We start from the raw sequence: 55,654 nt of genomic DNA, 5'->3' as shown, positions 1-55,654 counted from the left end.
TTTCGGAAATGGGGTGGGAAAAGGGCAAGGGGAAAAATAAAACTTTAAAGATGAAAAAGATGAAGTGGTAAAGCAAATTCCAGACAAAATATATACCGAAACACTGGAGAGCTTATATCCCAACTTTGACTGATACCTCACTTTCAGAGGGCTTCCATTTTCAGAAGACACAATGGAGCCATATATTTCCCCTCTCAGAGCTAGTCAATGCCTTTGATATCTTTTCAGAAAAACACAGGAGTGCATAGGAAAGGGTAAATACACAACTTCTGGTGTATTTACATGGCCATGTTACTGTTCTCCTAAGTGCAGCTTCAATGAACATCAATTAAATAAGCACGATGCTCTTTTCTCCCACTTTAATCGAGTAGGTTAAGGCAAAACAGTTGTTCCCAACTTCAAGGGTTTTTTTCTCCAAGTTAAATACTTTAAACAAAAGTTCAAGAGCAGCCAGATCATCACGTGTGCTCGAGGAAATGTTTGGCAGTGGCGGAGGCACAGGTGGAACATTTCCACCTTCCTCTTCTTGAAGCAATCTTGGCCTTGGATCAAGACAGAAGAGTTTTCCAGCTCTTCTTACTTGTGCTGGTAGCAATGTTCCCTAGGAGCTGGCTCAGCATTTCAGAGACAACACCAAGTTCAACCCACAAACCTCTCTGCTCTCGGTCCCCTGCCTACCTTGAGCACAAACAGGATTGACAGTGAAGCTGGGTTTATTCCGCGTAGGTGTTCCCCACTGTAACAAGCTTCCAGCTGGGTCTGCAAGTTAGAGGTACTTCTCTAAACCATCTTGCACCAGGTTGATGTCAAAATCTGGATTTATGCAGGTCATTCCAATGGGGGATAGAAATCATTAAATTAAATGGGTAAACAAAAGGTCCTTCATTTCATTTTCACAGGTGAGAACAGACTTCTCCTTGCCCTCTGTTAGCAAGCTGGCCTTGCTATTGGCTAGGTAGTTTATAAAATGTTTATAAAAGACTTTGCATTAATTAGTAATGTATAATCAGTGTTCAATTTCATGGCTTCACGATCATCATCCAATTCATGGATTTCCTGCATGTAAGCTACATTGCATAATAGAACAGCCAGCAGGCGTCTAACCCCAAGTATGCCACAGAGCACAGGGTATATTAGAAACAGGCTGAAACCAAACCTTTGTACATCTCTGGCATATCCTGTTGCCTGCAAATAGACAGAACAGACAGCTCTGCTGGGCTGCTCTCTAGCAAGAATGCCCCAACGCAGTACACCAGCACGACTAATTTAGGTGTTAGGTCTCTACTCATGATCAGGCTAAATCTTCATAATTAATTGACTCATTAAGGAACAATAGAGAGGCATCATCTCTTCGCCCTTTGCTCCCCAGCTCCTGTTAACACCTAGGAGCATCCTCAATAGGGTAGCACCAGGAGGCAAAGTGCATCTCTTATTTCCCAGAACTCGCCTCCATCTGCTAAACCTGGGTATTCCACGCAGCCCTAAAGCCTGCCGCGTTTAGTTTACGTACAGGTGTTACAGATGTAACGTGTAGGCCTGAATTAATGAGTAATCGAATACGAAAACAGTATATATTTTGTAGAGAAATTTTTCTAACTTGAAATGCACACAAACTATAGCTGAAAAATTAAAACAACAATATTTAGAGTTGCATACATTAATTTTTCAAAACAAACGAGGAGTCTGAGGCTTCTGATTTTGGGTGGCTTATGGTACACCTCTAAATTGGTTTCTCATAGTCCCATTAAAAATTCCATCCGTATTTTGGAGTAATATTTCAAAGATTTTGGTGATTAGATGAAACATCTGGATGGATTAAATACTATAAAACAGTTCCCCTTTTCTAATATTTCTTCATCTAAAAAGTACCTCCTATACTTTTCCTCTCATATGGCCAGATAAATCTATTTATTTGGAGCAGAGGCAGAGTGCAGGAAGCCAACCGGCGCCAGAAAGAACAACAGCTGGTGCCAGGTGGACTTTCACCACAATGACACCAGAGAAAAAAATTGAGTCAAACGGCTTCTCTCTGCTATGTCTTTGTAATTTCAAACATGAGTCGAAATCTAGAAAACCAAGGTTATTCAACTCATTTTTTTTACTGATTATAACAAGATTGTAGAGAGATTATCATAGATTTTATTGGCTAATTAAATATTTAATATTAACATATCTTTTACTAAAAAAAAAAAAAATGCAGGTTGTAAAAGCATTGTCAGATTGAGAGCAGACCTGTGGATTTTTTTTTTCTTAAGACAGACTGTCTAAAATCAAAATTAGAGTCTTTATCAGAGTAATGCACTTCCCAGGTAAGAATTAACTTCCTGAGACCACCTAAGTCTAGCCCTAATTCCAGGGCAGGATCAGCTTTTACCTGTGTCAGACCCAGGAGATGTCTGTCCAGCCTCCCCTTTAGGATGTACATCAGTCTGGACTTTTTCTCTTCTCCTCTTTCCTTCTCCCTTTGCATAAAATCGACGCCGAACCATCACCATTCTTCCCAATAGAAAGCTCTGTCAGGTGGCTAATCTTTGTAGCAGCAATTTAAGCCCATAACTGCTGTTCTGCACCTTATGTATTGATTTGACTGACTGGAAGCCAACACAGCTGCTCTTGGAGGGGAGGAAGGTGCTTCCTGGTCCCTACCCCTCACTGCCTTGTTCTCTGTCTTGGTATAGTTCAGAAACCAACTGGTGGATACAGGTTTTCAACCTGTATGACTTTTATAACAAGCTGTGCAGCCTTCACAAAGCTCGACAGGTATCCAGTTTTCTAAATCCAAACGAACAATGTAGCTGAAAGAGAGTGCCAAATGTACTGCATCCTTTGGACAACAATGGTAGCATCTGTCTTCCCAATGAATTATGAAGATTAGCTTGCAATTACACCATCACATAAGCTTCCAGAATTTTTCAACACAGCAAACTATTGAACCCAATCCTGTTTCCACTGAAGTCAGTGGTAAATTCCCAATGCAAACAGGAGAAGTAACCTTGCTTTTGAGAAGGAAAACATTCCTTGGTGGAAAAAAACCCCCTTCTCTAAAACTTTCAAGCTGAGTTTTTTTACTCAGAACTGATGCAATATGTTTTGCTCCTATATATATAACACAGCCCCCCAAACACTTAACGCACACACAAGATGGCTTGTATTTAAGAAAAGAAAAAAGTTTTGTTGAAATGTGGAGTTTATATATAAAGTGTATGCATATAAAGTGTTCACAGATTGAGGAATGAGATTCTTGCCTGCTGATTTGAAGGTAAGTTTACTACAAGATTTCCAAAATACAGTGGTCATCATTAAAATGTCTGTATTTTTCTCCTGGATTTGTTGAGTTCCTTATCATGGTCACAGATGTTTTTGTCAGGTTTCAAACCTAGAATAACAAGCACTGTTACTATGAAGTCGAAAGTAGTATGGCAGAAAGCAATGAAATTAAAATCTTTAGTATTAACAAATGACATAATCTCTTGACATCAGTGATGTCAGCAATGGATCACTAACTTCAGGGGATACAAAGCAGACCTGAAGAAGGAACACAAAAATGCAAGATCATGACATCAAGTGTAGAAAAAAATAAAGTCACAGGTATGTGATAGAAAAAGTACCCTGGAAGCAGTGATGCTGAAAGAGACCGAGCCATCATGCTAAACTATCTACTGAGCAGGAACCCCCAGCGTGAAATTATGAGAGAGAGGAGAGCTGGCTGTGCCTCCAGGGGAGGAGGCAAGCATTGCTGTGCTATTCCCCCTATTCCAGGGTCCACACACTGAAAAGATAGTTAAGAAACTGAAAATATACAGAAAATGACTGAGAGACACACTGAAGGCCTCGAAAACCTGCTTCCGTTTCTTAGCTCTAAGTCAAAGATAAGAGATGAGTTAGTTGATCATGGCCTGTAAACACCAATAGATGAAATTACAGTAAAAAAGGTCATCTGTAAATAAAGACCCTACTGCAACACCGAAAGCAAAAGCCATTCAAATTCAAAACCAGAAGGACAATTGTATGGAAAAGTTAAATGGTAACCATAGTTAAATGGTAACTGACCAGCTTCCCAAAAGATGTGCTGGGTACTCAGGTCCTGCAGTCTTCAAGGCAGGACCCATGGTCCTATATGCAGGTACGTGCCAGCTCAACCCGGAGCTGTGAATTGGGTGCAGAAATTTCTGGGCAATACCCCATGGTGACCAGACATCAGTCACAGTAGCCGTTCTGGCCTTTACATCGGCAGGGGATAGCAGGACATAGATTTTAAATTTAAAAAAATTCGCATTCTTCATGGGAAAGCTAAATTCCAATGCTAATGGCAAGTTACCATTGCAAGAGATTTTAACTGATGTAATATAATCTGCAGCGTGTTCGGGCTGCCGCACACGTCCTGTTCTTATTGCATCTGAACTGGGTAAAAGGATTGCTGTCCCAGCCAAGTCCCAGATACTCACCATCGCTTTCCTAGACAGCAGTTACCACTTTTTCCCCCATCTCTCCCTTCTCTACACTGCTTCTGCTCCTTGGTTTACTGTCCTAACCACTCCCTAAGCCAGGTCTTTCCAAATGAGCGGACACAAAATCATGCTTTTAAAGCTTTTAAACTAGCCTAGCTCATTATAGTTTTGACAAGAAATCACCTTTTCCCCCAGATTTGTTATACAGCCCTGCCCCATATTTGTACGAGGAAGTCTTGTAATCTCTTTGCAACAGTAGCTGGCTGTGTAGAGAGGGGTCTGCATGGACGGTTTATGACCGTATCAGAATGCCCTATCTAGTAAAATATTCTCCCATGCTCAGTTTGGTCATTTAAGAGTGACTCTAATAGAATTATTTATACTTTTGCATTCTTATTCTTTTATAATACAGCTATGTTGAGGATACAGCGTCACCATTACATATTATTTTATGAATGACTGACATTTTTTCAAAGACGTTATACAAGTGTTGCAGAAGAAACAGTAAGTATGACGGAGCGATTTCTAGACTTTTTGAGAAAGTTTAAGTCCAGACCACAGCTGATCACAGACATTTCTTCTAAACATCAGGAGAAAAGTAGCTGTCAGATGTTCCCATATGAGCTCTACTGTACAGATTTGCAGCTGTCTAACATTCATAGGCACAAACATTTTCAAATTAGGGCTCACTTCACCAAAACTGGAGTCTTCCAAACAAAACTAAACAAACCATTTCTTGGAGCACACAATACCAATCCAAAGCATGAATACATGTTATTTCAATTTTTGGCGATGACAGGTCTGTTAATATACCCACAAGGCTGGAGCCTGAAACCCATACTTATATAAGCAACCTTTTTACATGTGACTGTACCAGCTGAGCTCAATAGCTGTGGGCTATTTGCAGGGACTCCTGGGCGGAGCTGTGTTTAACACTTTCTGCTGGTGATACGAATTTGGGTCCTTGTTTGCTTTCTAAGCCATCAGCTGACACCAGGCATGCTAAGTCGCATAGGTGTGACAGGAGAACAAAGATCATGCAGAAGTGACTGCCTATTTGCTGGCTTTTGTTTTAACGGAGGCCTTAATTCCTTTTTTATTATCACAAGTCATGATACTAACAGAATACATAGATTTGACAAAAAATTTTGACAAAACATTGCTGGACTGCAGGAAAAAGAAAGTACCTCTTCCCGTAACTGAGCTTGCTTTGAACTTCTAGGACCTGCAGTTCTTTAATATGAAAAGCTGACAAGTAAAAAAAAATATATTCTAAATATTTATTTTAATTTAGGAAAACATTTACTTTTAAATACGAGGATCAAGACTGATGAGTTGATTCCTAAATTTACTTCAGGTCAGGTTGTGTGGTCACCTCATGGTTGGTGGGGAGGAAAGCAGGGAAGAGGTTGCACAAGAACAGGGTGCCCTGCCTCCCTGGTCTTACTCTCCTACAGGAGCACCAAAGGACAGGGGCTGACCTTTCCCCACTCCCAAAGACAAAAGATTTCTGTGAGAAAAAGTCATAAAGACAGGAAAACAGCCCTGATCCCCATACCTGCAGGCTTGGAGGTGAGAGCTGGCCCGTCTACAAGCTGTAAATCAACAGGAGTGCTCCTTTTGCAAAGCCAGGGGCTCAGGGGGTGCGCGGGGTCTAGGCAAGCAAGACTTCTGCAGTAATTGCACAAGCAAACTATTAACAGTCCCAATATAAGAGCAGTGGCTTTGTGCAATCTGGATATGGCAATACGTGTGTACAAAACAATCTTCTCAAACCTCCCTCCCCATGGAGGTCAGAGGCATCCTCAAACTGCATTTTTGCAGAGGATTGGGTTTTTTGCCTTAAATGTCCCATGCTGGTGCCAAGTTTCAAGCAGCTGACTTGGGTGATGCTGTGTGATGATATGGCCTGTGAAGCACCTTGCAAACAGAAAATTCTTCCACAATCCATGATTTCTTTATGATACAGCATTTTGAAGACAAGTAATGTTGTCATACAGTACTCTAGCTCAGAGCAGGAAAAGGTGGTTTGGGGTGTTTTTCCCTTTTCCTTCCTCCAGTAAAAGAAAAATCATCCTACTGAGATCAACCAGATACAGAAATTGCTCTGCAGGGAAAACTACAGGGAACTACAATCCCTGCTGGGAGGGGCAATTACATTAGAGAGGATCTCCGTTTCTCCTTTGGGAAGGGATATACAACAAAGTAAGACAGGCCACCGAGGCGGCAGTGTTGGGGAATCGCTCTGGGCACAGAGAAACTCTCCTTCTTCAGGGACCGGTCCCAGCAGCTCTGCCTGGGGAACTTGCACTTCCACCACCCCTTCGCAGACTTCCCATCTCTGAAGCTAAGCCCTTTAAACACACCAGTTCCCAATGCAACATCTTCCTTTGCCAGCCAACACACTACTAGCACTTATCAGTAAAACCTACGAACAGCATTCGCTTTCTGATGGCCCCTTGCCCTGTTAGTGTTTTACAGATCTGCTTTAAAATACTAATAGCGCTATTGCCAGCTGACAATGATTTGTTCTGGCAGCATAACACTCTGGAGCTCACATATCTGGGCCCATAATAGTTCTGCTTTTGAAGCAGAGCTCCTCGAGGAAGTGCTCTCCCCCAAACCTTCTGTGGAAGCTGGAGAAGGCGGTCACAGTACACATCCATCTGTGGTCACAACCTCAGAAGACTCGTGATACCAATGCTGTTGTCGACCGCTTCTTTCCAACCTAGTTGCACAATGTGTCATTTTCAGTAAGTAGTGGCATTTCATGGACTTTAAATCATAATGTCTTTTTTTGTTTAGCTTCATTCATCTCTCTCTATTCCTACAAGCCTGACATTGCATCAGTCAAACTCTCTGTTTTCCGTTAAATAAATGGTCTACAAATAATGAATTTTGGTTTGTTGGCGCTGTACTGTAATTTCACAGTGCTAAGTATAGATCAGAGTCTGACTCCTCAGCATTTTTCAGGAGCTTCTGTATTATTTTAACACCATACTCTTGTTATCCCTGGTAGGATGAGAGGTTACAGTCCAAACCCAGACTTCCATGCAAATTGCTAGTTTGCGTGCTGCAGTCTCTTCTCAGAGATTTCTCTGTGAAGTACATCACTGCTAATTCAAGAGACATTCACAGTCACCTGTTTATTCTTCTAGCAAATCTTCATCTGGACTAATGATCTAAAAAACACCCTCAAGGGTTTTCCAGACAGCATCTGCAGATCTTGGGCTGATCTTGCCCTGCATATCACCAATCTGGGCTCTTACAGCTGCTGGAAAAATGTCACCAATGGGGTGACTGGTGTGCAGGCTTGTCCAGGTTGCTCTGATCCTCTTTGAGGGAAAAGACAGCCTAGGTACATATGCCACAGCATCTCAGGCTTCAGACTCCACCACTAGGCTGTTGCCTGAGTTTCAAGCAGACGGTTAGGGTTTGTTGGTTTGGCTTGGGTTTTTGGGTTTTTTTTTTTTGTTTGTTTGTTTGGGTTTTTTCCCATTAAATCGTTTCCCTACCCCTACCTCGGAAACAGCATGGTTCTGAGGTGCAGTTGTCTCCTACTTGTTCTCATCTGAGATGATACCCACGCACCAGCCCAGACTAGCCCCAGTCTTGTGCCATCCTCGTAAGTCTACTTCATCCCCTTGCCCACGGCATCTTTAACAAAGTAAACACTCAAGGTACTCTGGCACCCATTAAAAGCAAATCGGTACTATTAGCACCACAATGACTAATAGTCATTAAGCACTACTCAGCACAGTGGGAAGTATTCTGTAATGCATATCCACAGAAAATTTTACAACCCTGGATAAGTAGAAAAAAACAAAACAACAAACAGCTCCTAAAAAGAGCTCCTGTTAGAGGCTGGGTTAAACCATGTTAAATTTGCATTCTCCTTTCTCATTTTGATTTGCAAACCCCATGTTTTTTTTCTTAAGCGCTTGGGAATTTTTGATCAGACAAATGGTTTCCTGATAAAGCATTTGATAATGTACTTTTTGCCTGCCTTAAACACTTCTGGGCTGAATTTGTTAAGGACCTCATCAAAAGATCCTCTGTGTATCTACATGGCAAAGCCTAACCAGGAAAGGCTGAGGACCAAGTTGAGGAAACTCCTCCCTTCTCCCTTTAGGAATGACTACTGAAGGCCAGCTCAAATTTGGGGCTCCAAAAATAAAAAGTTTTAGTTGCCAGATGAAAATATTCAAGGTGTCCTTGGCATCAAAGACCAGCATGTCAGATAAGCCTAAGATTTTACTACATCTTCAGTGCCTGCCGTGGTATTTTGAACACACCTTTCAAAAAATCAGTCTTGCCCTTGCGTTCCTTTGGGGATTGAAATTGCTGCATCCAAGCAGAGAACACAGCTTGGGGCAGGGTTCTTGCTAGAAACATCCCAACAGAATAGCACAGGAGTATTATCAATATGATTTTGGTGCAGAGGAATCGTGGTAAAAAGCACAGATGAACAAACATGCATTGGGAACAGCCCATTTCCTTCACCAGCACCCTCCCAATAGAACAGCAGAGATGAGGAGGCACAAAAGTAATTAAGAACCAAAAGTAATTAAATACCAACACTCTTGGACCCTTTGCAACCTTAAGGATGCTGTCAAGGCAAATATATTTATGCCTTCCTGAAATTTTGAATATGATTTAATAAAATATCTGACTTGCTAAGTGCCTAAGTTTTTGAGACTGGTATATATTTTGTCTTATAACAACTCATGCATAATCAAGCTGAATTATGCCTGTATATCTTAATTTGTTGATATTACTATGATGCCATTAGTTTGGTCTTCTTACTCCTTTTACAAGCCTTACTAACACATCCTGCCTCTGCTCCAGTCCTCCTTACATTTTTTTTGCTCTGCACACACCCCTCCCAGAAAATAAGAACACAACTGGGAAGTGAAGAGAAGTTCAGGGATCTGAGCACTTCCCTAGACTCGTAACAAAAATGACACCACCAGGCTACTGACTCCTCAGGACACAAAAGACACACAACATGCAGAAAAGCTCCTGGTTTTTTCCCTCCCAAAGCTGTAAAACAACAACAGCAAAGATGGTTTTTCTGGCTGTAGAAGAGGCCAGCTTTAGAAGGCTATTCATAGAAGAGCAATTTCCAAAATTTGAGTCATCTGTACTGGGTGACAGTCAGCCACCATTTATTGCCCCGAACAATGTTGCATAGTGTTATTCAGTACAACCCCCCGCAGTCATGTCCAGTTTCTCAGACCTACAGTTGTTATATTTGTTTCTGCCCTTCTCTATAGCACAAGCTATAGAAAGATCCTTTTCTGTCTCCCATACCTCATCCTCTCCCCTCAAATATTTTTCTTACTTTCGTTTAGTCTTGTGGTCTTTATGTAATATTTCTGGGTTTTCAGCACTCTTCTAGTCTATGTGTATGGTTTACAAAATATCCCTTCAGCTTTTTTATGCAGAGCTATGTTTGCAAACGGATGAATCACAAACCTCATACATTTTTTTTTTGAGAAATAATTTCTACTGAAAATTCAGAGGAGTTGCAGTTTAGCTAGAGAGTTTATGGATTTCTTATGTCTGGGGGAAAAGAGAAACTTGAGGTCAAACTTCCATTGTCCTGGCAATGTGCAGATGTAAATCGGGGTGGGGGAGGGCAGAGGAGATGACAGGAGGGTTGACTTGCAAGAAAATGCTTGCCTCACTCGGTACTTGCCTGTTTTCAGATGCAGTTCCATCGTAAAATTAGAACTGTAGGGATTGAAAAAAAAAATAAATCTCACTCCAGTGTCTGCCAGAAGAAACAAACTGAATTTTCCTCTTCGCTGGGAAGAGCTACACTGAGATCAAGTCTACAACTGGTTGAGAAGTTCATGGAAGTTACTGAATTGATGATGTCAAATTGCTCCATCACTGAATGCCTTTGACACCGAGTGAATAAAATGTTTGTTCCCAGCCTAGAACTGCGGACTTGTGTAGCAATCATGTAGCCAACCTAAATGACCTTATTTGCTGAAAGAAAGTCGGCGCAATGGGGTAGGCAGAACCTTAAAGCAGAGCTGGTTCTGCCCGTACCGGCTGCTGCCAGGCAAAGAAAGGCTGGAGTAGGGGAAAAGCTGCCAGTAGGAAAGGCAAGACCAGGATAAATTGTGCAAAGAGTTGCTTTTGAAAAAATTGCCTCCTGTCTGGGTGAGTTGGCGTGGGGAGCATAGAGAAGATGGTGAAGGAGGCGAGTCCAAGTCCTCGAGAGGAACCTTGGTTTCTGAGGGCACCACTCCAAGGGTGGCAAAGCCCCAGAAGTGGATTGTAGCACTGATTGCCTTCTCTGTGGTGGTTTGCGAACCTCCCACACCCTGATGGTGAATCGGACACAACCCCCCTTGCAAAAAACGACATTTGCTTCCCTGTCAAGTTTCTGCAAGGACAAACCGTAAGCGGTGCCTCACAGAGATAGTTTCAAAGGGACAGGGACTCTACGTGGTTAAGCTGATAGCATCTCAGTCCACGCAGACAGTCACAATCTGCCCCAAACCAAGGGGGCCATCTTTCCAGGCAGCTGCTCATTTAGTTTAGCGTAACGAGCAACCAAGAAAATATCTTACACATCTTACAGAATCATACTGATATTTTTCCTGAATATATCTCAAATATCACATAACCTACTACCCTCAGTTTATACGGCACTGAAAGCAAATCTATGTATGTATTTCAAAATCTATTTTATATTCCAAATATATTTGACAAAATCCTTTCTCCTCAAAACAGATTAGGAGCAGGTAATTTCCACCCTTTAATGAAACATCCAGCTACCAAAACTGTGAAAGAAACTTCCACGAAAAGAATAACAGAGACATTCTTCACTCATCTGAAGGCACCAGAGACTTCAACAAGAGCCAGTCCAACACTCAACTGCAAAGCAACTATTAAGAAATACCCGAGTGGCTCTCACCAACAATCCAGCTGCATTTTCTCACTGTAATGTCAGATTCTTCAGGTGTTCAAACACCTGACTCTAATCCTGTTTGCAACCAGACAAGCTTAAGTAACTACTGCATCCCTCCACAGCACGTGACAGCTGAGCAGGCTGCAGAAGGGCCCTTTCCCCGACTCTAAAACTCAAGTCGGGCATCAGAGAGAGAGAGACACATCTACTCCTCTTGCAGCAACTGGTATTTAAAGGTATTTCATCCTTTAAATGAAAAGCCTGCTTTTGCCTTAAGACTTGAAAAGTAGTGATGCTTTGTCTGGCCGCTCAGGTGCCAGGCTGCCCTTTTCCAGGGACGCCACTGTGGGTCTGCAGTGGAAGAAGGACAGCGGCTCGTTGCTGCAGAGACAGCCCCTCTCCCCCTAGAGCTTCAAGGTTTGCAAGTCCCTGCTTGGGAATTTATAAACACGCTTATAAACTAATAGAAACAATGCAGATCAGGGACAAATGCTCTAGTTTCCTTCTCCATTTAAAGTTCGCTTTTTATGATTTTAAATAATGATTTGCTGAAGACATCAAACCCAAGGCTGACACAGGATGAGAAAGCCTCAACTTGTTTTTGTCATCTTACAAAGACAGTTTAAATCTACTTTTTAATAAGCATATCTAATCCTCCAAGCTGCTTCAGCCTAATTCTCCCTGACAACACAGTGGCTAGTCTCCAAGATTATATTTGTCTGGTTGAAGAAGAGCTCTCAGGGAGCGGTCTATCAGGCAATGAGGCTTCTCGCTATTTCAGTGACGCTCTGTGGCTGAGAAGCTCTTGAAGAGCATGAGATACAAAGGTCTAATTCCTCCCTTGTGCTGGGCTCTGGGAACCCAATTTTGGGTTTTCAGGTCCCTCTGCAGAGAGAACATCCAGGTGTATGCGAGGGTGGGTGTGAGGAAGCAAACACAGATGGCAGGGACTGTATTTATCTACCCTCTCCACAAGTTGCTGGCTGATGTTCTCCATTGGAGCAAAAAAGATCCTCCCCTTGTCCCTGCATTCCTCCTTTATACGAAGGTCCATCCAGTGGGCAGCTGAAGCCATTGCTGAGGCACTCGCTGTGGGTCTTGAGCATAGCCAAGTCCTCCCTCCTAAGCTGCAAGCTTGGTAGTTACAGCAATAGCTGCAGCAGCTTTTCCTTTTGTGAGAAAAGGAGGGAAGGTATGTTATCATTTATACTGCCCCAATTATGCAGTTTGCCTGCTCCTTCCCACCCTTATTACCTCTTCATTCTGCACTGCCAAAGACCAAACATTTTCTGCATAAACATTAAAAAAAGGAAAAACATGATCATAACTCAGTCCAGGATGAATTTTGAAGAACTTGGTTGGGGGGGGGAGCAGGGATGAACAATACTGCTAGCAACCTCCAAAATTTTTTTTTACTTTTCCCCCCACTTTTTGCAAGACATATTTTCAAATAGATTAATAGAAACAAAGCTGCAATGTGATTAATTTTCTGGTGCTAACAAGCCTTTTTATCTGTGTTATTTTTTGTCTTAAATCAGAAAAATCTATTTTCTCAGCAGCAGCAGCAAAGTGCTGTGTGGTGGACTGAGGGATGACTATTAATGAGCAGACACTTACAGTGAGTATTTCTTCTTCAGAATATTCTTGCACATATCAAGAAATGTGATGCATTCCCTTACCCCATGTACCTTTCTGGTATGTGGAATAGTTTCTGATATTTGGAATAGGAGCAAAAAGAATCATTGCAGCTACATTGAAGCCTACACATTCAAAATAGCCAATGGGAAAAGTAGAGAATCAATTGTATAAATAGCAAATTAGACATTGTTTGGTGTTCTCATGATATTCTACTTGAGGGAATACAGCATGCCTTTTGAAAAGGAACATTTTTACTTTTTCTGATTATTTATGGGTTTGTAGAGTTCCTTACTGTTATGCAAACACTTGGCTTCCTTTATCACTGAATGCATTCAGGACACACAAAGAACGAAATAAATACCTTATTATTTTCATGCTTAAGCTATAGAACCTTCTGCAACTTCACGGGCACCACTGGAGACACCTAGGACAAAGATGCCTGAAGGTCGATCGCTTTCAGATATTTATTCTTGCAACTCTATGTTGCAGTAGCATCTAAAATAGCTCTGCAGGTGGGCACATCAACAGAGAATAATTACTCCTTGCTCCACAACAGCTCTGGGTGAGAGATTTGGATTTAATTGCAAACTGAAAAGGAAAGCTGCATGGTAAGCACTTAAGCACCACTTTGCACCATAGGTATCACAGGAAACAGAAATTCATCAAATGTTGATATCCAGCAGCAAGATCTCTGCCCTTTCCTCTCTCACCAACCTTCTGCTCCTGAAAGCATCAAATAGGTTCAACTAAAAAAAAAAGCAAAACAAGTAATTTCTTCCAAACGTGATACCCAGCAACACAAATAGTCCTTGAAACATCCCAAGCAAGGGATCAACTACAAGGGTATTTGATCTTTCAAACTTTACTAACAGATTATGTCATCATCTCCCCCCCCTTTTGACCCCTTACTTCCCAAGACTAATTTTTTTTTCATGGTTTCAAACTACTTTTGATGCCCAAAATCTAGCCCATTCCTCTGACATCAAACATATTTGCTGACTATATGCACACAGTGTGCATGTGGGTGACTTAAGAAGGCTCTGAGGTATGAAGTCAGTCTGGGGATATTGTATACCCGGCTGATTATCAAGAACAATTTCCAAGGGGGGGGCGGGGGGGGGGGAAGGCGCCTTTAAAAAGCTGTCTACCCCTGTGATTTTCAGCTCTTTGAAAAAGCAAGAAACAACAGAGAAGCACCCCTGGTGTGTGGTTAAGATAACTACAAAGGAACTATTCTTACCAGGTTCCTTCAGTAAAATGAAGGGTGCTTTGATTGCATTTTTTTGGCCTTGCTAATCTGACAGATATTGATGAATAATCTGGAACAGCCAAAATCTTTGTTCTAAAAACATTGACTCATACATGTTACATCCAGATGGTTTGCTGGGTTCTTAATGGATATCAAAGCTTTCTTTAAATACTTGGAAATTGCATTTTATAGTTAGGCGTGCATGTGTGCAGGGGAGGGAAAAGATAGGAGGAGAGGATCTCCATTAAGAGCAGATGAAAAAGGAGTATTTATGCGCCCTAACATGGACACTCTAAACACAAAACCCCCCCAACACTTTGTTTCTGCCTAATCAAGTTTGAAAATTAATAGCACCAAGATTCTTAATGAGCAATTAGGGCCTTGCAGGCTTGGTCTCTCCAACAGGCACAGGAGCTCGTGTGTAAACACTCCAGTGCTGACTTCCCCACCACCCTCTGCCTCACGGCCAGGTCAGCAGCAGCAGCAGCCCAGCCTGCTGGAACCATCTGGTTGCCCATGACTTCTGACAGCTGGTCCTTCATCTCTTCCAGAGGTAAAGGGCTCCACTGTCCCCCTCCCCAGGGGGTCAAGAAAGGAAGAAATCTTTGGTCTGAGAGTAGGTGGGGGATGGACCCCCACCTCCAGCAGTTTTTGTGAGTAGGAGATCATGAATGAGAAAGCAAGCAATGCATGCTCTGTTGCTTTCAGCAGCGCTCTTCTCCCTGACAGTGCCCAAACCTCTACCACTGGAGAGCAGTTGAACAGATAAGGTGCATGACTGTCTAAAAAGAGCTGACTGAATGTGGGAAATAAAGACGTGCAGGCAAATCAGACACAGAAGAACAGAGGCAGCAAGTTGCAGTGGGGGTTTGGGACATGCGATGCTGTGCAACTCGCAGAATTTCTAAGTCACTTGAAATTGTTGCCCCAGCTTGATTCTCACCAGCTCCTGATGGATGAAGCTTTCTGTACTGGCTAAGCTGCTCTGCAGTCATTGCTGGGTAAGATAAGTAAGGAAGGTATTCATCCCTTTATAAGGTAAATAGGCAATCATAAAATACACCATTTCATTCCAAAATGAGCAATATTCTTCAACTTGATAAGCCTTTTAGTAGAGAACCCTCCTAGCAGAAAAACAAACAAACAAACTGCAATGCACATGAAATACGACAATTATCAAACATAGACAAGAATTTTTGATCTGCCAGGAGTCAGAGCTGAAGATCATCTGCAGAAGTGCTGCTTTTCCATCCCAAGCATGTCAGTGGAATCAGTCAGTCACTGACAGAAGCAGGTATTACATATTGCAATACAGAAAAGGATCTCCTGGGCAAGTAGGATCAGGCCATTCCTCTGCGCCTGTTTGCAATAGTGTAAAAAGTTTGTTAAACATTAAGGTCAGTAAACTTCCAAAGTCAGTTTTAGGCAGTTCACTGGTGAGAAAGCTACTTGGCCAAAATGCTGACTGCTCTTCTAGTTTAGACTAGTGTAGTCTGGAAACAAAAAAAGGCATTAGCATTACTAGTGCCAGCCTTAGCGTGGCTGGTAGTGGCCCAAAGGATATCTGATGGTTATTTAACAAGTAATGGTAATGGAGTCCCAGCCTCACTCACAGCACAAAGGCAGCCACAGGAACACAGTAGCTGGGATCTCAACACACAAAAGTCCATACTGCAACTTGCAGGAAATTTCATTTCCCCTTTCAATCTCAGAGATGTTTTCCACGTTACATAGAACATAATCATGCAGTTTCACAGGACTTATTTTTCCTCCATTGCTTTTGGGAATCCAAATACAGCAGCACAAGCCTCCTTCCCACACCATGGATTCCCATCCCTCAAAAGTTTCATGCTATGCCGAATAAGAGCTAGTAGCAGTCTACCCTCAGCACCCACTGTCAGCAGCCACACAGAGCACAGCAGCCTTTCCTCCTGAGACCAGGCGTACACAGGTGGGAATGCAAAATCCAGGACCGTTTTCATTAACAATGTGAAGTGCAGCACAAGAGCAGAGGTTCCTCTGGGCTGATTAGCCAGCACTCTGGAGCTGTTCAGAGAAGTTTCAAGACAACAGCTGTACTTGTAAAGCTGGATTCTGAAATAAAGGAACTACCAGAAAAACATACTCTTTAAAAAGACCTTTATTTTGGTTGCACGGTTACAATTCTGAAGTCCATTATGGTTACAGTTAGATTGTTCCCAAATAATATTTCATAGCTCACCATGTAAACAGTGCATTCTTGATCAGTCTAGTGTACAAGAACTTTATAAAATACAGATTAAGTGACTTTTTCATCTGTACGCTTTTCAGATTAGTTCACCAAGATCAATTAAAAAGGCAAATAGATTAATTGGCAAAAAAGTGTTGTTACGTTTTTAATATATTAGTACAAAATGGCACAAAAGGAAAAAGGTCATTTTAAAGGCTATAAGCATCAAACGTCTTAAACAGTTTGAATCAGTTCAACCGATTTCAACTTAATTTCAAATACCACTGTTGAACTTGGAATTGAACTTGTAATCTTCTTTTCTTCAGCTGTATGAAAGACCTCACATAAAACTTTGGATCTGTTCACGGAAACCAAATCACAGCAGTTTCAGAACAGTGACATTCAAGTGCAGTTAGGAAGTTGGGAATTTCTATTCTTCCCAGAAATTCTAAAAATTCAGACTAGAGCTTATTTTCATCTAGCCAAGCTCATTGATGCACACTTCAGATGCCAAGATACCAGATGTATGCACATAAAACACAGTATTTCTTAATACAAGAACTGAAACAAAAAAAATCTACATAATTACATCATCCACCCTACCTACCTTTGCAGGAGGCTTCCAGGCGTGACCATACTCGATGCCAGATACAGAGATACATGAAGCATCTAAAAGATTTCAGGCAAACTGAAGGCTTAATTCAAAGCCTTCAGTTATAAAAGAGAGATCACACCAACTTCAGCAACCTGCATTTTATTTTTGAACCACCCATATCAAATGGGCAGGAGAGTGGGATGGAAGGGAAAGAGATAGAAAGACATCTCTAACTTAAAAATAAATTCTGAGATGTGAATTTGTTGCCTCAAGCAACAGTTTAGGAGTTTGTTTTGGCAGCAATATTTAGCAATATCCCAAGAGATAATTACCCACCCCTTCAAAACAAATTATCAGGATTTTGATTAGCCCCCATAAACCCTAAGAGGTTTTTAAGTTAACCCAACAGTTTATGATGTTGACTTTTTTTTTTTCCTGATAAGACAGCACTCACACCCAAGAGGGCAGGCAGTTATACTGACAGTAGTACTGAGAATGTTACTTCTCAAGTTAAAACATAAAGTCTTATTAAAAAAAAAAAAGTGTGATGAAGTACAGAACCGTTATTTTACTCAGCTTCACAATGAGCAAACCATGACTAGGAATTTTCTTTCATAATTTAAATACCAGTGACAACTTTTTCTCCAGAGCTTGGTTTTGTAGAAAACCATATGATGATTCCAAGAAGCAATACTCCAACAGCAAGTATAATAATGAGGATGCACATCTTCTTTCGGGACCTTTGCTGCCAATACAGAAAAAACCCAGTTGATTGTAAACTGCACCACCACATCAGAAGACTACTCAAATGCTTTTATGGTCCTACTGTTTGTGCAATCTAACTAAACTGTGTCCTTACTAACAACAAGTCATATAAAGTTGTCCAAGAAAAAAAAAGAGCTAATTTTTCCACGACTTACTTTTATGGCTATATTATTCAACAGAATGATTTCAGTGGTATTTTCTGGCATACATAATAAACTAATGAAAGAGAATGCAGTAACGTAATGAACGGATGTAATTAGAACACTGGGGGAAAGAAAACATGAGAGAGCAGGTGACTGCATACAAAGGAAAATGGACAATCAGTCTGCACAGTAGCGGAGGTAGAAATGGTCTGCTAGAAAAAAAAAATATTTGAAGACTATTCATGTACATACAGAAGGGGACAAAGGACTGCAATTTTAGACTTCTGGAAGATTGACTTTGCATCTATTCACAGGGTTATTTTAAAGCTGTGATGTTTCTTAGGTACAGCTTGCTCTTAAAAAAAAAAAGAGACCTGACTGGAGACCCAGTTACATAGATGACACTACAATAAAGTGTAAGATATGAGCATGTCCAGAACTTCCACATCTCCCATACAGGTCCGTAACTTGAGATACCAGAGCACCCAAGACTAGCAGCAGTCTGTCATCCTGCATCTGAATGATATGGAATCTGAAGGTTTCCTTCACAGCAGGAAAGGAAATTACCAATGGGTTTCACAGGCTTTTGCTGAGAGGAAAGGGATAATAACACTCAAATCTTGGGATTCTAGGCAACAGCTCCAGAAGGAAGCTCTGTTTTCAGAGGTTCTTCTGCCTAAGTGTTTTTGGTTTTTTCCTCCCCTGAAGAACTACATCTGTGTCAGTTCTTCATTGGAGCTGCCAATTCTCTGCCCAGTACCACCCAGATTACCAAGTTTCTTAACTATTCTTTTCTTCTAGTTTTACTATCTCGCTGCCACTTCTCCCATCATCAGGCTAAGATTTCTTCATTTCACCGTTTTACTTGCTAGAACTCAATCCATTTGCTAGAGTACCTTTGTTTTTTAAAAATCTGTGGCCAGTTCTCTCCTTACACTCCCAGTCTCTTCTGTTTTCATCCTGGAGACCACCTCTTGCCAACACTGCATTGAAGTCAAACATTTTCCCTGTAACAGTACTTAAGCAAGGTAGTGGACTAAAGGTGTGGAGATCTTATTTCCTCATACACTTGATCATCATTTCTGCAAGTGCTGAAGCAGCAGCGGCAAAAGAGGAAAGAAAGGAGAGGCGCCTGGCTTTGCCCAAACAGCTCTGCTGTGTGAGTGCACCCTAAATGGCAGATGAATGGTGCATACCTCGTCTAACCACAAACAGGAGTTGTGAGAGTACCAACCATGTGCAGCCTCATCCCTGCCAGCATGCCTGGGCCTCTAACACTTCCTTGAGGAGGTCAGGGCATAAAGATATAATAGCTGCTGAAATTAAAATAAGTCTGCTGAAAGTGGAAATGATCTTTCAGCATCTCGGAACAAGGATGAGTTTTCAAGCAAAGGAAAGTTCAAATCCAAAGAAAACTACACAATCTTTTCAAACACAGGCCACCTCTGCCGAGTGTTCGGTCTCTGCTGCAAGACCCACTGAACAGAAGCTTGTCAAAAGTCTCAATAACCTTCCTTTGAGATCAGAAGATATTCATCCTTTCCTCCTCAAGATAAAGCACGAAGTTTTTCATTTTAAATTTCAACCAGAAAACTAACACCTTCCACAGAAAATTTTGGCTGCTACTATTTTTTTTCCTGAACTTTGTCAGTGTGAAAAATAGGAGCCGTCAACCATACTTGATGTGCCCATTAGTGCCACCTAGAATACAGTTCAAGGATTCATCCACCCCTTTTCATCCCCCACTTCTGAAATCAGCAGGCAATCCTTCAGACATTTTGTCATTGATTTACTGTCCTGGCTACTACTAACACACATAAGAGGATTAAAAAAACAAAAAAAACCCAAAACATCTAAGGACTAACTCTGACTTAAGAGAGAACATTTATTACTAACAAGATTACTTCTGATAAGTTCCAAAAATGTTATAAAGAAGTGGCACTTAAAGGTATTTAAAAGGCTTTTTAAAAAGTTTGAGAGTTTGAAATATGTTTTTAGCATCAGGGTAGCAATTAACAGAAGCTGGATATATACAGCTTTGAGAAGATTTTAGACAGCAAAAATTGGTGCTAACTGGCAGCATTTTCAGAAGACTTCCCTCTGTATCTTCGCTACTCCTCCAGTGATCTTTAAAGGCTTGTTCTCATAGGAACCTTTTACTTCTTGAGCTGTAAAAGGAGGGGGTTTTGTTTTTTGTTTTTTTTTAAATAAAGATGTAACTCCAGGTGCTATGAAACAGCCTGGCTAATTTTACAGGAAACCCTAAGCCTTCAGAGGTCACTGACTTTTGTTTTATAGTGAAATAGAAATACCATCGTAGTCTAACATAAACCTTTAAGTAAGTCTCCAAGCCTTGAGGAAATTGATAAGCATAATCTGAGCTGCATAAGAAAGTGGAAGTCAGGACTATGAGAAAGGACAGTTACACACAACTGGCAGTCAGCATTGACATTACCTGGTAGTTTGCAGCTCTTGACAGTTGCTGGTTTGCTTGCTGCACATGTACATCTGCATTTTCCACATTGGCTTCTATGCTGTCTTTATTTTCAAATGAAAGATTTCAAATTTTGGTTAGTCATAACCCAGCCAAAGGTTTGGAATGCTGAAATACACTTGAGAGCATATGAAATACCTGCCCCCCCCATCTGCTAGTGTCTTCATCAATACTCGAAGTTTTACACCTTGTGTTATGGAAGTTTGAGCCATCCTATATTTATGCCTGTGTTCATTTCAGCAATGAGTGGCTGAATTTATGTCAGTAACAGCTCCCCTGCTCTAGAAGCAGGGCTGAACCTTAGATACCTACCAGGTAGAAAAACTTTCAGTACTTTTACTTTTTTTTTTTTTTTTTTTTTTTAAACTTTTACTTGTCCTTCAACTTGCTACTGACTACCCTCTGCTCAGATTACAAACATCCTAAGGCCTATGGAATCAGAGGAAAGAGACACAACAAAAAACCCCAACAGGCACTACTAGTTTGGTATTCTATCATACTGACACAGATTTATTTTTTTTCTTCCTGAAAAAAATATGAACAGATTATGGGCTAAGGTGACAGAAAAAGCCCTGCAAATGTATGCTGGACATCACAGACAACAGCATGGCTTAGCAGCAGACTCAGAAAATGGGTTTTCCAATCACATTTCATTAAAAGAATAAACCTGTTTGCACGGAGGGCAAAGCAGCAACCTTTGCTGAATCTGCACGCTTATATCACTAGTCAATACAGTAAAACTCCCCACATGAACTCCAATGGTATGTACAAACAGTTCAAAAAACTACTTTTAAAGACATTTTATACACATTTAGAACTACATCATGTTTTGAACTATATTTTAAACACACTTTCTTAGTGTATTCCCAGTCACTTCAGCCAGTCTACCCATTATTAGATTGCACCTGATTTGCTTTAGCATTGATATTCTCATTAGAAGAATTTTTCCAGCAAAAGGAAGTTCTACATTGCTGATGTCCAGAGAAACAGAATAAAAATTTTTCAGAGAATATTTGAATTGGACTTACCTATCACATCACCTTGTTCATGAATCATCATTCCTAGATCTTTAAAAATTTCATTGATGTCCATAATATCTGCCTGCAAGGAAACAATCATTGCATTAACTGACATAACATATTCTAGCATCTCTGTATATTTAGATACAAATTCTGCTCCTTCTCCTCTCAAGTATGCATCCATGACTCTTTACAATACAGGATTAAAAAACCTTAATATGCTTATTTGGAAGGCTTTTTTGGTACTAAGAGACCAAGTTTATTATAATCAAACTAACTGAAGATGAGTATGTGCACAAAGTACACCACATCACATCACAGCAGGATTTCTCATTGCTGAGGGCTTGTCTACACACTTACTTACATTAGTTTAACTGAAGGGAAAGACTCATTAAAAGCTATCCATTTAAGCCAGATGTGCAGAAAGTATTTTGCATTAGTTTTAGTACACCTATTAAATTAAACACACACAAATTTCTTAAGCAGTACAGTTTACAGAAATGACCTCTATAATATGGCCAGGCTATTGCACCTATATTACATTATCCTATTACCATCTGGTTATCATGAAGTGATAGATGCCATGTTACCACTCTGCATATGATCTCTTCTTAACTAGTGACTGACACATGTTTAGTTCAATTCCCTGTATGTTAACGCATGGGTGGCAAGGGAGATGTTATTGAAAAATTTATACATAGAATGGATTTTGCCACATGCATCAGCAAGACGTTCTGACAAACTCCAGTTCCAACATCCTTCTTGTTGATGGTAGAGATGAAGGTTCCAGACTGGCTGGAAAAATTCATTTTGTCTTCACCAAGGTCTCTTGATGTCAGTATTTCATCACACGTGACAACTTTTTGTGTAGTTTACACCTTGTTTTTAAATATTTTTAACTTTCTGACAAGCCCCTAATTACAAAAGTTTGAATGAAACAGAGTATCTCTATTTCCAGAAGTGTTCAAAAAAGCCACTTACAAAATGAAGATGTTGAACAATACATTGGGAATACCTGGGAGGAAAGGTATAATTTTGCTTCCTTTATAGTCACTGTTAAAAAAGGTGATATAATATGGCCACTATGTTAGAAAAAAATAATATGTATTTTTTTCTTGGAATCACACAAGCACTCTCGTATTCCATAACTGAACCACTGTAGTTAAACACAGTATCAAAACATGGTTTTCATACAGTAGATTTCTAATGCACATTTCACATCTAATGGCAATATTTGTAGTTTCGAAGGAAAAAAACCACACCCACATTAATGTCTGCAATTAATGTTCATGCCGCTATAAAAGGCTTTTTCTTTGGAAACATTAAAAGCATATTCTGCTGTAAAACCACTTGTACTTACCTCAAGCTGCCTAATGGAAGATTCCCTCTCCTCAATAAGACGGAGGTCATCTTCTGTAATTTCTTCATCTTGCACTTGTGCTTGTGGTTGACTATCAAACAAAAAAACCCACCCAGAATTAAACAGGCACGATAAGAAATAACTCAGAATAATAAAACGAGTTACATACATAGCACATACTTTACATTATCAGTTTACAAACCGCATGTTTTTACCCTTGCCTATCTAGCTAACAGGGAAGGTCTAACAGTCACACCTTCAATATAGGAAGCTGCTGTAGCAACGTTGCACATAGCATTGAGCTAACTGATTGGAAATCAGGGCAAAGTTTCTTCTGAATTATGAACTGCAGAGTTTATATCCATCTGAGGCAAAAGCAAGCTAGCCAACAAAACAGAATCTGAGACTGAGAAGCAGTTCTTGTAGAGTATGAAAGCAATGGGAGATCCCAGTAAACATTGGGCCCTTATCACAACTTAACAGTTTTACTCTACTCACAGGTTGGACTCTGCTTACTCTGCATGGGGCTAAAAAGGGGGAGATGATGTGAACTGCTCCTTTTTTCCTCCCACCTATCCCACCAAAGCCTCTTCTTTACACTTGCCCTATGGAAGAAAGTCTAACTGAACAACCTATCCCAACTCCCTCCAGAAAAAGGCAATTGATCAGAAAAAAAATAAATAAAAAAAAATTGGCTGCTGGCTTCCCTGCAGGACATTTATTATTCTGAGCTAGGTTAAGACTTATTAACAAATTCAGCCTACCTGTCCCAAGAGACAAGTGTTCCTTCTTTGTAGCTATCTTCAGGAGCACCACCCTACATGATCAGTGTTTAAACATATAAATAAAATGTTATGGCCCTGGAAGGAGCACTGTCAGCATTTCTATAACAAGTCAGTATTAGAAGGTTTATAGTAAGTCAACTTCAAACTGAAACATGATTTAACATGTTCTCATCCTGATTTTGCTTTATGCATGCATAAAGCTGAAACACAAGCAAAACCATTCAGCTCAGTAACTGCCTGCTAAAATTTACAAGTACAGCAACATGTATTTGACACAGAGTGAAAAGGCAAAATTGATATGCTAACAAGGAAAAGCTCAACATCTCAAGCTCCTCAGCACTTCTCCACTTTAATGCTGCATAAAAATCTGGCATGTGATTCTTCCCTGTAGGAAAAATCTGTTGATATCTCAAGGTCCAGCAAAAGCATTTCAAAATCTACTAAAAATTGCTTTTGCAAGATTATGGCATGAACCCAGGGGCAGTTCATGCCTTTGTGTGAAAAAGGCAAGGAAAATGTAACAGTTCTCAGGGCAGGGAGGGGAGGAGGTTATTACAACTTAATTCAGCCTTTACTATAAAATGAACTGCTTAATTCAGCTATGCATAAAAGTGAGCAAAGAAAGCTTATAATCATATACTTAGAATCATACAGCACACGTTCTGCAGCATTTGCAGTCAGATAGGAGCTTTTGTAAGTCGCATTACAGAGGCAAGTTTGACACCAAACACCACCAACACCATTGTAAACAGAGTATAATGACACATTTTCCAATACTTACAGATACCCTTGAGCTGGCTCTTACTCTGGCTACAAAGTCTTTTTCTTTCTCAGCAGCTTGTCTTTGGAGTCTTTGGAAATTTGTTAGTGTTGTAGTGAACTCCCCCACAAGACGGTCTTTCTGTATTTTTCTTTGACGCTATAGGAGAAAAGGTTTTACCACGTCAAATGAGCTCAGGCTTTTCAAGGCTTTGCCATTTCCAGGCTGCTCAATGCTAAGGCATATATTCTTTTTTTCTAAATAGGTGTAAGGGAAGGCGGTCTACAAAACTATTTGCAATTGCATGGAGAAACCTTTCTTCCCTCTGGGATCACATAACTCTGCCACAATTTAAAGCATTTAAAGAGGAAACCAGTGCATTTAGTTCCATTTAACAGCTGGAAATGAGAAATGGGCAGGGATAAGAAAACTTCTATCTTCCTTATTATCTGTTGCTTTAAAACCTATTGTTTAAGTGTGAAATACTTTGATACTGTGGATGCTAAAATATGCACAGGTGACTGAATGGGAGGGGAAAGATGAAGAAAAAGAAATGGGCAGGGACAGGGCACTCCACATGTATTTTACATAAATATTAAAAATACATATTGAGCTGCATCCAGAAGTGGGTTCACATTCCCCCTTAACTGCTTAAGAACTGGTACAAAAATATCTGTTCTAACCTTTCAGGCTTTTTTTTTTTGGAAGATGTAGGGGAGGGAAGAGGAATACTGGGCACTCAGGGGAGCCTCCACTGTATTTCCCTAAACATATACATTACATCAACTCTTCTGTCCAAATTTCTCAGAGGCTATAATTTGCCATTCATCAATCTGTTATTTATGCATTTCATTGAGAGGTAGCTTTGATGAAGATGCTGATGATAGAAGGAGTAAAATTAAACAGGAAAACATCTCACCACCAACTTTTCAGCTCCAAGATAAAGAAACAGAGAAACCATAAAAAACACCCCAAACATACTTTGGCTGAACTAGAGGTTATAAACCAAGACCAAATTTTAACACCTCTATTGGAAGTTTACACCTTGACAGGATGAGCACATGTGGATCATGGCCTGCCATTTGAATTCAGCATTTCAGGACAATTCATTTTCCTAAAGGCTCCTTGGTAACCAGCCACAGACCAGGCAAGTTGTTTGAGTGACAATAACCTCAATCCATATTTTCTGGGATCCTGTTGCTCCTCCCTTATCTAAGTGACAGATTTCGCTAGGATAAGAAACCATAGCAGGGCAGGCAGGAGGAGTGTGCTAATGACAACAGCCACTTCACATGTTACCTCCTGCCAAGATTTTACACAGACCTGGGAAAGAAGCAGTTTTAAGACTGCACAAGTTGTTTTAGTAACAGCTCCTGTCCACTCCTCTTAAGAAAGGAAAAGCCTGTGGACAAGACATAGCGTATATGCTGATCTGAGTGATGTAGAACAGACCTACTATGCATAATCAAATTATTCAGACAGTGGGTGAACAGGTCTGGCCACCTGCCCTGCAAGTGGTTTTGGTACACAACTCCTTGTCCCTGGAAGCAGAGTTAGCATCACTGCAACGGATTACAAAGTGCCCAGCTACCTGAAATCACAGGCACAGCGCACTGCTTTGATTCCTACTGTTTCACTCAAACTGCCTCATTCCTGATACATAAAACCAACTTTGGAACAAGTCTGGACTGAAACAAAGTATTATTGGGTTGTAAGTGTCCCTGTTGTGCAAACCTGTTGACGAACGAAACAGAGCTCTGAAAACCTGGTGAGGAGCACAAAAATAGGCACGCAGAACTCAAGTCACTCAAATAGTCTACATGAGCCAACATGATAATCAAACAACCCATGCTCTTTGGTTTTATACCTGTTCACTTGTTGCAGGCAAAGATCCAAACTCTTTAATGTATTTGTCAGTTTCTTTGGCAAGCTGGTTGGTATATTGCTGCTTCTGTTGCCTAAAACAAATGCAAAGTTTCATTAGAAACCATTGGGTTACTTTGAATTTCACTGATTCTTAGAAAAGCAGCAGTACTGAATGCTTCTCTACAGTGCACAAAGCCATCTTTATTATGTTATTCACTGTAAAAGCATGACACCATGGATTGCAAGCAGGACAGATCATGAAGAAGGTGTGTTCCTCAGTGTGACAGCATCATTACTCGCTTTTTTTTTTTTTAGGTTTCTTCTATTTTCCTAATGTGCAGCAACAGGTTTCTAGTTATTATGAATATCTCAACATGATTTCCATAGTGCTTTTGAGGCTATCAATAGTTGGAAACACCTGGTCATTTATGAGTTCAGAATAACTGTAGAAAAGACCAAGTTTTTTCTGTGCGACTTGAATATAATTCCAGTACCACAGCCCATGAAAGGTCAATTCCTGATAGTTATTGGGAAGCTTATCCAAAGAGATCTATATTCTCCCATGATACAATAGCTGTAAACTTAGCTGAAAACATCATTATTTACTAATAGCTTTAACAGTACTTAAAAAAAAAAAGCCTTGTCTTCAACAGCATTGCTATTTTTGTTTTTTTGTCTCTTTGCTTCTGATATTATCACACACTCCTTTACCAATCTTCATATTTTTTCCTGGAGCAACTCAAATTCTTTATCTGCTTTTGCATCCTCCTCCCCAGTGTATATAAAAAGGTTTCATCTGGAAAGCTATTAGCAAACAATCAACATCAATACTTAAAATAATCAAATAACTGTTCAGACACATACCAACATGAAAGGAAGGGCCAAATGTGAAAAAGGGACAGACGAAAACTCAAGGAGGCTTACCATATATATTACCTCCATAAAGGGACTGGAACGTGTCCTTCACAACAGTTTCTATCCTGTTTACTTGTGAATTTATGCCTAGATCCTGTCTGGTTATTGCATAAACTGTGTATGTTGATCTTCACCTATTCAGTCTCCAGTAGGATATCTACTGTTGATTGTACATGGCTAATGTTATGCGCCCTGAACTTGGGCTATTATAAAGCAATTTGGCTGTTTGAACAAAATGAACATGATGTCTTTGGTCCAATACACACTTTATATTCAATGGCGACTATGCGGCATTAATCATCCACAGGGTTAGCACAAGACATTGCTTACGTGCATTTATGATGCTGAGATTAATGTGGTAAAGGAGTTTAATGGAAAAAAATCATACCGGTTCATGAGACCGTGCAGAAAAGTAGAGAGCAGCTGACTGTCTTGGCATATTAATGAAGGTCCACCTTCAGGTGACTGAACTATAGCACAGCATCTGCCTTGGAGCTTTATTTCACTTCTGCTTTTTCAGTACTTCTGACACATGTTTATTCTATAATGTCATCCCTAACTGTATCTTTCATCACTAAAAAGACATTCCCCTCTCTTCCCCAGTATGACACCTCGCAAAAAAACCCAATACACTCATTACCTTGTGAAACTTATACAAACAGATTTGAAGAGCTGATTGGGGTGGAAGGGGGCGGTGTTTGTTTTTAAAACAGTGACATTGCTTTCTGGTCCTGCCCCTTTCCCTTTGCTGACATATAGCATAGGTTTTATAGATGTATGGACACTGCAAGCAACGTACATGGGCAAACCAGCTGACTCTAGTTTACAAAGACTATCCAAGATTAATTTTAAAAAGGGCATCTCAACATTTAAATTTCAAGCATTTCTCTACACTCACCTTTCTTGGCGAGATCACAGAATCACTAAGGTTGGAAAAGACCTGTAAGATCATCAAGCCCAATCTTCAACTAATACCACCACGCCCATTAAATCATGTCCCACAATACCTCGTCCACACATTCCTTGAACACCTCCAGGGATGGTGACTCCACCACTTCCCTGGGCAGCCTGTTCCAGTGTTTCACCACTCTCTCAGTAAAGAAATTTTTCATAATATCCAGCCTGAAACTCCCCTGTTGCAACTTGAGGCCATTTCCTCTTGTCCTGTCACTAGTCACTTGGGAGAAGAGACCAACACCCACCTCTCTGCAACGCCCTTTCAGGTAATTGTAGAGAGCGATAAGGTCTCCCCTCAGCCTCCTCTTCTCCAGGCTAAACAGCCCCAGTTCCCTCAGCCACCCCTCATAAGACTTGTGCTCCAGACCCCTCACCAGCTTCGTCGCCCTTCTCTGGACACGCTCCAGCACCTCAGTGTCTTTCTTGTAGTGAGGGGCCCAAAACTGAACACAGTATTTGAGGTGCGGCCTCACCAGCACTGAGTACAGGGGGGTACAATCACTTCCCTGCTCCTGCTGGCCACACTATTTCTGATACAGGCCAGGATGCCGTTGGCCTTCTTGGCCACCTGGGCACACTGCTGGCTCATCTTCAGCCGGCTGTCAATAACACCCCCAGGTCCTTTTCTGCAGGGCAGCTTTCCAGCCACTCGTCCCCAAGCCTGTAGCGTTGCATGGGGTTGTTGTGGCCCAAGTGCAGGATCCGGCACTTGGCCTTGTTGAACCTCAGTGAAGCACTCTGCCTAACAAAAAAACCACCTCATCACTTACCAGGAGATTGTTTACAACACAGTGAAATTAAATGTTTTCATGGGAAGTACTCACAGCTGTTGCCTCAACTCAGGCGTGTCTTGTGGTGTTCCAAGCTGATGTAGTATTCTTTGTATTTCGGCAGCTGTTTGTGAAGAGGAAGAGAAATCTTAATGGGGCACAGACAATTCCCACTTAATTTTATGCATTTTTGCTTGACAATTCTAAAGCTATAGAAGTTGACAGAAACCGATACTCAAGACTCTTTCAAGCTATTATGAAGACTCCACTTAACAAGTCCCAGAACAACTAATGAATGGTTTTTACCAAGTCAATGACAAAGCCCAGGGTTTCTTATAAAGGATGGGAATGTATTCAAGTGCCTAGGTAGAAACAGGCAATTTAAAGATTCGTTAATAGTTTAACTATAATAAGTACAAATCAGACCTTTCAAGATTAATTTTTAAAATAAGCAGTACAATTCTTATTCTGGTTTAATCATATATTATGCATGTCATTTTGGAAAGCCATATGAATGAGTACCATGACATTATCATACACAAATATTTCAGAACCAGTGCATTAATGAAGAGACAGCAACAAAGCATTCATAGGCTTACAGTACATTATAGTCAGGTGTCCAGGTTTAAATGTGCGATACAAACCACCAGAGATTTTTAAGTGTATTTCATAAAATATATTAGTTTTAGTCACCATAGAAGGTGACACATCATCTAAGCCTTATTTTCAGCTTAAGTATATTTTACTGTCACATGAGAAAGCAAGGAGAAAAATGGACAGTCACTTCAAGGATATGCAGTGTATCACACTGCAAGACTAATATCCTCGGCGTGCTTTATCTCAACTTAACACCCTCACATCTTCTAAAATGAAAAAATACATATGGAAAATAAGTTATTTTGCTTGACCTCAGCTAGGAGTAGACTTGTCTTCCCTGTATTTCTGTGGCTGTCCCCAGGCAGACTGGCGTACCACACAGTCAGTAGAAAATATGACAGTATGATAGTATGTGGGATCCTCACTTTACTAGCACACTATCTTTTTTTTCCTAAATACAGTTAAAATTGCAATAAAAGGCATCTCTAAGTAATGAAGAAAACCATAAAAAAAAGAGTATTTTTCCATATACCATGGAAGAGATTTGTAACAGACAGAACTTCAGTTACAAGAAGAAAGTTACCTGTGAGTTATGTTAAGCAGCAGTTAGATAAAACTGGAATTCCTTAGAACATTTTTAGCAATAATATTAATTCTAATCTTTGTTTCATAACAAGTATCCAGTGAATTAGATGACTTTGGTTTTTCTACACTGCTTTACATAACATCATGATGTCAATGACTGCTATAGTCAATTCCTTCTGTGTGCACCCAGGTAATGAAGATATCAAAAAAAGGGGAAAGTTAGTATCTAAGTTTTGCATGAGGTAAAAATCAAATATGTCAAGACAGAAGTCTTTGGGGGAATTGAGTGGACATAAGCTACTAAAAGAATTACTGAGGGAAACAGCACTGTAAGATGGGTTTCATGCAGCTTGTATTTTAATTGAGCTGAGAAGCAGCAAAACATAAGTGAACATTTTTCAATTTTGTCTACAGCTGCCACCTGCCGCCCAGTGCCAGCCCTTCCCTGCCCGGTGGGGAATCTCCTACCTGCCGGGGCTGGGAGCTCCTCCGTGTTGCTCCTCGGCAGCTGGAGCTGGTCACACATATTGATACATACCGAGTTTGGGTAATTAAGCCTTCTTTTTATGTTCAGTATAATGCATTGTTTTACAACAAACAAACAAAAAGGTAACTGGCTGGTATTCTCTTCAACAGTGTGAAGTTTTAATATCTACACAACTGAACACAAATTATGCTTTATTTGTTCCAAGACACTCTCCCTTCTGATTCATGAGCCAAGGTGCTCAGTTATTCTGTATGTACTTTTACAGGGAGAATTAAAAAAACCCAAAACAAACTGCAAGCACTCTGTTAACAGCTGTTTTGCAGACGGAAAAAGTACCGGTGTGTCCTACCGCCACCTAGAGATGCATTATTTAACTGCAAATAAAGAAAGTAACAGTGTTGTGTTTTAAATAAAGGCTCGCACTTGAAAAATTCTCTGAAACAAAGCCTATACTTAAAATATTTGCATTCCAGGTTAATTAGATATTTATCCTACTTCCAAAATTGAGCACAAGTAGGTAACCGAGGGTGAATTAAAAGCCAGCACCATGTAGCTGGTCAGCTATACAATTCCAGGCAGAGGGAAGTTCATCCCAGTTCAGGTCTTGGGATTCAAGAATTCAGCACAAAATTGAAACACATTTTACTGAGAAGTCTGTAAGTATGCATCAAAATAACAAAGTGCTAACAGGCTCTCAAACCCCAAGAGGAAAAAATAAAATAAAGAAAAAAAACAAGGACTGAACTGACACCGATTTTTCTGGGCTTCCTGTAATTTAGCATTTTTCACCTTAACCTTTCACAATAAAGGTATTATTCAGAAAAAAATAGCATTTCTCTTTTCAATTTTTTGATGGTATGAAGTATACTGCATTGAAAAGTAAAACATTGCTTATTCAAGTACGCAAACAGAAAAAAGGCAGAGCAGTAGAAGTAAATTGTGGCCAACAGTCTTCAGCAGCACTCCTGAAGCTGTCTTCAAAAAAAGCCAAAAGCAAGCTGGTAGGACCAGTATGACACAGGAAGCAGAGAAGGTGACCTTCCTGAAATCTTGATTTACAGTACATACCTGCAGGTTGATGAGTTAAGGAAATCCATCCTCTGTACTCCTTCATATTAATATAAACATGCTAGAGGGTATACAAGCTAAAAAATGTATTTCTTATATAGTCTTATAATTTTTTTTGTTTGGCTTGGGTTTTAGGGGGGGTGTGTTTGTTTGGTTTTGGGTTGGTGTTTTTTTGTTTGTTTGTTTTTTTACAGATTTCTTACTGTAGCTACTACTCATTCAAACATTTGATATAATATTACACATATAATCACAAAACCACCTAAACACCAGACATTTGTCCAGACTGATGAACTCGTACAACTTTACTGATAAAAACAAACTTTAAAAAAAGCTTTAGACATTACCACCTGGATCACAGAGGTAAAGTGTCTTGTTCCCTCACATGCACACACCGAGATCTTACAGAATTTGATTCAAAGCAAGAACTGGCTTCAAAACTTCTTAGATAAAAGTCAGTATCCCTTCCTTTCCTCGAGGGAAAAGCAGGGTAGCCTTAGCCTCTCCTCCTGAAGGTTAGACTGTAGAAATATCTCTGCTGGCTCCTTCCACTGCCCCAATTTGGGAAATAAGCAGGGAGAGGGTCTCAGCACTGAAGAAGGAGAGCAAAACTGCTGGAAACCTGCAATTGCTTGCACATCAAAGCACCTGGCAGCTGCTTTGGTGCCTCTCAATCCATCAGTAATGCTCAAGTATCCCGGTGAGCCAAAGGCTTAGGCCCAATTCACCTAGTCCTGTTACCTGTAAACATACTGGTAACAGTCAGGGACCAAAGATCAGAGCACAGTTTTGACAGGTTCCTAGGTTACCTCACCCTTTATGGTTTTCCTTTCCCCACTTCCCGATTCTTCCAACCTCCCAAGGAGCTCTGAAAGACAGGAGTAATATGACTACCAGGGGTCCCTCCTGTCTTTCTGGGCATTACCAATCCTGTAACAGAGCCTGACTGGATCTTGTGTACGATTTTAATCCATTTCAGTGCAAAGTCTGACACTTCAGCTCAGGTTCCTTGGGTACATACAGCTAGCTGCTGGACTTTGCTCAGGAGCTGCAGAAGGGCAGACACTGTATGCACGCAGGCATTCTTCACCAAAGTCACCAGGATGTGGCAACAGCCTCCATCAGAGGCAGCTAACTCCTGCAGCCACTTCTACACTGAAGATCAGGGTAGATGTCTGCATATAATGAAGATCAACAGCTCTTTCAGGGCTCATACTGCAACCCTCCAGGAGCAGCACCTCAACAGCTGTGGGCTGGCAATGAGTCACCACAGAAGGCAAGTCCCCCTTGGGATCTGAGCAGCGCAGGAAGCAGGGTGCACGACGCCATGCAAGCAAAATGCATTTTCTCCAAGCAACTGCCGTCTCACATGCAAAAGAGAAGAATATCACTTTTTCCACCTGAAAATGAGTCTTGTATTAGAAAGAAGCAATACCATATTAGTAAGAAGACTTTTCACTTGTCTTTGTGGCATTCCTGATCTAGATCTCGTAATAGGTAACTATTAGCTGATGAAAGCTACTTGGCTACTCTCAGACCTGTCACATGCGCAGGAACAAGTCAGACACAGTTAATGATGAGCCAGAGAAACAATTAAGACTTAACCTGAATTCCTGCAGAGAAAATTATTTGAGAGTCAGCTCATGTTTACTTTTACTAAGCCAAACAGTGGTTCCACTTCCAGTCAGTGGAAGCTCTCCCTCTAGTTAAAGAGAACAAAAAAAAAAAAGGGCACAGAAAAAATAGTAATACTGTCTCATATAAAAGGCCTTCTTCTCTCTACATGAGTTACAGTAGTAGTGAGATTTACAGTGGAACTATTTACATATTTTAACAGGTAGGAGTATTTGAGAAACATGTTCCTGCCAGAACTGCAATACATATTATTTTTCCCATAGATAAAAACATATTTCACATATGGGATCACACACTATCCTTGCTTAACAGCTGGCTTTTAGCTGACTGGGAAAGAAGAAAGTTTCATCTCTTTTCTCCTCATCTTCCCTTGTTTTTCAGCCACCTCTGCAAAGCTGTTCTGTTACCATGAGTACATGCACGTTGACACAAGTGCTGGTTCTGCTCCTTGAACATGAAAATATTTAAGATCACACAGGAAGCTTCAAACTTAAAATACAGATACAAATAAATAAATCAATACAATGAAGACCAAAATGTAAACAACTTCTTGCCTCTAAGAACACAGACACAAACAAAGTTATCCCCAACTGAGAGTCAGTAATCACTGTACAGGCTGTAACACCATAGTATTGTTGCAGAAAAGGTGAAAAAAAACCCCAAACCCTTGAGTAAAATCCTAATGTTTGAAAGGCAAAGAACTAACTAAAAGAAGGGAAATGAAGAACGGACTGTAGGTCACCCACCTTCTCTGGCAGGGCTGAGAAGTGTCCAAGCACCATGTTCACCCCTAGCATGAGACAAGCGAAACTGAGGATGGTCTTGCTTTGGAACACTTACCAGTAATTCCAGCTACAGCAGAGAAGCTTTCCCAGGTTATCTACAATCAGCTGTCTTCCCATCTCTAACATTTGGAAAAGCAAACTTTAAACCCTCAAGTGGCCATGACCAAGCTACTGGCAGCTTTACAGCTGGAGAACAAGGTGAATCAACGCATAACTCACAGAGTCCTAAAAAGAAGGCCACAACATACAAGCCTGAAATTGGGGTGAAAAACAATATGTTTAATGAGTGCTGCTCATTACCCTTTGCAGCCTGGAACCTCACTTCTTACTTGGGTCACACAAGATTGCATTATACTCATGCAGCAGCAGTTTCCTTCAGTGCTACAGTCCAAGCCAGATCTACCACATAGCCCAGTTTCATAAAGTTACAGTCTAATGCTTCCACAGGAAATGCGGCACCCATTGGGTATGCTCGGAAAAAAACACTGGAAGCAACAGGAGCAACAAACACGGAGGCATTGTACTGCAGAGGACAAGAACCAGACAAGCAGGCAGGGCAAGTACAGTGAAACCTTCCTTACAGGACAGCAAGGCTTGGGACCTGTCACAGGAAGAAAGAGCAGAGCACTGTTCCAACCAGCAGTACAGCTGCTTCTGAATATTAACTGTAACTGTGAGGGTCCCCCCTAAGCCACCATCTTTTACTTAAAAAAGGATAGATAGGGTTTTAGTCACTGCCTGAGGGTCACAGGACTAAAACTAACAATGGGGATTTAAAGCCATTGATTTTCAGTCATTTTCCTAGTTCCTGAGCCCAAGCAGAATAAACAGAATCAGCAAAGCGTTCCTTTGTGTGCACCAAACGCAAAGTCTGCCCCACATGAATCTCAGGCTCATCTATGGCTTTGTGTGGCAAATAAGCAGTGTGTACAACACCAGAACAGTCACCATTCAGAAATGCTTCGTCAAAGACCTTACATACGCTGCCACCAGCTGGGTAACTATGAAGAAATCTCCTACTTACTTCCAGCTGAACAAGTGAGTCAACAAATAGCACATCCAGTTATAGATTAAGTTGTGTGGAATCTAGTAAACTTCAGAGTCACTTCAGAGCAGGTTACTGGAATAAAAGAATTATTTGTAAAATTTACACCAGTTCAAACTGCTTTTGCCTGGGGACAAAGGCTTCCTCAATTTATTCAAATCCAATTCAGTATGTTTTCCTTCTGTACTTCGACTGAAAGTACTTGACTAAAGATGGACAGACACTGCAGAAAACACTCCTGGATCAATCTTTTATAAAAGCTGTGACATACAGCAACCTAATATAGTTGTAATAAATCCAGCAGATTGGAGTTTTCTGTATGAGTCTAAGTACCTCTTTAAAGCTACTAGTGTAGTTCACATTCACTAAAGGTTTTAAATAAATTACAATGCCGCTGTGCCGTACACCTTGCTATCCCTACTTTAACCAAGAGTGACAGTTCACTAGAGGAATCAAATCCAGGACACCAGTCAAAAGACCCCAACTTAGTAAAAAGTAGCCCCATGCCCAAGAGCTCACCTAATTGCAATTAAGTATCTAAAAACTTCAGCGACTTAGTTTTAAGTTATTTGCTTTATTGTGTCTTAACTCAGTGTATAACACTGATTATTCTAAAACAGCATAATACACTGGCACAAAGAAACAGTAACTGAAGTATGTATGGGAAGGAGAAAATAAAATGAGGATGGGGATGAAGATTGTTCTCAGAGCTCTAAGGACTAAAGACTCGGTAAGTCGTAAGAGTGGGAAAACACCAAGTCTTGTACACTTTCCTGTTGGATTTTATTAGGGCTTCTAACATTTCTAAATAGAATCATGTCCCCAGGTGATCAGCAACATCAGTAACAATGTCTGGAGTTCAGGACCTACCTTCAGTTTTTACAGTGCAGCTGTAATTATTTCATGCTCGTGTACTACCATTTATAATGGTCTTCCAAGGACACTGGGAAGTGGGATTGAAGTAGTGCCTCTTCTTCTAATGTGGGTGTAGAGCACACTAAATACACATTAAGTGCACAATAACTGATCATGTGATCAATTACTATAGCTCAGCCAAGGAGAAGTCATTAAATCAAGCTGCAGTCAGTTTATACTCTATATTCATATCCTAAAACGTCCCTGGTAACTCCCTGAAACCCCAAAGTTTGAACGTTTCTCTGAAGAATACTAGTGGCTTATTAAGTTATGAAAATGATGCATGATTCTGCAGTAAACAGTAGCTGCACAAACACCATAAACCCAACCCACCTACAGGAAGAAAGCTTGGGATTTTTAAGAGGTCAGGTCATTAATACAGGAAGCTAACTCAGGAGCTAATATGGAAGCAAAGACATGCAACACATCAGAGACTGGTCGACACAAGCAAGTAGCTGTTACTCCGGGGGTCACTGGCAATCAACCACTGGCCTGGGTTTATTCTGAGCCCTAACTGGAATGCAGTCTCCTGCACAGCAGTTGAATAGGAGATTTGATAGAGGGCTCTCTGGATAATCAAACTGCCATGCAATCTCCTCTTCTGTCCACAAGGAGGAAAATCCAACAATATTGAACTGGAATAGCTATTTTAAGTACCTTAGAGAGGCTCTGAAACGTAACTTTCTAGAGATAGGAAGGAGCATGAGCACCCTGGCCACATCCCTTCCCCTCTCTGCTGCAAATGCAGGCTGTTTTGCAAAAGTTACCTTGTCTAATTGAGTCCATTTACACTTGCTCCATCACCAAAAGCAACAGTTGCAAACAAAATTGTGGATGTCTTCACTGATCACCTTGCTAGCTGTAAATTGCACAGTGGTTTTATATTTTTTATTTAAACCGCTTCCAAACTAAGATGGCTTAATTTACAGAGCTCTTCCGTCCCCACCTCGCCCAGACTAGTTAACTAAGGTAGTGCAAAACAGTGTAGGACAAGGAAAAATTCCACGTTTTCTGCACATACTAACCCAAACAGCATGCTGGTGTGTACACAGAAGACCCATTTTTCACTCTGTTCTGCTGCTAGCGTGAATAAATCCCTGTCCCTCTTATACAATGTCATCCACAGAAGACACTGTTTCATATGTCATTTTCCATAGAACCAAAATATTTTTAACAAACAATACACAGAAAAATATTAACAAAACTCTCCAAATTCATAAACAAATCTGTGAGACATACTACCTTAAATATATATGCTACTTTACATAGCACAAAGCCTTTAGGAACAACATGCAAATAATTCATGCTTGAAGTTTTCAGAAACAGTTTCTTTCTAAAAGAACTGTGGGCTTCATAACTTCACCTCGTTGCAAAAAGACAGGCATTTAGAAAGACCCAAAATATCTGAATTCCTCCTCCTATTATCCTTCATATTCAGGTTATGAATTGGATATAGCAGATTCAAGTTCAATTCCTCAGCCTTGGAAAAGCACAAAAAATGGAACATGGAGGACCATAATGGGTGCTTAAAATCCCTAAATAACCAGCTTTTTCCAGGTTTTACTAAAACTTCATCCTAAATCCAAGAAACCTTCCTGACAATAGCAACAATAATAAAAACAAGATGTGTTCCAACTAGTATGTTCCCACAAAGTTAAATTCTGGTTAACTGCAGCTAATTGGAAATTTCTGCCAATCTCATCGTTAAGAGTCTCAACAAGGTCTATTTTAAGCCTATTTGCTTCAAAACCACACCTGTAAAAACCCCACACTTTAAATATAGACAGAAGAGAATTTTGTTTTCATACAGGTTCTGATTTCAATACCTCAGCGATTTCATTTACTTTTTACTTGCCCATCTGTATCCTTTAGCTGAAGAATAATCATGCGAATCTGTTGGTGTTAAAAACGTAGTGGCAGACAGTTTTTCATGAATGTTTCAGCCTGTTTTAGCTGAGTGTTTTAGCTACCTACCAAGCTTAAACCACAACAAAAAGGCATATATCAGAACTCAAATATTCTTCAGGGTTTAATCTGTGTTTATGATTTTCTACAGTTACATAAAGCAAAAGGGAAAGTCATATGACCGATGTAATTCAACTCCCATTTTAACAACATTCAGTGAAAATACTGGCTTATAGAAAACTTTGGATGCAACAGAAATTGGACAAACTTGCTGTCACAGGAGAGGTATCACATGACAGAGGGATCTCTGCTGGCTGAAGCTGACCTTCTGGGAATGTGCTCTGTATGAATTGGTGTTTGTGCTACCTTAACAAACAGAAAAGAAAGTCAGCAGAAAGCAAGAGTCCTTACAAGTAAGAATCTCTCAAAGGCAGGCAGACTCCCTCTAGCCCTATGTACACTGTGGCTACTGAATTTTATTTTATTTTTATTATCTTGCAGTATGCAGAGCATACGTTTCTCCAGCTGGGCTGATTTTCAATGTGCATGAACAAGTCAAATACTCTATCACTGACCTTGCCAATACTCAGCAAGGGTAGATTACGCCATTCTTACTGACTTTGCAACTAACCACTGCACAAAATCCTGCCACGACCTTTATAAACTGGAGGAGTTGGGAAGGGAGAGGTAGTGAGGGAATACGAAGGCCTCACTTCAGTTGGCATAGGTTCTGTAACTGTTTGATCACAGTTCACAAATCAGAAATTCTCTAAAACCCAAAGACTGGGTGTACTTTATCAACGCCAGGCTTTGTTCTGTGTTCCCATGCAAAAGGCAGCATTCTAAACTGTCTCTAAATCAACAGCGCCCAAACCCCGGCTTAAGATGCCAGTGGAGACATGATAGCTAACTATCTAGCCTGTATCGTTCTTGCTTTTCTTTGGGGATTGCACTGAGTGACACACTCGGTAGCTACAAAGAAAATATTAGGAGCAAACCAAAACAAGGGCTTCCTTAATGACCCACACATGGGAGAGAGACTTGAGAAGAAGTACATGGGGGGAGGAAAAACCATGGCTGGTTACTTCTTCTTGCACAGTTCCTGTCAGAGACACGAGTCAAATCTTTCCAGCTGAGTAGAAGAGGCCCCTACTCCTCTAACCATATCCTTCCTGCTCTTGTAACTGTGGAGTTGTCCCTGTAGATGAATGCAACTCCCATTTTGCTCCCTCTTAGGAACATCTTTTTAAACAAAATGCTTTCCCTCTTTTTGCTACACACAGAGAATCAATTCTTTAAAATGTGGAAAACTGTCAGATTTCAAAGAACTGCTTCCTCTCATATTCACAGTTGTAAGAAGTCTGAAGTGATTATATTTTAAAGCTTTTAAATTAGCCTTTTTGTTTGTTTTACTTACTCTACTTTCATCTTTCTATTTGTTGAAAGATCAGACTTCCTCTCATACAATGTGCTACATGCTCTGCAAGAAGAGGAGGAGGGAAAAAATTTTTTTTTTTTTTTTTAAAAAATCACACTATGGACTCAATGCTCTCATCCTACTAGGCATATCCCTAGTATGGTAAATAAACATGCCTGGTAGAAATACATATTTGTAAGCAAGCAGGACTTGTTTTGTCACAAAGAAGTATTTTTTGCTAGCTCGTCTTGTTTCCGTGCACCACATTCATTACTTGTCTATCCATTTGCTGTAAACAAGTGACCAACAGGAAATTTTTCAAGGAAATGCTGAAGGAGAGCATTGAGATTTCTCTCAAGTTAATAGCAGCTGCCATTAAGCTGCCACAGAAGTGAGAGTGCAACCTATGAAACCCAGTTCTGGAACTACTGCTCCTTCAGTAAACACTGATTAAACCACCTTGATAATAGATTCTCCATCTGCAAAGCCCAGACAGGTTGGAGCTCTACACCCTGCATCATTCCTTATATTCTGTTCTCCATATTCCTGTTCTTCATATTCAGAAAGCTAGGGACAAACCTCAACCACCTTTAAATTCATGTTTCTAAAGTCCAACGCAATGTGTGTCATCTAGATTTTATAATCAGATATAAGATAGGCCTGGAATGAGAATTAGTTACTTTGGACCAGATTCCAGACAGACAGACTTTCAAACCTTAATCGTAAATTGTGTTCTAGTAAGACAGAAATTTAGCAGCTGCCTAAGCCTAAGAGGTGCCAAAGCTCATTATACACTTTTCTGGTTTTACTATTTAAATCTGAATTTCCCCTAGCTGTTTGCAGATTTGCTTCTCATCACTGTTAACACAGACCCAAAACCAAACCAGTGAGACACAGCTCGCAGGCATCACCAACCTTACTGAGGTTCAGCAGGCAACACTGCAGCTCATTCAAGCACACGTGATTCAGGCTTCCCAGGTTTTACACCACAGCTCAAAGAGAGTAGATTGTCTAAAAAAGCCAGGAGTGGGTCTGAGAGCCTAACCCTCCCTCTCCTGCCTGAGGCCTGCCGCTCTGCATAGGGTGTCAAGAAGAGCCTTAAGTTTTGCAATTCCAGCTGCACAGTGGAACAGTTTTAACAAAAGGCACGGAGAAATGCTCCACAGACTAGTTCCCTGTATCTCAGCTCGGAGATGTCGCTGATAAGCAAACATGAGTTTCAGGCTGAGGAAAGTAGACTCCTTTCTGTAGATGCTGCTAAGTGACGTTATAATCGCTTACTTCTGCAGAAATGCTGGAAACACAAAACAGAGACAGATCCTTGTTTAAAGAACAGCTGAAAGAACCTTGTTTTCACAGAACACTCTGGGGTTTGGGATCCCAAACACATATTAGGTGCCCTCCTGGCTTAAGTTTCCAAGAGAGCTCAGAGTGCAGACAGCAACATATGCTGCTTCCTGTTAGCTAGCTCAATTATATCTTCAAGGTCCTAAAAATGACCCACCAACACCCTCTCCTCCAAAGAAACTCAAAGCCCACTACAGATAGCGTTTACTGTAGTAGTTCACCAGCAGTTCAGGCAAGGCAGAGGCAATTTACAACTCTTAACACATCTTCAACATAACAATCAACTGCATGATTGGATCAACAGATCAATAAAATCCGTTCTTTAAAGTTAAAAGGGTGCTAAGCTAACCCAGCTGTTACCTGATACAAATACATACAGGTCCTCTCCATTACCACAGAACAAGCCAAACCAAAAGGAATACTATCTTGCAACTAATTTAATTACTGAAGTGGTATGCTAAACCAGCATAGAGATGAGCCTCACTTGTCAATCAGTAACAGTGGGCTACATGAACTACAAAAGAAGGGAGGTAAGGATCACAAGTATTAATACAACAGCAGCGTCACGTGGATGCATTACGAAATATGAGGTATTTAATGTATGTATTTTATCTTGTGTATGTATGGCATATTAAAAACAGTTTATCAAGAACCAAGTCAAATTTATTATTTGGTGGGGGGGGTGTGTGTGTAATAACTCAAAATGTTACAGCAAAGATAGTTGTTCTGACCAATGCTACTTCCTATAAAACTCCGGTGTATTATGAAATCTCAGCAGCACAGTGTTGTCTAATTCAGGAAGCTCTTCTGTGTTTCTCCCACAAGTTAAAGGGCCAGCTTCTAGCTGGAAGAGCCAGCTTCCTTTCAACTAATCTGTACCCCATCTAGATCTCTGTAGTAGTATTCACAGTTTGCATGCCAGCAGAAGTGTGAATTAGTTTTGAGGGACCTCCTGAAACGGTTCAGTAATCTGAAACAGAACTCTCTTACTCTTATTAATCTCGGTCTGAAAACCAGAATATCCACACAACTCCAGGTTAACCAAGAAGATTTCAATTGCGTTGACACATCTCACAAATGCTAAGCATTTCTGGACAGAAATGCAAAATCAACTCAACTGCTTAGAATGAAAAACATGGATTTAGGGTCAAGATTCCTGTTTCTCTCTCTCCCCCTCCCTAACCAAGATCATAAATTGCAGTCTAAGAGACACCTGCTCAGCAGCTGACTAGCTTTATAGGTCCCAAGTTTGCAGATTTCCCCCCATTTGACCTGGAGGTTCCTGCAGCTTAGACCTTCCAACAGAAAGCTGGACAGGTACTACTACACATGGGAAAAAAAATAGCTGGAAAAGTGTACATAAGCTGTTACAGAGATCAGTCCAGGAAACCTGTTCAGCATGCCCATAGGATCCAGATCCTCATAAAATCTACCAGAGGAGAATGGACTACAAGAGTAACTGAGTAGTTACAGTTCAGTCAGATTTACAGAAGAGAGAGGTATGGAATACAGATGTGTACCTACCAGTCCTAGAAAAGTGCTTGTCTGGAGTTTTTGAAGGCAAAGTTCCTGTTTCTGAAGCCATGCAGCAGCAGGGCTAAGAGATTTGGACTTGGGTCTTGGAATAGCAGAAGCACCTGTCTATCACTCAGACTTTAGCCATCTAAATTTCAAAAATGAAAGGAGACCAAGATTGCAGATAACCCCTGTGGCATGTCTCCTTCGGTCTTAAGCCTCAGCAGCTTGCTTTTAGTATGCCTTGTTTGTCACAAGGGAAGGGGAGACACAGCAGAAGCAAGAGAGGAGATGGAAGAGGTAGGATGAGATTAAGGACTTGCTGAGTCCAGCATAAGATGGTTAATTATGTTCAGTGACTGTCTTCACAATGCTCCAGTTTCAACCACTGATTTCACTTTATGTTTTCACCTGACAACCGAGACTTCTTTTTTACATCTTGGAGCCTCGGTGTCTGTCACAGGTTGGCAGGTGTCTCTGGAAGACCAAGTTAGAGGCCATGAGACTGAGTGAATTCACTGAGCAGATTTTAGGGAATAAAGCATAAGGGCTTTTACAGAGCCAGTTTGTTAATTTCAGGTTGAGGAAATAAAACCCTGATGTACAGAAACTTTTCAAGAAAGCAAAATTGCAATTTTTCTCCCTGTCTGTTGAGATTTAAAGAAATTCTTTCTGGAAGAAAATACAAAATGTAGCTGAAAAAAATAGGCAAAACCCCAGTCTGTGCCACTAATCTGTGCTACAAATACCAACTCCTAAAACTTGTCTTGCAAAACAAAGATCAAAGTTTTATTAAAAGCTGAAATAGTTAACTGATCAGAAATCATTTGAAGTTTTAATAAAAAAAATAACCATTTCTGCATGCATACTACATCCTGCACAACATTAAAAACATCCATGCCAAAACCTAGCCATATGCTGTTCATGGCTAGCTCCCTTCTGATGAACAGTATACTTTGAGTAATTTGTGAGATCAAGTTGTATTTGCTTTACGTACACACACACGTATTAAAAATATAACAGAAAATGGAGGAAAGCGAAAAGGACTGAAAACCCCAGCAGCCTAACTTACCTCTAACTTGAACACCCCAGTTAAGTGGCTAAAAAAATTAGGTGGCATGAATCTAAGCACAAGTATATTAAAACTTGCACAATCTTATTTACATATCTAATATGTACTTCCAAGGACAAGCTGCAAGGCCACAGCTTCTGTCCCTGCTAAACAAAGCTCCAGCAAATATTTGACGCAATCCTTGCTCAGCAAACATTTCAACCTACCATCTTAAGGTGCCACATAACTGGCCAGGACAAAACTGGCTTATTACCAGCAGCCATCTTACTAATTATTTATTGATTTGGTGAATACAGAGTGATATGATGCTTCCCCAGGATAGATCACACTTAACCATACATACAAAGGACTTGATCTGCTGTGTGAGGTGCCACAAACCTGACAAATGAGCAGATGAAGTCAAAGAGTGAATTCCCATGAATGAATCTGAGAAACTAAGCTTGAATGGGGGACACCACCATTATTAAAGTTTTATACAAAACATGCACAAATGCAACTTACAGCATTGCGTGATCTTCTGGATGTTAGAAGTTATGCGTTGGGCTAGTTGATTAGGATCTCCAAAACCTGCACTGTACGACATGGCTGAGTAGATTCACTGTCGAGATCATCCACGATGGGAACAAGTCAGACAGTCTCCACCTGTTAAGGACACCTAAACCCCCCCCACCAGAAAACAGAGTTATGTCTTGGTTATTGGTTTACAAAGGTCTTCATCATCTTAAACAAGAATACATAGGAAAAGATTAAAGAAAATTCCATACATTAATGTTTACACTCTCCAAAAACACAGTACTTCAAAGACGGAATTTAACGGAACGCTTTCTTAAAAAAGTATTAAATAAGAATATGACGTCCTTTTTGAATTTCCTACAATAACTCTTACTATTAAGATTCTTAGTAATGCACACGGCTTAAGATCTGCAATTACTCTACAGCAGCTACATCACAGAAACTACACCCTTTGTCAAACTTCTTACATATTTTCCCCACTGTAAGCAAAAATAAAAGTACACATTTTCATTTGTTGCCATTCCAGAAAAAAGCTGTAGGTTTAATCTGTCAGTGAAAATCCTCTGACAAATTACGTCCCAAACCAATTATATGGTTATTTCCATACCATGAATCGCCCATCCCACCAATACAACCTATCATATATAAATCACTGGAAAAAACCCCAACAGGTAGCACACAAGGTATCAGAATGAAGGAGGCACCCAGTTCCTTCTGAACACCAATCATTTGTATCAACTTCAGTTTTAGTTGTAATCCAGTTTCATCTAATTGCCACTTTATCCTGTTTCAGGATAAAGTGTTTCTCAACATGAACTCATTTTTCAACAACTTCGGTTTACAAATGCATTTTGGGGGTGTTTTTTGCACCCAGAACTATCATATCTTACCTAAAAAGGTCAAAATCTGACAACACAAATACACTTGCCCTAAAAGCACACATATACAATCATGCAGCGTGTAACTACTAGAGATGTCTTAACCTGCCTTCCATCCATACAGACCAAATTTCAGCACAAGCTCAAAGATACATTAAATCTAAATTAACAAGACATAGCTTAGGATACACGTGCAAATCAAAACTGACAATTTATCTGTTCTGCAGCAAGAATGCAGACTGACCAAGCAAACATGCATCCAACACAATCCCACAATTTCATCCAGGCTGTGCTTAGTCTTAACTTTATCCTTTCCACTCTCCTGCACATCACCTTCACGGGTTCAGCTTTTTAACCTCACCAGTTCCCCATACTTCCACTGTTCAACCCAAACCACGTGCCTTCCCAGCAATGTTCTCTTCTCCTGGCCTGTCAGCTTCTTGTTAACAGACACTGCTAAAACTCAGTTTCAGGGAGAGAGAAAGCACATTTAAATGTTTAAACAGAAAAGAAGGAAATGAAAAGGCCAACTGATTTATCAAGTCTGATACCAGCTGTGCTACAGTTTGCAAACTCAAGTCCTTATGAACTTTTTTTTAAAAAAAAACAATTAACAGTCCTTGTTGCCAAATACTATTTTCTTTCACCTTTGGAAATGCCTGTATTAATACAGTGCAGCAACACCCTGGTTGTTCTAAAACATGACTGTTTTCCCATCTCTATGATATGAAATGATCTCCAGTGGAGCTGCCACAGCATTGCACTGATCAGACACATCCCACGAGAACTTCACCAGGGATATAACTACAGAGGTCAGGCTCATCCCTGCTGCCCTGCAGGTTATATTACCTATGCTGGGTGAACAAGCTGCTGCTACTGAGAATATTTTCAAATGGCTGCTGCACCAGGGCCCCAAACCCTGCTTGAAGTCTTTAGGCCCCTTTGGTAGCCCCTAGTAATGAACAACCTGATTGCAGATGAGGCAGCAGGGAGTGTATTTGCACTCTTCTACGTACTTGCTGCACAACTGCCCGTAAGTTGTGCTAGCTCTCTGCAGTATTGTTTCCTGTCTTTGTCGGTACCACGTGCAGATGCAAGTTATTTTGGGTCTGAAGTCAGTCAGTCAGATAGCCTAAATCCCACTTATCTGGTCCAAGGCTGGTATAACAACCCTTGATCTTCTTGGAAACTCTAGGCAATATTGCATTGAATTTGTATTGTAAGACCAATCCCATGCAAACTTTACAGCAAATAAGTGGTTCTATGCCTTGGTGTATTGACTAAGGCAGGCAATTCTATCAATTTAGTGTAAAGTACAATCGTAGGCGTAAAATCCAAAGAAACCACCTAAAAGAAGTTAGTTTGAAAAATAAGATTTCTCAGAACTGTTGACATTGTTTGTTTCTTTTAAAAATTATGACTATTTCTAGACATGTAGTTAGCATGCTAGTAATAAAGCCAGCACTGGCTAAAAATACTTTTTAGTTAAATATTATATTTAATGTTAAAAGTTAAACATTAAAATGCAGCTGCTGGGGAGAAGAGACAGCAAAAGATGAAATTACCTTGTGTTGAAAGGCTACAGAACTAACTGAAATAGTCCTTCACGATTGTTTTTTCTCCCTTCATATTTGTATTCACCAGACAGCTGCCTGTAACACTGTTCTCAGCAACAGCATTACAATCAAGAGATGTACACAGAATATTTCATCCAAGTCTTGACAAAAGCAGTGACTGACTTCCTTTTTTCATCTTGAAAATTTCTACAGCTAACTGTATCTTTAAACAAGTTACACTGCACAATACTGACAAATGTACAGATTGTACAATACAAAAGACTTTGAGCTTTTCAACTTTCTAGCTACATCGTCGAGCAGCCAAACACAACACATAATGGGAGGATGTTCAGATCCACAGGATATAGCTTACCTTTTTGTCTGCACATGTAGATCTCTCTAATTGTTGATACAATTCTTTGTATCAACACATATATTTCAACTGAGATTTATAGTAAATTTGTAGGATAGCAGTGTAAATTCACATCTGGTTTACTCCATACAAATTCTTCCACCAGCTATGCTATTCCTGAGCATTTTAATAATACAGGTTAGTGACAGGGTAAATTACTGGTCTGGGTAACAGACAGAAAGAGAGGTAAGGGGTCAGCTATCAGCTCTCATCACTTACCAATCTTCACCACAAACTCCCCAAGTCAAGAAGAAACAAACTGAACAGCCCAAAGAGAAGGAACATTTTGTATTTGTTTATTACTATTTTTTTAAAATGGAAGCATGAACTTCTTCCTTGTTCTAGTTCTCACAGCAATACGGGCGTCTGAACCAAACGAACACCCTACTTCCACTCACACACCCTTCGCTTGTTAGCGCTGAGTTACTCAAACTCCTCTGAAAACACAGATAGCTGAGCCCTTGGGAAGTCAATGGGAGTTTTGCTAATGGCTTTGACAAGGTCAGGGTTCCAACCACCAGGAAACAAAACAGACATGTGCACCAAGCATTTCCTTCCATATCAAGATGATAGGAGCGTTCACCAAGACTCTGAATTGTCATAGAAGTTACCCCTTTTCATTTCCACAGCATTTAACTACTCTGTTGTGACATATTTTGGTATTACTGCCTGCATAACTTAAAATGGGAAAGTTAATAATCAGCTGCAGTTGAAGGAAGTACAAACTGGAACAGAGCTGCACCTGTGGTAGTCTTCAGTTCCTCTAAAAGTTTCAGTCAGGTGTGAGCTTTTGATTATACCTTTTATCTTCCGCTCCACATCTCTGTCTTTGAATGGGAGTGGCAATTCAGCTTGTCAAGCTACTGAAGAAAGTCCAAAGAACTGAGTCTACTGGCACAAATGAAATAAAGAATCAGAACACTTCATCAACACTCACTGAAGCAAGACTTCACTGTATATACACAAAGTTTAAAGAATTCAAAGGATTGCTATATATTTTTCTTGATTTCTGCATTAACTGGTTCCTGCATCACACTATCACTCCATACCTAAGCAAAAAATGAACCTTAGTATCAACTTGTTTTCTAGAAAGGTGTTTGTCAGGCACAGAAAAAAACCCACTTTTCCCTTGGCTATTTCCAGTCGGATCACCACCATATGCAGAGACAAGAAAGTGGGAACTCTACAACTAAGTAGCTCGACAGTTCCATTCTTGAAAGCTCCATCAGGACAAAACGATGCAACATGACAACTGCAGCACATGCTAGATCTCAGCAGCAGTGACCTATCTTGCAGGCTCCAGTCAGCTACCGTCAATAAGCACCTAATCTATTATGTATTTTCTCATTTAGATGTTCTAAGATTCTTCCTTCTGCTATAAAACTAGCCCGTATACAACATCAGAATAAGAACCCTTAAGCAATAATTTTACTGCTTAACCAATGTTTTAGCATCAGGATCTAGAAATGTTTACATGGATCCTTAACTTTCAGAAAGCAAAAAGTAGATGCTGCATTCCATAGAAATGCTTGAAAATTTAAATCTGATCTGAATTAGGATTTTATGCCTTTAAATATCCAGAGACAAGTCATGTGGCTTTCTTGTATGTGATTTTTTTTTTTTTCTAAATAAAGGTCACAGAAACAAAGCTTCTCCCAAAGAACTCCTAAATGTGACTTCCTTTGTAAACTACTGCCAAAAAAAAGTGCAAAATCCTTCAAGTAGGGTAAAAACACAGGCAAAAATTATGAACTGCAGAAAGATTTTGACAAAAAAAAAAATTGCAGCCAGTCACACTGTTAGCTACCGAAAATTTGTATCACGGTAATAACCATGATTAGTAAGATTTCTGCAATATAACATTGCTCAAGATACTTAATCTTAGTAGATTTTACCACCCAAATACTGAGATGAGACAAGGTGCATCTGCAGAGTGACTCTGACACCTACCTAAGGCAGCCCAAAACACATTATCTTCTTCAGACAGCATCTGCTGCTGATCATAGCAGCAACTTCACAGCAGGTAAAATTAAACTTAGTAACAAAAAAAAAAACCCAACCCCAAAAAAAGCTCTTGGAATAAAGGGCAGACTTAAAGATCTATAATATCAGTACTGTCTGCTACAGCACATAATACAAAACCAACTATGGAGCATAATAAACATGCAAACAAAACTGCAGTAAAATTAGTTCCTCCCTGCCTTCTTAAAAGAAAAAAAAAAAAGTTTCCAGATTTTCTTTTATCATCTAGTGTTAGGTAGGAGTCAAACTTAAATCCATGTTGGGTAGGGAAAAGCAAGCAGAGTTCATTTAAAACTTTCTTTGCTCTAAGGCAGCAACACTAACATAAAAGGTGTCAAAAGGTAATTTTCGATTCCACTCAGCCCAATTCCCTCAGCCTTGCCACAATAGTCATGCTGAAACATACCAAACCCAAGCCTACATTGTGTAATGGCTAGAAGTACATTTTTTTTTAGAAAGAAAAAAAAATTATTGGATTGTGCCACTGGCCAGTGTTTTAGTCATTTTCCCTAGAAACAATTCTGTCCAACAAAGATGTACTTTAAGGCAGTGGCATTTAGAACTGCCCAGTGTGGAAAACTAAATCATGGAAGCTTGAAATACTGTCAGGCCTAATGCATCACCAACACTCAGCATACGTGGCTAAAAAAAAGAATATGCTTATCATTGTCCGATTCATCCACACCGATATTTATAATGAACTAGGTGAAGGAAGCACATGGCTTTCACAAGCCTAACAGAACCTATTAGAGTTCTTGGGGAAATGCCTTGAGTAAGGAAATTATGTTTCCTAGGAGTGCACAAAGCGTTTAGAGGATTGATGATGAAGCAGGAACAGGAAAACGAACGCTGGGTACTGGAACTATTGGGGAAGGGAAGAAACGGGAGGGCTGAAAATGGACCCAAGATGACCATTTCGAAGTGTCAAGTTTCTTATGCTGTTGGTAGACAAACAACATCTCATGGGAAAATGAAGATGGACCAGGACCACAGGACATCTAGCGTGCTACATGTTCTCACCCCAATCTCCCTAATGGCAGCTTGTTCATTTTGAACCAAATGCTCAGACCAAGTACACCAGGGAGAAGTTATCTTTGCACAAAATCTGATTGCTCTGGACGCTGAGTCTCTGAGGCCTACCAGGATGCTAATGACTACATACAGCGCATGGTCTCTTCCCCCTCCCCCCCCATCAAAAGAGTTTCACTTCAGTGTAAGCCATCAAGAAGAGTACTACTTAATATTCTGATATAAGACTACAAGAGATGTCTTCATGAAGGGAACAGAAACACGGTTCATAACAATGCCACCATTTAGCATCACTTTCTTCTAATTTTAACATATTTTAACTTTTTGTTTTCTCCTCTTTTCCTTCTTTTCTATTACCAGCACTTGCACAAAACCCCAAGCTCCAAGCAGAAGGGCTGCACTGCCGGCAAAGCACACGCCCGGACGATGATCGCTCCGCTTGCCCTGCTGGCACAGCTCTCCGCCTCTGCACGGCTTGTTCATCAGTGGAGGGGGACACAACGTGTGAGCACATCGCTTCTGGCAATAAGTATCCTGGGATTTTATCACTGAGCTTCAATTAAGATGCAGCGCCTTGCATGTCATGCAAAGCGGAGCTAAACCTTCCACTTCCTTCTACAGTTTCAAGAAGTGCCCACTGCTGATGCAGTGGCGAGTGGTTCACCAGAAAAACAGCGATAACGTTGGGCCGGGGGCCTGACACGCCAGGCCTGGGCTCGTTATTTACAGAGGTGATTTTTATAATCTCCCTTCCTCCTGCTGACACGCTTTGCTCACCTTGGATCTGGAACAGCACGGAGAGTGTTTCAATACGGTGAAGGTGACCATCCTACCCTACAGGTCGACATAAGCAGCTGTAAAACACCAGCTGTAGGCCCCGACACTCTCCTTGGAGCATCACGGTCAGCGTCAAGCCCAAAGCCACGATACCAGGGGGGATGTCACGGGGAGGGGTGCGGGCAAAAGGGGGTGGTGGTGACACAACCGACCGCACTCCAAAACCGCGCCCCACCCGCGGCACCGGCCCTGCCCGCCCCACGGCCCGGTCACCCCCCTCCCGCCCACAGCCGTCCCGCTCGCCCCAGGCCAGGCGGCAGTACCGCGCCCGGGGCGGGGGGACGGGGACGACCCGACCCCAGCGAGGGCCCGCGGGGCGCTGCGGCCCCTCCCGCCGCCCTCTGACAGGCTTCCCCCGCCTGGCAGCCCCTTCCCGGCTGTCCGGACCACCGCCCTGACCATGCCTTCCTCCGGGCGGGCGGCAGCCACCCCCGGCGCCCCAGCAGAGCTCCCGCTGCCCTTACCCGGCCCCGGCGAACCTGCTCCCACCGGGCGCGGCGACCGTGCGAGGAGGGGCGGACAGGCCCCGGCCCGGCCCCGCCCCGTCCCGTTCCTGCCCCGTCCTGCCGTGATGGCGGAGGCGTGGGGAGGAGGGGCCGCGCCGCTGCCCCGCCCGGCGGGCTGAGCCAGCGAGCGAGGCGCGGCGCGGCGGCGGGCGGGCCGGCTGGTGCTGCCGGCGGGGCCCGTGACGGCCGGCTCCGCTCGGGCCTGCGAGCGGGTGGCAGCGAGCTGAGCGGCCCCGGGCGCTCCCAAGGGGAACGGGGCAGACCCGGCCCCTCGCCGGCCGCTCCTGGAGCGCAGCCCTCCGCGGGTGGAAAAATGGGGGGTGTGTGGAGAGTGTAATTTAAGGAAGAGGTGCTGTTGCATCAGGAATTAAGGGGAAAATATGGGTAAGGAAACAATATTACAGTGAAAAACACGATGTTACTACATTAATATCCTGCTTCGAAGCACTGCCTTCAGTTTTGGTCACTTCACCCGTACGTGGGAATGGACACTTTGAAGAAAATAAGTGAAAAATGACAGGTATATGTAAAGGTGCATTTAAACGAAGAGATTTACATTATTTACCAGGGAGAGGGTGCAAGCGATGCCTGGAGCAAGGAAAAATGAAGGGTGCATTGACACGGCTGCCAGTACCGGGTTGGAAGGTAGGAGGAGCAGGCCACGCGTGGCTCCGAGGGCAGCAGGAACCACGGAAGCCGGGAGCGACGGGAGCAGAGACATGGAAAACCTGGTCTCCTCCTGACCTAGCTACCTGAGAAGAAGCGACAGGCAAGCCACGAGGCCACCTGCATAGCTGCTGGGGTGCTTCTGCATCCTCCCCAGTTCTTCAGAGTGAAAACTACAGGACCAGATGCTCCCCAGGGGTTGGGCTGCTTCATCTGCAGGATACCCTTGTGTCCATTAAATACCACAGAGCAAACAGCGCGCAGCACCTCATTGCTGGGAACGCCGTCTCCTCCGCAATGCCCAGCCTTGCCTAGGGAAGAGCTGCAGAGGTTGGGAAGTGCAAGTTTATTTCTGCTACATCATAGGTCTCGGTCATCACTGAGATTTAGAAATAACTAGAGCAGTGGAAACCTTAATAACATCCTAACCAAATAACACTAATAGAAACGTCCAATAAAATGCCAACTCAGTAGAGTGAAGTTAAAGGCCTGAATAGAAAGAGTACCCTTTACATTGGTAGTTCTTGATGTTTCTCAAAGCACGCTGAAAGGAGAGACAACATAGTCTCCAAGACTGCTATGTCTCCATATAGTTCTTATGTTAATTGATGCTCTGAAATGTCCTTTTCTCACTTTCATAAATTAAAGTTATTAAGCAAAAAACCATTTTGATATGCCTATCCTCTCATTTGCTGCAGGAATGCTGTATACGTCTTCATTATAGTTTCAGTAGGCTATTCTGATTAGCAATGATTTTAGCACTGCTACATGCGCAGGTGTTTCCCCCCATGCTGTTAAGATACTGAAGCTGATCCAAGATGATGCCACTAGACGGTGCACTAATTAGACTATGATGCACGTCCCTTCTGAATTAAGGCCTCACCTTGATTTTTATCTCCAAGTGTTTGTCATATAAACTCCGTTGATTGAGCCCAGTCTCTTGCTTTATAAAGCTTCAGCTGTGCTCACTGTCAGTTTTTCCTCCCTCTTTTGCTATCTGATTTCAAATATGTACTTCCATCAAAAGAAGTGGCCCTTCATCAGTGAGAATACTTTATCTGCAGATCACCACTAGGTACTTTTTTTTGAGGCTTGGGGGTAATACACAGTCATCACTGATCAACATTCTTTCTCATGCTATGGAAAAGAGGTATCCAAATGCTTTCTTAGCGATGCTGGATGTTTTATGAACAAAATGCTGGTGCTCACCTGCTGTTACCTCACTTATCATCAGCATTCACCTTTTATTGTTAAATAACTAAAAATCTTTGTGATACAATTATTTAAAGTAACCAGTTGCAGCAAAGATGTTACAGCCTGCGAGGAAAAGCTGGATAAGGAAACAAACTTTTCATTCAAATGTTGTCCGTACTATGAAAATACTTAAATAGCCTCTTTAATATAATCATATAAAATAATTATGAAGGTACAGTTAAGAGATCATCCAAAGTCCTATTTATTGATCAGATACTGCTAAGAGCATGATATGTCCTCAGAAGATTTTTGTTAACTCCTATAGAAAAGCTGTTGGCTGGGAGAAAGTGCTCGGTTTTACCCTTTTAAATAAAACATGAGTATTCCTTCGTTTTCTGCACACTTTCCTTTGCTGGCAAATAAGAATGTTTTCAATGGTGCATGGAGAGGAGTTATAAAGAAGCCATCACTGTTATTGTCAGAGATGCTGAAATGGAGTGCTGCTACACAATTCTATCTCTAAACTCATTTCTTTGGCTTCTTTCTGGAGCTCCCACACCAGCGTTACCCAGGGACTGAGTTCAGAATCATATATTCACCTACTTATGGACGACCTTTCCTGTTGCTTTTGGAGTGTGACCAGATATCAATTGATTAAATGAAATGGGGAAGGCTCTGGGGAAAGAAAGGGGAAATTGTTGAGACCTTGCTATGCATAGGTACAGCATACCATGGAGAATGCTCTGGATATTCACTGACTCTGAAGGTCAGAGTATACACCATTTATATTACTGTTGACGTATGTGAAACTGAGCTAAAAGAGATGTCACTTCAAACACACGCTGTTTGAGGATCCATACTCAGTATGGTATCTGATGTTTGAAAGAGTTGAAAGTTAAACCATCTAGCATAGTGTGATTTTGAAAGAGCACACCTTCCTCCTAGCCCAGTATCCGAATCTGCCCCACCTTCCTGACTCTATTCTGCCTCCCACCTCCTGCTCCTGCCCTGGCACCTAACCAGCAGGCATGTGGGCCCCGCAGGGTGGGTGGCACAGGCATTGGGGCCACTGGTGACGCAGGAACAAGGCACTCATTCCCGTGCAGGTCCCCGTGCCTGCACGATGCATGATGAAATGAAGGGGAAGCAGCCCAACCCTGGCCTCATATTCCTGATGAGTGTCCTCTTTCCAAGGTGTGAGCAGTGCCTAAGTGGTGCGTAATTTACCTCATGGGCAAATTCCATTCTCTGCTATCGCATTTCACTTGCGCGCCTTTAACTTTAGATAGGAAGAGCAATGCTGCCAGTATTTGTTACTGATGGCAAGCTACCTGACAGAGCTTTCCAGGCAGTTGTTAGTGATGCATTCCACAAGTGGGAAGAATTCCCGTTATTGTCGTCATCATCTCCATTTGCTAATTTAAAATATCCGCTCCAGAACCTGAAATGAGATTAGGTTCTTATTACACCCGATGCCGTACAAAATTATGATGGATGATGGTTTCCAGCCTGAACAAGCATATGGGTTAATTATATTGCAGAATGGTCTGTAAAACCTATTTGCTTAAAAAAATTTATTGACCATTTGCATATTATTTAGGCTAGTACTTGGTCTCCAGCAGCAGTAATTAACGTGATAGCATACATTTTAAATAAACAGAGAAAAATTCTGTTCCCAGCGTTGATAAAGTTTCCTAAAAACCAAAAAGAAAATGAAGTTTACTAGCAACTTATTTTCAAATCTTTCTTTGCCTTTCTGTTTAATTTTCAAAGACCATAATACGATTTCATCTGCACTAGTGAAATGAGCTGACATTATTATTTCAAAGCCCAGGCTTCAAGTAAGAAGTACCCGCAAATACATAATCTTTCTAACTTAAGCCAGATCATTTTAAAATGATGAAGAATTATAAGGGGCATAAAATTAAATGGCAATATTTTGTTCAGATAAAGAAATACAAATCTACAGAAGGAAATATATTAAAAAGAATAAAATTTATGGACTTTGAGGTGAGCAGCTAGCTCTGATAGAATCCAATAGATTGTAATTTTGAAAATGAGGTCATTGTTGAACAATAAATCTTCATCATTTACAGCTTATCATCATCATCATCATCATTTTACAATTCATAATTACCTTCATTGCTTTTTGAAACCATGGAGAAAAAAAAACCACACAGGGATCCTGACAGAATTTGGCTAGGTAAACCAAGCAGATGTCAAAGGCAAGGGGACAAAGGGGGAGTTACAAAGATGAGGAAAATCTCACTTAATGATAGTTGCGAAATGCAGTGTCAGAAAATCGGGAAAGCTGTCGTGGCTGCTGCTGGAGTTTTAGCAGCTTTTCCCTCTCACTTGTTTGCTCTGCCACTGTCACTGTACACATCAGTACTCTAGGTTCTGCTTTTCCCTCTCTCCACCTTTCCAGCCCGCTGTTCAGCCAAAAAGGAGATCTAGCAACAATCACCCGATATTATGACATAGTCCTTATATTGCGGCATAGACAGTAGTAACCCATCGAGGAAATAAAGCTCATCTGCTTCCACAGAAGAAAAGAAAACTATAAAGACAGATTATGCAATGGGACTCCAAAAAGAAGTGGCCAATTGAATACATTCATGGCGTATACCCTCTATAAATCTGTTGAGGACTGGTAGAAAATATCTCAAAAAACAACTAGAAACTCAGTGGAAATTCCCTTTCTCTATTGCTTTGACTGCAGTGAGTTCAGAGCAAAAGGTGTCAATGAAAAGACGTTATTAAGATG

General features: G+C 41.0%; 1 protein-coding gene across 1 annotated transcript; it reads right to left on the bottom strand.

Annotated features, from left to right (window-relative positions):
- Nucleotides 1-16,385: 16,385 nt before the first annotated feature.
- Nucleotides 16,386-51,036, bottom strand: STX7 (syntaxin 7). Its single transcript, XM_059834745.1, has 10 exons — nt 50,986-51,036; nt 43,776-43,929; nt 28,956-29,025; nt 26,261-26,351; nt 24,415-24,552; nt 23,613-23,665; nt 22,849-22,939; nt 21,498-21,570; nt 20,431-20,513; nt 16,386-17,812 (listed from the first exon to the last, which is right to left on the bottom strand). Exons 2-10 carry the CDS (start codon nt 43,855-43,857, stop codon nt 17,687-17,689), a joined length of 807 nt encoding a protein of 268 aa, XP_059690728.1. The 5' UTR covers nt 43,858-43,929; nt 50,986-51,036; the 3' UTR covers nt 16,386-17,686.
- Nucleotides 51,037-55,654: the final 4,618 nt, after the last annotated feature.

This window comes from Gavia stellata, chromosome 2, assembly GCF_030936135.1.
Source record: "Gavia stellata isolate bGavSte3 chromosome 2, bGavSte3.hap2, whole genome shotgun sequence".
Taxonomy (NCBI): domain Eukaryota; kingdom Metazoa; phylum Chordata; class Aves; order Gaviiformes; family Gaviidae; genus Gavia; species Gavia stellata.
This window is presented reverse-complemented; position numbering and strand designations above follow the sequence as displayed.

Bases quoted from the DNA above. Each gene is read 5' to 3' on its own strand.
- STX7 (XM_059834745.1), bottom strand. From the start codon at position 43,857: ATGTCGTACAGTGCAGGTTTTGGAGATCCTAATCAACTAGCCCAACGC. The intron at 23,666-24,414 runs GTAAGTATTGGA...CTGATCATGTAG, and splicing joins GAGCCAGCTCAAGGGTATCT to GGTGGTGCTCCTGAAGATAG. The intron at 17,813-20,430 runs GTAATGTCAATG...CTGTATTGGCAG, and splicing joins CAAGAGCTGCAAACTACCAG to CAAAGGTCCCGAAAGAAGAT.